The sequence below is a fragment of the Carya illinoinensis genome, chromosome 12 (assembly GCF_018687715.1).
Source record: "Carya illinoinensis cultivar Pawnee chromosome 12, C.illinoinensisPawnee_v1, whole genome shotgun sequence".
NCBI classification, from domain to species: Eukaryota; Viridiplantae; Streptophyta; class Magnoliopsida; order Fagales; family Juglandaceae; genus Carya; species Carya illinoinensis.
Window position 1 is genome coordinate 21,840,350 of NC_056763.1, and position 72,089 is coordinate 21,912,438.

A 72,089-nucleotide genomic window follows, 5' to 3' on the forward strand; every position below is an offset into this window, starting at 1 on the left:
ATCGGAGGCGCCGGTGATGTCCATAAATGGCATCTGGAATTTTTTTTTTCGGAGTTACTGTTCACGTGAATAGTACTTGCAGGAGGAAGGAGATGACTTTAGTCATCTACCCTCTGATGGGCCGGGTTGGGCTTGGGCCCTTTGGCCCACTTTGTTTTGGGTTTAAGAAAAAAAAAGGGGGGGGGGGTTGGGTTTTTAAGCCCAGTATTTTTTTTTATTTTTCTGTATTTTTTTTAAAAGCCGAAAAATAATAATAATAAATAAAATAAATAAAATTTTTTTTTTGACATGATTTAATATATGCTTAGATATATTGTTATATTACATGTGATCTTTTATTTAATTTTGAAATTAAATATGATAACATGTGAATATTTGTTTATTTTCATGCTATATATTTTTCCATAATGTTATATTACATGTGATCTTTTATTTAATTTTGAGATTAAATATGATAACATGTATGTGTGTATTGAACATGTGAAAATATGATTATTTTATCATCTATGAATGTTAGACTTGAATGTTTAGACATTAGTCTTTAGTTCTTTTAAGTGATAAAATAGAAAATCCCACTAAGTAGTCTCAGTTAGAATTGTCAGTGTGAATGATAGGCTGAAAGAATTGCAGTGATCCCAGTAAGAACTGTAAATGCACTGTATAGCCAAAAGACCATGGTGACCCCATTAAGAACTGTAAATGCACTGATGGAACAAGAAAAATGGACTGTAATGGTCTCATATGAACCATCTTTGTAGACTGGCCCAACAGGTTGCCATAGTTTGGGTAGCTATCTTTGTAGACTGGTCCAAAATGTTACTGCGATTTTAGTAGGTTATGTCTTTACATATGACTAGACCTAGATGACTACTTAAGATAGTGGGAGTATGGTTGAGATTTATGATGATAAATTCTCCCATATTTGTTTTTTTAAAATTTGTGCGGGAATTGAGTTAGAAATCTAATAATTGGATATTGTGGCGCAAGAGATGATTTTGAAACCTAACGATTTTTCGATCTTGCGACATGTCTAAATTATTCTTTTTCTATCTTGAAAGGACGCGGCAGATTTCTTAGGTGTGTGTATAATATCTTTTTTTTTGCGTATTGTAGTGATATGACATCCAAGACTATAGTTGCCGACTTAAACAAGGGGGATAAATTAGATGGGGAAAACTATGACATATGGCATCGCAAGATCCAATATGTCTTAGATGAGCAAGAGGTCTTGGAGGCATTATCTCACACCCTTACTATGCCCGGGGAAGGGAACTCGGAACAACACAAAATAGATCAACAAGCCTATATCCAATGGGCTAAGAAAAATTGGTGCTCGCGCATAATTATGTTAAGCAGCATGCACAATGATCTAATGTGTGAGTTCGAGGTCTATGACACTGCCCAAAGCATGTGGGAGGCTTTGAAATTGAAGTTTGGTAGAACTTCAGCCACTAGGTTGCGTGGATTAACTATGAGGTTCGACTCCTATAAGATGCGCTCTGACCACACGATGAAGCAGCATCTTAGGGCTATGTCAACTATGATCCGCAAACTTAGGTCTGCAGGAAACAACCTGACAGATGAACAACAAGTACAGGCAGTGATAAGATCACTACCGAATTCTTGAAAAAATATGAGTCAGAACCTGACGCATAAGGAGAATATCAAAGACTTTGATGATGTCTCGTGTCACTTGGAATTGGAGGCTGAGCGCCTAGAGGCTGTTAAGCCCAACCATACGGCCTATGTGGCTAATGCTGGTCCGCGCAAAGCATCAAGGCCTAAGCGAAAGAAGTCCAAGAATGGAATAACTGCTGGACATATTAAAAAAGTGTCAGGAACTTCTCAGCGCACCAAGAGGGGCAAGTGCGGGAAAACAAGTCAAAATTAGAGTGCTTCAACTGCGGAAAGATTGGTCACTTCGCTCGTGACTGCACTGAGCCGAAGAAGGTACACTCTGACTTTTCTCGCATTATTTTTGTAACTAGCCATGTGATGGTTGCTGACTCCTATCCTTTGTGGATTGTTGATTCAGGAGCGACCGAGCACATACTGCGAGATAGAGTCAGATTTGTGGAGTATCACCGGATTCCAACTGGGAGCCGTGATATCAAGGTAGAAAATGGAGCTAGCGTGGAGGTACTGGGACTTGGTACCTACAAGCTGGACTTGCGGGGTGGTCGCACTCTTTTCTTCCACAATGTGCTATACGCTCCCGAGATCCGACGAAACTTACTTTCAGTTGTTACTCTATTAAAACTTGGTTTTCGGATTATTTTTTAAAACAATTATGTTTCCTTTCATTTGGGTCATGTGTTTTATGGCAATACTTTTCTTCAAGACGGTTTTATGATATTGGATTTGGTTTATTCTAATATAAATAAATCTATTGCTTTTCTTTCTTCATCTATTAATAATTTGGATTCATACACATGGCATGCTAGGCTTGGCCATATAGGGTAAGATAGAATGACTCGATTAACTAGAGAAGGTCTGATAGGAAATCTCGCTAAAGTCATCTTACCCACGTGTGAACATTGTCTAATGGGAAAAGTTAAGAGAAAACCGTTTGGAAAAGCCACAAGGGCATCTTTTCCACTACAATTAGTCCACTCAGACATCTGTGGTCCAATGAGTGTGAGGGCAAGACACGGAGGTGTCTACTTCATCACTTTTATAGATGATTTTTCACGTTACGGTCATGTCTACTTAATCTCCCATAAGTCTGAGGCATTGGAATGTTTTAAGCGATATCTAAGAATGGTCGAGAATCAGTTAGATAAGAGTTTAAAAACTCTAAGAACTGACTGAGGACGAGAATATCTCTCTGAGCAATTTAAAAGGCTCTGTGATGAAAAGAAAATCAAAAGACAGTTAACGATGTCAAGTACGCCACAACAAAATGGAGTGGCGGAAAGGAGAAATCAAACATTGCTTGAGATGGTTAGGTTAATGATGGCGCAAGCAAACCTACCAATTTCTTTTTGGGGGGATGCACTTTTGACTGCTGCCTACATTCTTAACCGAGTGCCCTCCAAATCAGTAACTTCCACCGCATATGAACTATGGACCGGCGAGAAACCCAATTTGAATAACTTGTGGCCATGGGGTTCAACGGATTTTGTTCATGATCTTTCTCATAAGTCTGGGAAATTAGGCCGTAGAGAAAAGAAGTGTATCTTTATAAGGTACTCAAAACACTCTAAAGGGTATGTGTTAATAGGTGAACAAACTGATGGAAGTGTAACTGAAATTGAATCACGAGATGTGGACTTCATTGAAAATGAATTTCCAAGTAGAGGTGAGGTTGATAGGAGTTTAGAACTTCATGAGATTGTGGAACAAGAGGAAAGTGCTCCAAGGAATTTAGTTGAGAATGAGGAAGAAATTCTTCAACCTCCTACAAATGATAAAAAGGACTTAAATCCGAGTGGGAGCACACCGCTTGTCAATCAATCACAACAACCTCAGCCGCGTAGAAGCACACGTGAAAGTATTTTCCGTCGTCGTTTTGAGATTGAAGGGGAAGCTTTTATGGTAGCTTCGCATGATGATGATGAGCCTAGGACAATTCATGAGACTCTCTCATCTTCTACTAAAGAGGAGTGGATGAAATTGAGTCTATGAAGACTAACCAAGTCTGGGATCTGGTTGATCTACCGACAGGGCGTAAGACTATTAGGAACAAATGGGTTCTTAAAGTCAAACGCAAGTCAGATGGATCGATAGATAAGTACAAAGCTCGCTTAGTGGCGAAAGGATATACCCAACAGGAGGGTATAGACTATGAGGAAACTTTTTCACCAGTGGTGAGGTTTGCTTCAATTCGCCTGATTCTAGCTATAGTAGCAAACATGGATTTGGAACTTTACCAAATGGATGTTAAGACAACATTTCTCAATGGAGAACTAGATGAGGAGATCTATATGGATCAACCAACGAGTTTTGTGGTCAAAGGTCAAGAGCGCAAAGTGTGCAAGCTCAAACGATCAATATATGGCCTAAAACAATCATCTAGGCAATGGTACCTCAGATTCCATCGAGCCGTTCTTTCGAATAGGTTTACGATGATCACAGAGGACCATTGTGTCTATGTCAAAAGGTCCAAGAAGAATTTCATTATGTTGTCATTATATGTTGACGACATACTACTAGCTGGAAATGATAAAAGGTTGATAGTCATCACAAAAGAGTGGTTATCCTTCAATTTTGAGATGAAGGATATGGGTGAAGCAGAATACATTCTGGGAGTTAAGATCTACAGAGATCGCTCAAAGAGACTTTTGTGTTTGTCTCAACAGACTTACATAAAGAAAGTCCTCGAGCGTTTCCTAATGAATGAATGTAAACCCATTGACACCCCTATTGCAAAAAGCGACAATTTATCTAAAGAGTTATGTCCTAAGACTCAAATAGAAAAGAAAAAGATGGCCTGTGTCCCTTATGCTAATGTTGTGGGTAGTCTGATGTACGCAATGATGTGTACTCGGCCTGACATATGCTATGCAGTTGGCTTAGTGAGTAGATTCCAATCTAACCCCGGACGGTCTCACTGGAAAGCAGTCAAGAGGATTATGCGATATCTCAAGGGAACTGCAGACTATGTGCTGTGCTATCAAGGTTCAGATTTGCAGCTAAAAGGTTACAGCGATGCCGACTGGGGCAGTGACCTAGATGAGCGTAAATCAACCACTAGGTATGCCTTTCTGCTCAACAATGGCGCCATTACATGGAGCAGCAAGAAACAACCCTGTATAGCTTTATCCACCATGGAGGCAGAACACATAGCTTGTTCTGTAGCAGTTCAAGAAGCTGTTTGGTTACGGAGATTCCTCAAGCATTAGACATTGGCACGGATTCTTCAGATCCGGTGACAATATTCTGCGATAGCACGGCTGCTCTCGCATATGCTAAGGACTCTAAGTACCATGGAAGAACCAAACACATAGATATCAGATATCACTACATAAGAGACATGGTAGCGCAAAAGGAAGTGGTTCTGAAACACCTCTCTACAAGTCGCATGGTTGCTGATCCCTTAACGAAGCCCATAGCAAGAGATGTCTTTGAGACTCATGTTAGGAATCTAGGACTGCGTAGATTGTAAATGTATTTTGTGTTTCAAATGACATTAAGATGTAACCTTTCCTTTGGGATATTAATACAATATGATTCAGTTATTGTCTTTATCATATTGTCTTTCTAATTCATACACAAGATATGTCAACAGGTTTAGATCGGCTCACTCACACGAGCGATCGCCTCTAGCGCTTGAGAAGCGAGTAGAGATGAGACATTGTGTTCTTACATACTTGTCCAAATGGATAAGTTAGTTGATGCAAAGATATGTCGATTTTAGTGGGAGCTAAGATCAGGTCCAATGAGAGGACTATGCATGAATTACCCCACAACCTATGTAGCCTGTGGTTAGCCAGATGTGAGATCCTCTTTGACGCCTTGAAGGCGAGCAAATAGAGGAACTTGGGTTAAATGCTTAAGGAGCGGCTAGACTAAGATCTGTACAGTGTTGATATAGACATATGCTCTTTGAGAAAGAGAAATCCACCGTAGCATGTGTTTCATACTACATGTGCTTATTCGACCAAATGAGTAAGTGAGTAAATTGTTCCCCTCTTTCTCACTGTGTGAGTCTCATTTTTTAAGTGTCCTTTACTTTTGACTATGTCACAAGATGGAGGTTATAATGTCTGCTACTTTGGCATGTTGTCTATGACCATGATTAATACGGTCTAAAGAGGCATTGCTGGGAAAGCGATTTGACCAAAATTGAATGATATGAGTGCAAAAGGAAGATTCTTCAATATCGCATCTTCGATAGTGTTTGCTGACGTCAAACTATGACGCTACATACTGGTAGCGACTAAGGTTGTAAACATATTGAAATGATTTAGAGATAGTCAAGCATTGTTCTGAGTTTTTCTGAAACTCAAGAGGGTTTCGAAAATGCTTGAAACTGATGCGATCGAATGAGTCTAGGACATAACCAGACACTTTAGGGATGTTACTATGCTAGTCTTCTCTGGGAGAGATTTAGTGTATGTACTCCCATCTTTCTATAGATATGCTTGGTGGTCGTACGACCTATTTACTTGTATGAATAAGATTGAGAACATTAGAGAGATGCTGACCTGGGGTCATGTCCACTGTGTGCGAGTGGGAGATGTTAATTAGAGGGCCGCCCACGTGGGGCAGACCACTCCCCTGTTATACCTAACGCATTACATGCATTAAAGGCCAGCCGTCTAGGGGGCTATATATATGTAACAGTCCGATAAAAATTTAATTGTGAAATTTCTATTAACTTTAGGAACCTCGTGAAAACCCCATAAGTTTTCACGAATCCATTAATCGTATAGGTTTTTGTCTAACTATATAGTTAGTGTTATTATTTACTATGGTATCAGAAGTGTGTTTTTGATTATTGGAGATAGTTAGAAGTGTCAAAATGTATTATGGTTTGTGCCATTAGACTCGGATGGTTATTTAAAGTCTTATGGCGCAATAACATTTTTTTCATATTTTCGGACAAAACGTCTATTCAAAACTGTAGATATTATTGGATAAAAAAAAATATCTTGAGGTAATTTTCATGAATATTATTGGGTAAAAATATTTTGAATTGATTTTTATAGATATTATTAGATAAAAATATCTTAAGTTGATTTTTTGTAGATACTATTGGATAGAATATTATGAGATAATCTTTTATAGATATTTTGGGTAGGAGAAAACTACACTCAACTCTCAACTCCAGCCTCATCTCTTCCATATCTCATCCATAAGTATCTCCAGCCACCTCTCCCCACGAAATTATCTTCATTTACACTTTCCATTGAAAGAATATCAAACACTCTCTCTCGGACAGCTTTTAGGAGGTCTTTTGCACACCCATTTCGAAGCTTTTGAAAGCATTTTATTATAAAGTCTCCTTCATATAAGTTGTTTCTTTTTTAGTCTAGTTTACGTGGATATCTTATTTGTCCCATTTGAAGATCATTTGGTCAGTCAAATATTGTATAAACTATAGAAAGGTCATTCTGGGAGATAAACTGGAGAATATGTTATAGTTTGGAGTTTTTGACCAAGCTAATGGATAGATATTGGTCCGAAATTTTTATGGAGTATTGTTAACATGTGTATATGATTATTGGTTGAGGATTTTTGCATGATTAAAGGTTTTGATGGAAGATTTTCTTAGATTTAGAAACTTAGAAACTGGAAGAGGAAAAACAGTTTCTGTTTTGAGAAAGTTTAACTCTTTGGTGGTCTAAACCTATTCCAATGACTTTGATAATTTTATTGGAGGATCCTAAGCATCTTATATACATATTATATTATTATTTTGAAGATATTTGATGTTAGTTTTAAATATATGAAATTTTATGCAAAGAGATATTCAGATAAGCCAAAGTGTGGATATTCTTGGCTAAATTTATGTTTTGATTAATTTCTAACCATGTGATCTTGAATTAGAAGCTTATATATATTTTAGGACATCTTTTTAAACCATGTGATGGTTTGGTTTGAAGATCATATATTTATAAGTCATAGATCAAGAGATTTATCAAAACTAGTTGAGGAAAAAGTTTCTGTTTTTGGACTAAATGTACAACCAAAAACTCCAAATGTTATTTTGTGATTTTGGTGACTTTAGTTTGATGATTTAAAGCATGGTTGATGTTAGGATGATATTATGAATATATTAGAAGTAAGATTTGATTTTTGAAATTCTTGGAGATGTTTTGATTTAAGGTCAAAACTTGTAATTCAAGTGCTTGGATCTTTTTACAAAAAAGTTTGGTGTTAATTATTAGCTTTTTCTAAATGGATGTTTTAAGTATGGTTTTGAACTTAGGATTGGAAGATGTTTGTTGCAAAATTTTGGTTTAAGCATGAATTTTGAAGTTAGAAAGAATTGCAACAAAAATCAAGGGAAATAGCCTATGGATGTTTCGGCCATAGTGTGTTTTTCATAGTTGTGTTTTGTTTTAAATTTTTCTGAGTTGATATTTAAGTTTAGGACAAAATTTACATGAGGAATGTAAATTTTAGAAACTTTTGGAGTTACTATGCAAAATCCTTAAGTTATGGGTAAAACGGTCATTTTCCTACATGTAGAGAGTAAAATGAAAATTTTATTCTTTAAGTTAGTATTTTCCATATTTCAAATATTTAGTGATTTAGTTCTAACTTTTAGAATCACTAATTACAGTTCCTCGTGGTCGCACTTGAAGTTTTATAAGAAACGCGGAGATTGAGGTAAGTTAGTTTTTAACTTACTAGCAGTCTACTGTGTATGTGTGCTAAGTAAATGAATTACAATGTATGTATGTGTGTTATTATATATGTTATGCCATGCCAAGTTATCACGTAATTGTCTATTATACAGAATTTATTCTGTCGTCAATTTTTATCTGTTACATAATATATTCTGTCATGTATTACTGTACCTTACAAGTACGTCATGCTAAGTATGCCATCTATTACATGTATGTCAAGTCATGTAATATTCACTGTTGCAAATATGTCATGTTAAATATGTTGTCTATAATATGTTATGCAATGTTACGAAATATTTCTATCTCAAGTTGGTCATGTATTTCAAGATTCAAGTCACGTTATGTTACGTCAGGGCTTCAGTCATTTCGTATTCCAGTCACGTTTCATCTTGATTACTTATGTATGGGGTCACAGCAATTGTGACGCATACACTACGTGAGACACAGCAATTGTGACACGTAAAATACATGAGGTTACAATAACTGTGGAGTATGTATTTAAGCAGTTAAAGAATAAGTTTCCGTAGAATACATGGGGCCACAACAACTGTGGAGTATGCATTTTTCATGTTAAGTCAAGTTTGTGTAGAATACATGGGGCCACAACAACTGTGGAGTATGTATTTTTCATGTTAAGTCAAGTTTGTGTAGAATACATGGGGCCATAACAACTGTGGAGTATGTATTTACACGTAGAATACATGGGGCCACAACAACTGTAGAGTATGTATTTTTCATGTTAAGTCAAGTTTTAGATCAAGTTCATGTCAAGTTAAGTTCAGTTCATATTTCAATTTAAGTTATGTCAATTATGCTATGTTATACGCTAAGTTATGCTTTAATTACTTATGAATTTGATTATGCATTTATGCTTTTACTGTCATGCATGCATCATTAGCTTGTGTGGAAGTTTTTTGTTAACTTACTAAGATTTGTAATCAAATCTCACTTTGGTAGTTCCAACTACCATTCCCCCCGAATGGTAGATCTTGTTATAGGACCTGAAGGAGAATCAGGAGCTGATCAACTAGACACAGTTGACTAAGCGACGGTACGACGTCAATGTTAATATAGTAGTTAATGTAAATTACTACTTGTATAATGGAGTTGCATCTTTAGTATTTTTTGGATCATAACCATTTTGGACTAGTGTTGTGATCTACTCAATGAGTCTTTATGTATGAAGTATGTTTTAAGCATTTGTGATATTTTTAATTTGGTGCATAGTATTGCTAAAGAAAAAAATTATCCGCTGCGAATATTGCATAATGTTAGATGCATGTTAGGAACATTGCATCTTATATGTCATGAACGGGGGCAGGTAACCTTGTGTTGCATGTCTCGACGCTTCAAATGTACGTCCAATCCCAAACGGAATTTGGGGGCGTCACAATATAGCCCCCCCTCTTGGTTCAAAAATATATGATAAGAACTAAGAAAAATCTCTCTCTTGTTTTCTCTTAAAATAGTATTTAGACTGTGGATTATTAAAGCGTTACTCTAGTAGTACGCTTTACCACTAAGTGAAAAAGTTTATCGATCTGAAGAAACTTGTGGAGCAACTTTATAAGCTGAGCTTGAGGTACTTTCCGCTGTGCATTCTTACAATTGGGGACATGATGGAGACTTGAACTAATTGTTTATTCGGCTAGTTTATCATTCTGTTAACTTGCTATTCATATTTCTTCTAAGAGAACCTGTGAATGTTTCTAAAATAGAACTTTCATATCTTTTCCTGAAATCAATAAAGATATTGAACAGATCTTTTCCCCTCCCTTCCCCGACCCTCTCTTTTTGTTGTAGGTCAACGCTGCACAGAGTGTTGCCAACTGGAAAGGAACGCTATTCTGTAATCAATTAGCTCCTTCTGCGTACCTTTTTTTTTTTTTTTATTGGTCATCTTTGTGCAATTATAAACTCAACAGTCAGAAATTATAGCTCAAAGAGTATATAGTGAGGTTTTCCCTTTGTGTGCATTATGCTCAGATTTATTACTGTTCAGGAGTATGGTTCACATTGAAAAAATATTATGTTTTAGAACCTAGTGGATTAAAGAAAAATGCATCTGTTTGATCTAATTGGATGGTTCTGTGGAGTATATCATCTGGACAAATAATTGACAAATAGGAAATGGGCAAATCATGGCCTGTAAAGGTTTATAAAGTATTGGGTTTATGCTAGTTTAATCTAATTCAGCTGAACTTCTATGCAAACTGTGCTCGTTTTCAAATATTTTACTGCTATTCTTGAATGGTTTGATTCCATAATAAACTCATATAGCATGGAACTTAAATAATTTTCATACATCTAGTGAGCATGAGAAAATTATTTATACAGTATGCTCTATAAATCTTCATTATATGAAGAAATTTTTTGTTATCGTTTCATGGTGTCTCAAGACTATAATGCATTATGTAAAATGGAGTCTAGGAGAAGGAATCCATTATTGCAAAAGATACTGAATTTTTATTATGTGCAAAAAAGCATGCATGTTTCAAATGCTATAGATGAGTGTTTCTTATGCCATCTGCCACGTATGCTCACTTATGTTTTGATGGTGGCTTGTGACGGCCATATATGCCATAGTTTCTGGTGTATGTAGTTCTTCTTCAGGATTCCATGTTACTAGTCAGAACTTTTAGGTTGAAAACGTCAATGTTGCAGGCAGCTTTTTTCTTAAATCCCAACCCAGACTGTCTTGTGGAGTGCCTGGAAAGTTGTTGCAGTGATTAATCTGCCCCAAGGTATGATATAACTGGTGGCCACTTTTTCATTGTCCTCTGTACGAGCACACAAACACGTGCATGGTTGGACATTTGATCCTGTAAGTAGCAATGCAATGCTTTTAGTTTTCTCCATTAGAGAGTTTGCTCAGTACCATGCATCACTAGTATGATCTACAACAGATTCATGCGTTCCATTCCTCCAAATTTTTGTCTTTTACTCTTCTTTTTTGTAATTTTTAATTTATGGAGGTCGAAAATATGTTTGAGATATGTTCACAAAGTTTCTTCAGGTTGTCTTCTTACTTCTAATTGAAACTAATAGTCTCTGTGCATTCCTCTGTAAACATGGTGTTTATTGGTTGTGGATGCTGATATCCCCCAATTCGTAGTGGCGACTACCTGGAAGAGAAGCTCAGGCTTTTATACACCCCGTAGGGTAGAGTTCAAAGATATGGGTGAATAAGAAGATTTGAAGCTGAAGTGAAAGACGTCTGTGTACCTGGTACAATTTAAACAAAAATATAAATGAAATAATTGCAACTTGGACTCTTTTTTCCTAACTCAGTTATTTTCTGTGTTGTGGGTTTAAATTATGATCATGCCATGCATTCTCTTTCCCTTTTAAGAGTTACTTGCACTAGAAATCTCACTGCCATGATGTGAGAAAAGAGACCTGCGGATACTGATTGTTGAGTCAATCTCTCAAAAATTTTAGTCATTCTCAAAGTATTTGGGTTATTAGATCTTGAAGTGTAATTAGCTTGTTTCCAGCAATGAACTGAGACCAGCTTGGAAGTTGGAAATGGATGCACAAGTTTCGATTCTGAAGACCAGTTTTATCAGATAGATGGCTTCATCATCTTCATTTCATCATTCTCTTCGCAAGGCCTAAGGATCATAATATGGTTTAGCAACATATAGGATGCAATATGCCCACATTGTTAGATTCTTAAGGCGCCCATAAAGGTAAGGTTAAACAATATATAATACAAAGCAATACAGATAATCAAGCTGTTAACAAAAATTAATAACTTCTTAAACATTGAAACGGATGGTGCTGTCCTTTTCTAGGGACATGTTCATAATTTCAGAGAAGGGGCCAAAATTGTTCACGATCCAAAAAAGTGTTGATATTTCAACGTAAGTGCTATGGATCTCATGATAAAAATATTTTAATCACAAAAAGATTACATAAAATTAAGTTTACAATTAATATGATTTGATATAATATGTTAGATTATAAACTTACTTTTATTATAAAGTAGATCTAATATATCATATAAAGTCATACCAGTCTGTGAATTTATTTTTATGTATTCTCTTTTAAGAACGTAACACTTCTGAACAAATAGTATGTACATTATTGGTAGCAGAATAAACAGAGAAAAAAAAAACAAAAAAAGAGTAATGCTGCTGTACTTCATAATTTATATCTCTCATTTTATTCCCTTGGCTTATTAAAAAGTTAAATTCTTTTTTGAAAATATATTCAAAACGAAATGAGATCAGAAAATATAAAAGTAAAAGACTAAAATCTTAACTATCTTCTACTTTTTTATATTTGTGTTTTTTATTTTTGTAATAAAATTATAAAAGAGCAAAATGAGTGGCATAAATTCTCAGGCATTAGTAACATTTTTAAAGAAAAATGATATGGGCACGTGAAATTGTTCAACTCACAATTTCTACTCAAATTTGCCTTAACAAATCAAAAGAAAACTGCAATTTTTTGTTTTTAATAAATTTTTATATAGGAAATTGGAGGTTCGAACTTCGAACTTGGCTTTCTGGTGTACGTTGGCAAAAGAAAGAGAAGAAAAGGCTGCACTTTCTCTATCAATATTATCAAGGTTGGAAATAGTTGTACTTGTCGAGACAGTCAACAACGGGCTGTGGACGTGTTGAGATGTCATCGTAAAGCCAGATGAGAGCTGAGGAATCATATTTTACTGTTCTTGCCATCCTCTTTTTCACCCATTGCTTCTCTCGCCCATCTGGTGAACACTCTTATTCAGAGGCTTGGGAAGTTGATCCGTGAAGAGTTGGAAGGAGATGGCAGCGGCTTTGCAACTCCCAGTCATTGACCTGTCCGCACCGGCTCGATTCTCTACCGCTGCTTCAATCCGTCAGGTTCCTACTTATACTTCTTCATCTCCCTTCTTCTTTTTGTTCTTCTTCTGTGATCCCTACCAAATCCTGAACTTCTATTAGTATATAATTTATACCCTTTTAGCTCAATGTCCAAGAAGGTTTTTAGAAATCAAAATCACTTATTTAAGGGAAGCAGTTGAAGAAAAAATTACGTCTTTCTCAATCGTCAATTGCATTAACAAATTTGCTGCTTCTTCCTTTGGACTTAAGGAATTTTTCAAACAATCGTAGAAGTATCTAAAAGATGTTTTTATGTATGAGAAATGCTTTCTTTCAAATTCTCTAAAGCAAATTTTTGTAATAGGCATGCATAGACTATGGGTTCTTCTACCTTGTGAATGCTGGGTTGGAGAAAGAGTTGCTTGACAGGGTATTTGAAGAGAGCAAGAAATTCTTCTCGTTGCCTTTGGAGGAAAAGATGAAACTGGGTCGCAAGGAACATAGAGGTTACACGCCGCTTTACGCCGAGAACCTCGATCCTACTTCGTCCTCCAAAGGTTGAGAGATTCTATCATTCTAATTCTATGGTCATCGATGGTATTTAATGTGGTCATCGATGGTACATGCCGCGCTGTTAGGATCTTTGTGGTGTTTACTAGTGAAAGAGCAAGATTATAACTGTATGTCAGCTAAAAGCTTATTTGTTCTTTTTATTATTATTTGCTCGCATCTTTTCTTTTCTTCTTTTTTATTATTTTTGTGTGAATATGAAGCATTGATTCGTTGATTGGACTTAAGAAGAATGATTAACGTCATGTACAAGAAATTCTTTCTCTTTCTGTTTTGTTTTGTGATTTTTTATTGTACTTGATGGGAGAACAAGAAAGGAGGTAGAAAATGATATGCTTCGAACTATTTCCAAACAGGCGACTCCAAAGAGAGTTTTTATATTGGCCCTTTAGAAGAGACTGCGACTCCAGTTGTTTTAAATCAATGGCCTTCACGAGGTATTGTAGTTAAGGTTTATTGTTATTTTCTTTCTAGTGTTAACTATGGTATTTTGGGTATGATTATTTGGATATGAACTACTATTTACTATTATTAATATAGAATTTCTCTGTTTGTTATCCTGCCAAGGAAATTCTAGATGTTCTGCCTTCCTGGAGAAATACAATGGAAATCTTCTATAGGAAGCTCCTGTAAGTTTTAACATTTCCCCAACGGTGATTGCGCTGCTGTTTTTGCATAACAAATGAGACTAGAAATTAACTATCAACTATTGTACTTTGACAATGATAGATTTTTTGGATATGGGTACTACTTTGTATAGTTTTGGATTTGCTGCTTCAGGTTGGCTGGAAAAAGATTAGTTTCTCTGATTGCTCTGGCTTTGAACTTAGATGAGGACTTCTTTGAAAAAGTGGGGGCCTTGGATAAACCAATGTCATTTCTTCGCCTTCTGCACTATCCAGGTTTACGAACATGATTTCAATATCTGTTATCTGCTTAATTACTCCATTCTTTTTTGTTATCTTGGTACTATTTTATTCAACCATCCAAGCTCCATATATCTCGTTTACCATGTGCCCTATAATCTTTATTTCAGGTGACATGGGATCTTTTAATGAAGAAATTTATGGTGCCTCTGCTCATTCAGATTATGGAATGATCACTCTTCTGGCAACCGATGGTGTTCCAGGGCTTCAGGCATGTTTATTGTTAATCAGCTGCAGTGTCCAGCTCAAATTTTATAACACCTTCATTGCTGTAAAATATCTTGGTTTTTATGCCAACAGGTCTGCCGGGAAAAATCCAAGCAACCACGAGTTTGGGAGAACGTACTTCATGTAGATGGGTGAGTACTTGATTGCTAGTTTTTATCTAAAGGAAGTGTTTGTATGTAAGGATCTTACGTAGCTTTGAATTCAGCAAAAGAGTAACCTTGTAGAGTGGAGGTGTTACATTCTTTGGACAAAAATAAAATTCCTAATAAAACAAGGCTGATTATTATCTTACTTTGTCCCCTTAAGAAATTTTTGTTCTTAAATTTGCAGGGCCTTAATTGTGAATATTGGGGACATGATGGAGAGGTGGACTAATTGTTTATTCCGGTATTTGATCTTTCTGTTAACTTGCTATTCATATTTCTTCCAAGAGAACCCATGAATGTTTCTAAAATGGAACTTTTCATATCTTTTCCTGAAGTCAATAAAGATATTGAACATTTCCTCCCGTCTCCCTTCCCCGATCCTCTCTTTGTTGTAGGTCAACGCTGCACAGAGTGATGCCAGCTGGAAAGGAACGCTATTCTGTAATCAATTAGCTCCTTCTGTCTACCTTTTTTTGTCATCATTGTGCAATTATAAACACAGTAGTCAGGAATTATAACTTAAAGAGCATAGTGAGGTTAGCCGCTTGTGTGCATTGTGTTCAAATTTATTACTGTTCAGGAGTATAGTTCACATTGAAAAATATTATGCTTTAGAACCTAGTGGATTAAAGAAAATGCATCTGTTCGATCTAATTGGATGGTTCTTGGAGTATATTATCTGGAAAAATAATTGAAAAAATCTGAAATGGACAAATCATGGCCAGTAAAGGCTTATAAAGTATTGGGTTTATGCTAGTTTAATCTAATTCAGCTGAACTTATATGCAAAAGGTGTTAGTTTTCAAATATTTCACTGCTATTCTTGAAATTTTTGATTCCATAATAAACTCATTGCATGAGACTTAAATAATTTTCATGCATCTTGTGTGCATGAGAAAATTATTTATATAACATGCTCTAGAGTCTAGACATCTTCATTATATGAAAAAAAAAATTGTTATTATTTCATAATGTCTCAAGACTATAATGTATCATGTAAAATGGAGTCTAGGAGAAGGGAATCCATTACAGCAAACAATACCGAATTTTTATTAACATGCAAAAAGTGGGGGCATGGGGGAGGAATTCAAATTTTACCTTGTGAGTTGGCAAAGGGTGAGCTGTCTGATTGCGAATGGGGGGTTAGGGGTGCGAAATTTGTGTGTGTTCGACAAGGCACTATTAGGGAACTGGCTGTGGAGGTACCAAATGGAAGGGAACTTGCTGTGGAGGGAGATCATTGATCACAAGTATGGTTGTGCGTGGGCGGGATGGTGTTCTATAGAGGGTAGGGGGTCTTATGGAGTAAGCCTATGGAAATTCATAAGAAAGGGGTGGAACACTTTTGAAAAACATCTCAAGTTTGAGGTGGGTGATGGAGCACGAACCCACTTTTGGTTAAATGTTTGGAATGGGGAGAGTCCTCTTTGCACTGTATTTCCAGTAGTCTTTAACTTGGCTGGAAATCAGCAGGTCCCAATTTCAGACGTACTATGTCATGCCAATGGGATGGTAACTTGGAATGTCACTTTTACAAGAAACACTCAGGATTGGGAACTTGAAGAGCTGGTAGATTTTTACAGTTATTTGTATTCAGCAAAGCTAGGTGTCAATGGGGGTGACCGAATATTTTGGACTCACATGGGGAGCAAAAAGTTTACCGTTAAATCTTTTTACAAGGTTTTGACAATCCAACAGCCTAGATTCTTTCCGTGGAAGAGTATATGGTAGGTGTTAGTACCTTCCAAAGTTGCTTTCTTTATCTGGACAGCTGCACAGGGGAAGATTTTAATGGTTGATAATCTTAGAAAGCGAGGTATGGTTGTCATGGAGTGGTGCTATATGTGTAAAAAGAGTGGGGAATTGGTAGATCACTTGCTTTTACATTGTGAGGTGGCTGGGGAGTTATGGGCTGGAATCCTTAGTAGAGCCAGGCTGAGTTGGGTTATGCCTAGGAGTGTGGTGGAGCTACTTGCATGCTGGAATAGGCCTCACATTAGCGCTCAATTGGCAGCAGTGTGGCGGATGATACCTTTGTGCTTAATGTGATGTCTATGGTCGGAATGATAGGTGCTTTAATGATAAGGAGTGTGGAGTGGGGGAAATCTAGATTTTTTTTTTTTGTATTCTCTCTTTTTCAATGGTTTTTTGCTATTGTCCTGAAGGGCGAGAATGTTCATGAGTTTTTATTTTCTTTCCAGCTTACTAGAATGTAACTAGGTTTCTCACTTTGTATACTTCCTATGTACTTGGGCATTGCCTAGTCTATTTCTATTCAATAAAGATTATTACTTATAAAAATAAAAAATAAAAATAAAAAACATGCAAAAAAGTGTGCATGTTTCAAATGCTATAGAAGAGTGTTTCTTATGCCATTTGCCACAAATGCTCACTTATGTTTTGATGGTGGCTTGTGACAGCCATCTATGTCATAGTTTCTGGTGTATGTAGTTCTTCTTCAGGGATTCCATGTTACTAGTCAGAAGTTAAATATTGAAAACGTCAATGTTGCAGGCAGCTTTCTTCTTAGATCCCAACCAAGACTGTCTTGTGGAGTGCCTGGAAAGTTGTTGCAGTGCATCATCTCCCCCAAGGTATGATATAACTGATTGCCACTTTTTCAGTGTCCTCTGTGCACACACGTTTACAAACGTGTGTGCATGGTTGGACATTTCACCCAGTAAGTAGAAATGCAATGCTTTAGTTTTTCTCTATTTGAGAGTTTGCTCGGTACTATGCATCACTGGTATGACCTACAACAGATTCATGCTTTCCATGCCTTCAAATTTTTGTCTTTTGCTAATTTGCCATGGAAGACTGCAAACATTTGTAAGGTTTGCTATTTTGTTTTTAGTGCATTCCCCCAATTGGAGTTGTAGTTTTTTATATGCCGATTAGGCAAGTAAACTCTGCACTTTCGTGTGCAAGTGTGTGAATGTGTTGGTGCAGATTTATCTCATGTTTCTTGTTTGTAATTTTGTATTTATGGGACCGAAAATATGTCTGAGATTTGCTCAACGTTCAGGTTTCTTTAGGTTGTCTTCTCTATTTCTAATTGAAACTAATAGTCTTCGTGCATTCTTTTATAAACATTGTGTTTATTGATTGTGGTTGCAGATATCCACCAATTCGTAGTGGCGACTACCTGAAAGAGAAGCTCAGGCTTACATACGCCTCGTAGGGTGGAGTTCAAAGGCATGGGTGAACGTAGAAGATCTGAAGTTGCTGAAGTGAAAGATGTCTGTGTACCTGGTACAATTTGAACACAAATATAAATAGAATAATTGCAACTTGGACTTTTTTCCCACACTCTTAAGTTAATCTCTGTTGTGGGGGTAACCGTCCCATACCAGTATTGGCACCAGCATAACCACCATAACTAATACCATTATTAGGAGGACCATAGGAGGACCATATCCATAGCTGGGTGTGCTATATCCAGGGGAGCCAAATGGACCAAGACCACGTCCAGTAGGGGTGTATAGGAACTGATGAAACTGGCAGCCATTGACCAGCCGCATCAGGAACCGGCCGGAACTGGTGGAGAACCAGTCAATGTGCGGTGGAAAATGGAAGAAACCGACGTTCAGCTGTTCGGTCTTGGTTTGAAGCTGGACCGGATTGTTGAACTGCCCGTTGATATAAATCTTTTTTCTTTAATACACCTTCTCCAAACGAAGCCGTTCCACTTAAACTATTTAAGTGGAACGATGTTATTTTCAGCCTATAGTAAACAACACAATTGAAACGACGTCGCAACATCGTTTCATGCAAAACGAATGAATTTATTTATTTATTTTTATGTGAAATAACCCATTTGGTATTAAATCAAACGTCGTTGTTTCAAGATGGGTTATCTTTTACCCCTCGCTTCTTCTTTCCTGCATCAGTTTCTCTATCATCTCTCTCCCCTTTACAACACTCTCTCTCTATACTCTCTCAAGCAAAGCTTGCCGTTAGGTGAACCAAAATCTGGCCGAGCACCGACAGAGAACCGATACGGCCAGCTTTCCTCCTCCCCATTGACTAGTTACGGTCAGTGGCTCCTCCATCTTAAATGACGTCGAGTTTGTCCAAAAACCGTGCCGAAAGCATCGGTTTTCACTCCTAACGTCCAATACTCTGTGGCTGCATGTACTTTGGATTCCATTCAACTATCATATTCATTTGGTTTACCACCAGATGCGCCCTCTTATTTTGACACCTCTTCCTTGTTAGTCTCCAAAGTCTTGTCTAGAATTCTTGACTCATCAAAATGAACATCCCCGCTAAGAATTTTCCCTTTTAAGAGTTACTTGCACTAGAAATATCACTGCTATGATGTGTGAAAAGAGACCTGCAGATGCTGATTGTCGAGTCTCAAAAATTTTAAAGTCATTCTCAAAGTATATGATTTATTAGATCATCTTGAAGTGTAATTAGCTCGTTTCCAGCAATCAACTTAGACCTTGGAAGTTGGAAATGGATGCACAAATTTCAATTCTGAAGACCAGTTTTATCAGATAGATGGCTGCATCATCTTCATTTCATCATTCTCTTCGCAAGACCTTAGGATCATAATCTGGTTTAGCAGCATATATGATGTAATATACCCACACTGTTAGATCTTTAAAGTCACCCATAAAGGTAAGGTTAAACAATATATGTTTAAAAAAATTACTAACCTCATAAACAATAAACTGGTGGTGCTGTCCATTTTTAGGGACAACATGTTCATAATTTCAGAGAAGGGGCCACAATTGTTCACAAGAAGTTTTAGGGATGGAAATTGAAACGTGTTAAGCTAAATTTCAGCATTGAAAATGCATAGAAGCACATAAATAGTTTACATATAACAAAAAAATATTTTTAAGCTTGTTTATTGATACACTCAACAAATTGTCGATGCGGAAGTCTACCACATCAGTTAGTATAAAAAAATATATTGATATTAATTTATTTTTATTTTTTTGGTGACCGCAATGGATTTTAATATTTTATAGTAAAATAATATGTACATGAAGTAGCAGAATAAAAAATAAATAAAAATGATATAGACACTTGAAAGAACATAGAGACAACTTTGAATATGATTGAGACATATAAAGCACCTGTTGAATAGTATAACGACGACTTGAGGACAACTTTTCAACTCACGATTTCTATTCAAATTCGCCGTTACAATTCAAATGAAAGCTGCACAATCTTGGTCAATATTGTCGGCCCTGCTATGAATTTGTTGAGACAACATTGTAAAGCGACGTGAGAGCTGGTGAATCATATTCCAGTTCCTTCAAATCAGCCGGGATTGTTGCACAGTATTAAAAATCTCATTTTATTTTAATTTATTATTATTATTTTTTTAAAATTTTATATAAAATATAATAAATAATTTAATTTTTTTAAATTTTTATATAAAATTAATATTAAAAAATTATATTATAATAATATTTTATTTATTATTATTTAAAACACTTCATCTCCAAACGGATTAATAACAAACAAAATATCTCAGCTTTAGATTCTCACAGAATATTCTCTGCTCGGTTTCCTCATCACTCGACTCCTATCTACCGCATGGACCATTTCTTAAAACAAAAGGGTCATTCTTTACCCACATTTATCGAAATATCTATATTATATGTGACCGAGATTCTGTGGTTCCCACAATTGCTTGAGAACTTATGACTCATTTCCACCTAAACATATATATTTTTAAAAAATGCTACTTCTACTTAGAATTTTTATTTATATAACAATACCTATTCACGTATTAATTATTAATATATTAAAAATTATGAAATTTTAAATTTTAAATTTTTAAAAAAATTAATAAAATAAGTCTTATACATAAAATTATAAATATATGTAGCACTATTCTATATTTTTTGCAAGGATATAGGAGAGAGATTTTTTAAAAGTGATTGTAGCACTTTAAAATGTGTTTTTTGTGTTTATTTGATAATTGTTTGTATTTAGTAAGGGAAGAGGGGGACGAGAGTAAGATGGATGAAAAAAGTGATTGGATGGGAGTTTGATATCCTTTGTTTGGCTGAGAAGAAAAAGAAAAAAATAAAGATAAAGATCAAGGAAGGCTGTGTAAAAGAATGGAGGTAATACGAAGACTTGGTTATTTGTCCTATGTAACGTTCTTGATAATCAAGAACTGCTGATTACCACCCAGACTTCAGATTCCTCTTGATGATTAACTACTCACAACACACAAGACTAGAAGTAGTAGAGAAAAGTGCAACACACAATGATTTAACTCCAGATTCCATGATGAATCTGAACTGGGAATTTTCGAGGAACTCCCAACCTCCAAGACTCAAGATTCTTATTCAACCGATATCCTTACATGCAAGAACTCTGCTATTCTTATACTCGCAGAGTGAATCCAGAAATTCAAAATGCAACTAATACAACATAAAACGCACCCAAACTTCTAACTATCAAAACTCACCGTATTACTTAAACCAACACACCGTTTTACTAAACATCAACAAATCCCTTTTAATACAAAACGCCCCGTATTGTTCACTGCACATGTTCTGCCGTTAAAGTCGTTATTTATCACAGACTTCACACTTCTCTCTTTTGCACTCAGCAACCTTCTTCAAGGCCATTGCTCCCAGCACACCCGTGACATCCTAGCATATAAGGATGTCCAAAGCTTGTAATTTCTCAATATTTTCATTTGTTATTTATGTTAATTATTTAAAATGAATTATAAAATAATTATATCAATATCATTATTTAAATTTTTTCTACTAGTTTAATATCTATAATTTTTTTGAGTAATGTTAGGTATGATATATTTTTTTTAATGAAAAATTGACTTCATTAATTCATTAGAGAAAAGTTATATTCATGATCGGATATATACAGAGAAATTCTCATATCACAAGTCAACTACTGCGTTTGGAGTTCCAATAGTACACAAATTTCTTTATGACTAATATAGTCTTAATTAACCTCTGAGAGAACTTAACCTCCAAGGACAAAACTGTCAGAAAGTTTAAAAGACTATCTTTTTTATTTATTTATTTTATTATTTTTTTAAAACTAAACAAAAAGAAACAACAATAAAAGTAAAAAGATAGATGTAAAAATGATGAATTACAATTTATATCTACTCCAGTAAATTTTGAAATCAACCATAAAAGTTAGATATGAACGATTCCGATAAACCATCACTATCTTTCCAATAATTGGTCTAGGAAGTACCTTGTTCTGCTCGTGCCTCACAAGAGATGTCGGAGAATTATAAATCTGTCTTTTCGATTTTAAAAGAAACAAAATAAATTAAAAAAAGAAGAAAAATGAGGGAAGGAGATGGAGAAAATGAGAGAATAAGAAGAGAAATGAAGAGAAATGAGGGATGAAAAAAAGAGAAAATGAGCGAGGAAAATGAAAAAAAGAAGAGCCTCTTCCTTCAGCATGTGGTATGATATCAAACAATAAAGTCTATTATTAAAAAATAAATTTTTTTGATGTAAATTTTAAATTTATTCAATTTTTTTTTAAGAAAGTGTGCTTTACAGTTTACACTCTAAAATTGTAGAAATCATTTTACATTTTTATATAAGATAAACAACGTGAGAAAATTATAAGTTTTTTTTTGTTTTATGTTTTAAAGACAATATTCTCAACTTGTAAAAAAAAACACATGTTTTAATTCATGACGATATTTATTGTTTCTATTATTAATGATATCAGAGAATTAAAAAAGGCTTTTTAATTAGAGATATCATAAATATAGACTACAGTTCCATACGGACACGCGATTATATCATTTTGTATACCTATATGGATAGCGTTCCATTTTCTTCTCTCCCTTCTGCGAAGTTCTCACAAAGGTTGTAACGCTAAAAAACAAGAAGGGTCCGAAGCTCCCGACCGCTGGCTTTCTCGGATAATTTTGTTCGGATCCCATTGGATCCGATTCGTATAATCGCCGCAGGCATCCGTTCCCAGTTTCCTATCCCAATCCATCCACATCCAGCCTGATCCGATTCAAATCGCTATGACTCGGAAGTGTTCGCATTGCAGCCACAATGGGCACAACTCCCGGACGTGCCCGAACCGCGGGGTCAAGCTGTTCGGGGTCCGGTTGACCGACGGGTCTATCCGGAAGAGCGCCAGCATGGGAAATCTGAGTCACTATGCCGGGTTGGGTTCGGGCATCAACCATGCAGGGTCAAACACTCCGGGATCACCTTGCGAGACTCCGGACCACGATGCCGCTGCGGAGGGGTACGCCTCCGAAGACTTCGTGCCGGGCTCGTCCTCGAGCTGCCGCGAAAGAAAGAAAGGTTTGGGATTTTTTTTTTATTTGCTTTTAATTTCATTGAATATTATGGAATTTGTTTCTTAATGTTTTTATCCAACTTATGGTTTTTGCATGGTTGTGGTTAGCCTCTGTGAGGAAATAATTGAGAATTACGGTAAGGTTGTGCTGTTGAAACTGATGGATTGGGTATGGTGTTTTTTTCTTCAAAGAAAAGCCAACCCCTGGTAGTTCGGATTTCTTTGCTTCTAGAATTTGAATTGAGTTTAATAGCCAATGATCATAAACTGGAAAAGAAAAGCATATGATCCGAGCTTTGGTCATAACTAATATGATCTGAGCTTTAATTTACAATAATTTTAAATATGATGTAAAAAAAAAATTGCCGTGTTAAAGTTTAGTTTACTTTTGGAAGCTATGGAGTTTAGGGAAGCACACCGGTGTAGCACAAGGCCATGAAGTTCCGTTTTCAAAGTCGTATCAAGATGCAGGGAAAAACAACTTTATTTTCTTCTAGTTTTCTCTGTCATAAAAATTTCATTGTCTCGTTTGGATAGTGAGATGATATGAGATGATTTGTAAATAGTAGTGAAATAATTTGTGAATAGTGGTAAAATAGTTTGAGTTAATATATTTTATGGGATTTTAAAAAATGAGAGGGAAAAAATTGAATAAAAATATTATAATGTTAAAATATTATTAGAATATAATTTTTTAATATAATTTTTGTTTTGGGATTTGAAAAAATTGAATTATTTTTGTGTTTTGTTTGGAAGTTTGAAAAAGTTGTAATCGGTAACGATTAATAAAAAAGTTGAATATTTGAAATTGAAAATTGTTTGTGGTATTTGGATATTGAAATGAAATGGGATGAGATGAAACGATATGGGATGAGATGAAACGATATGGGATGAGTTTGGAGGACTTTGCTATCCAAACTGGGCGTAAATATAAGAGGTAGGGAAATACAAATTGTTCTAAAGAAAGAAATGAAAATCTTGATCGCGTTAAGGGCGCTGCTTAATTAACAGACAATGCATTTTTTGTAACTCTCTTTATTTTTGTTCTATTTTGTCCTGACTACAGTAGTTTCGACGATTTGTTTCTTTAAGTTTGGAATGTCCAATGTAAATGTTACAATCCAAGTGTCCCACATAGTTTAAGTGCAAATTTAACCATGTTTATATTAAAGCTATTGGGCACCATCTCCTTGGAAGTTGGTTTTCAAGAGTGGTGCTACTGAAGGGTTTGTATATTTTGGTATTGGAGCCAACTACCACATTGAGTATGGGATTGGGTATAACTTATTGAGTACAGAATCAAATGAGTTTTGGGTTTGTGGTTAGGTCTCGAAGGGGTCAACTCCAACTTAGAGGCTTGATTAAAATGTCTTGGAAATGTGTAAGCAAAAAATGCCAAGTCATTGAATAACGGTATGTGAGTAGAGTCGCCAAGGAGAAAGAAAAGCTACCATTGGATCAGTAACGATAGAGTGAGCCAATGTGAACATTAGTTTTGGAATGCAGCGGCATGCTACAATCCAAGGGTCTCACATAGCTTAAGTGTAAGGTTAATTAAATTTATAACGTTCTTGGGCACCCTCCCATTACCAACTGGTTTTCAAGGGTGAGCTCTACCAAAGGGTTTGTATTAATGAATCAATTTGCTATTTGGGTTTGGGCATATCACCATGATTTAATAACCCATATACTCCAAATAACTCTTGTACAGTACAACTAAGTAAATTTTGACACATTTAAACCATCCAATTTTCAGAGACACGTCTAAACCACCCATATACTCCAATTAACTAAGCTTTGAAGCCTCATGTTAGTTCTTTCAAAAGGCTAGCTCGAACTTAAATGATTGCTCTTTATATGGTTTGAGCAATAATGTGTCTCAAGTTCGAATTGTTAGAGAGAAGAGCAGAAAGGAGAAATCCATTTCTTTAAATACAAGGAAGGAGGCATAATACTTTTCAGTTATTGATTCAATAAATATTATCTGTATATTCCTGACATCTATAAGACATTAAAATACAGTGTGAAAGAAGCTTACATGTTATTGAACTGTGACCTCATTTGATGCCTTTAATCTTAAATCTATGGGTAATTGTACCATTCATGTCCTGTTTGTCGCTGAAATGGCTAATGATTGGTTCTGCAGGCATTCCATGGACTGAAGAGGAACATAGGATGTTTTTACTTGGACTGCAGAAGCTTGGCAAAGGCGATTGGCGTGGAATATCTCGCAATTATGTTGTATCAAGGACACCGACTCAGGTGGCCAGCCATGCTCAAAAATATTTCATCAGGCAAACAAATGTATCTAGGCGAAAGAGACGTTCCAGCCTGTTTGATATTATAGCAGATGAAGTTAGTACCTTTCTTTTCATTAGATGTAATGAGCTAATTTACCATACACACGTTCACACACAGACACAATCAACATGAAAAAATAAGGAGAAGGAGAATAAGAGAGAAAAAAAAGAAAAGAAAAAAGAATTGCCTGAAGCTTCTATATGCCTGAACCTAACATTGTCTGATATGGTCTGTCATTTGTTACCGGCATATAATTTTGATTGGGTTTTTGCAACCTTCATGCATTGAAATAGAGAACCAAAACAGCACGGTCATGCATATTACAGGTATGGGTCAATTTTAAATGGTTCCACTCCCGATTGGGAGAAGTCTACCCCTTTCCTCTGACTATGGGATAATTTTGTTGTTAAGGCTTGTCAAAATTATGGTTCTCTAGTCGAGTTTTTGTGCGATTGTCCTATTTTACGGTAACTGGAGACATCTTTTGCCTTTTTTCTTATGATACCCACTTGACATGCGATTCCTCCCCCTACTTTTGCTCGTGGATGCATGAAAGCTTAATAAGTGTTTAGAAGTAGTTCTTATTTTTCTCCCTTCTTCTGCTATCTTATATGTTTGCTATTAATATTTCTCCAGTCAGTTGAAACTCAGATGGTACCTTGCGACTTCTTATCTGCCAACCAATCACAGGCTGAAACACAGTGCAATCCTCCATTGCCTACCACTCCTGCTTTGGACGAAGAATGTGAATCAATGGAGTCAATCAACTCCACTGATGGAGATTCTGTTCCTCCTAAGCCTGATAGCTCACAACCTTCCTACCCAGTGGTATATCCTGCTTATTTCTCACCAATCTTCCCATTTTCCTTACCATTCTGGTCGGGATACACCACAGAGGAAACTAAGAAGGAGACACATGAGGTTCTCAAGCCAACTGCAGTACATTCAAAGAGCCCAATCAATGTAGATGAGCTTGTTGGCATGTCGAAACTGAGCATAGGAGAATCTGCCGGTTCATCTTCTCTTTCACTGAAACTGGTTGAAGGGTCCTCTAGGCAGTCTGCTTTTCATGCAAATCCGGGCTCTGGCAGTTCAAGCATTAATTCAAGCAGCAGCCCTATCCATGCAGTTTGATGAGCAGTAGCTTTTCTGAGTTCCAGATTCTAATGTTTGCTCAATGCTGGGTTGGCTCCACAAGGTACTGTTAGTACAAGAATAATAATATGTAGTTTGGTATTTTTAGTTATTTTTGCTCCTGGGATCACCTTAATAAGGTTGTTGTATGTATGCTAATTAACTTAGTTAATTTCTTAGCTCTAAAAGAATTTAGAAGAATTATCTCCTTTTAAAAAAAACATGAAATGATCCTCACTAATGCTAATAGGTCATTTTCTGGGGCTGGAAGAGTTTGAGCACTTTGTGGTCCAATTCACTTCCAGTTCCACCTTCAAGAAGAAATATTATTTTGCTCGTTAATTTTATGAAGAGTTGTGTATTTTATAAATCATTATGGAAATAAATTACTTAAATTCATTACAATTATAAATAAGTTAAAATCTCAAATCTTTTATTATGCTAACTGATCAATATTATCAATATTTTGCCCATTTTTTAAGCCTTTTAGAGTACTAGTAGTGGGTTCAATAAAGTTTGGTCAAAATTTATTTAGAAAATTCACTTTTATAAATTTAGCTAGTCACTTTTCAACAATACTAAATAACAAACTCAATAAATATATCATTATTCTACAAAAATATTGATTTTGACATTTTCATTTATATTAATTCTAATTGTAATTCGAATATTTATTCGTTATTAAAAAAATTAAACATTAATTTTATAACGTTCATATTATTCTACCAGATAAAATTTTTTAACGGTATTTTTTTATAACGGTCATATTTTTTCAAATATAATATAGATGTAAATTAAAGTAAAAAGCTACGCAAATAATTAAATATATTTAAGAAATAGAAACTAGGAAATGCAATAAGAAAGAATAAAAAAGCAAGAGGAAGAATGAATTTTTTTATGCCAAAATAATATTTGGCTAGCAGTCGAAGCTTAACAAATTTGATCAGTGAAACTAATTAAAGTTAAAATTATTGTAGTTTTATTGAGTCTAACAACAACTCTTTTTTATGCTTTTAAATTAAATATTGGTCAAATTTAAATTTTATTGAGTCTATTGCTAATGCACTTAATTTGACAAACGGGATAAGCTCGAAGTTTTTTTAACAATATTATTATTATTGGGTGAGCTTTATTTTAATTAATGGTAATTGGGTCTGTTTCAAACTCGTTGAAAAGTATGTAAGACGTGGCATGCGACTATTCAGACAAATCCACTCGAATTTTTTACAATTTTATGTTGAAGATATTTTTTATAATTCAGAAATATATAGGTGTAAATTGAAATATATGAATCTTATTATAATTAATGTTGAAATCTATACCATTCAATGATAATATTTATTATTTTAAGAGTTTGATGGCAAATTATCCAATTTTCTAAATAAAAAATTTAAATTCGAAATTCTCCACCCTCTTATATTATATATATAAACCATTTAATAATAACATTTATTATTTTAAGAGCCTGATAGTAAATAATTCGATTTTTTAAATAAAAAATCTAAAATTGAAATTCTCCACCCTCTTATATAATAATAATATAATATTTATTATTATAAATTTATTGATTATATACTTAGTATTCGTGTTAATGCAAAATCGGAGTTCTTTAAATTTATTGTTTGATTATTTTAATTATTTTATTTATTTAATAGTTAGAGAAATGATTATTGATAAAGTTATATATTTATTTTTTAATATTTAATAGTGTTAAAAAAAGTTTAAAAAAATAAAAATAAAAAATCATAAAGTACACTGGCGGTGGGCCTGCACATCAAGCTGGCGGTACGACCTGCAAGCAGTTCCCTTCCAAGTTTTTTCTCCGTTAATAAAAGCTCATTTAATTCTCGCGTGAAAGTTGTGAGCCGTTTGGTCCAATTTGGCTGGCATTTGTAATGGCAAAGTCAACACAAAGTGTCCCATGGGTCACTTTATTATAAAAATAATAAAAGAAAAAAAAGTTAGTTATAAATACAATTAAATATTAATATTTATATTAATTTAGTGTGATTAATAAAAAAAATAAATTTTATTAAAAATAATGTTAATTTAAATTTTAAATATGAATAAATTAATATTAATAAAAATATAAAATAATTTTAAAATAAGGAGAGGAAGATAGGACCTCTTCCATCCTCGCTTAGCAATCAAAAGGAGTCAATTTGGTCAACTCTTGCCACTTTTAAATTTCAGCTTAGATAAAAAAATGAATAATGATAGCTTTATTACTATTTTATTATTATTTTACTATTTTTTTTAATTTTTAAATATTTTTTTATTTAATAATTAAGTAAGTGACTATCACTAAAATTATATATTTTTAAAATTTTTTTTTAATAGTTAAAGATGTTAAAAAAATACTTAAAAAATGATAAAAAAAAAACACATTACAAATGATAAAATAGTAGTAAAAGAGTGGTAAGTGTATCATTATCTTTAAAAAATAAGATGATCTTAGATAAAAAAAATAAAAGTTAAATAAAATATTATTATTATTATTTTGAGATTTAAAAAATTTGAATTGAAATTTAAAAAAGTTGAATTGTTTATTATATTTTATGTGAGAATTTGAAAAAATTGTAATGATAAAATAAGATGAAATGAGGTAAGATCACCTCTCAATTTAAACAAGTAAAAGTTTCTATGTTTAATTAGTTAGACAGGTGATATTAATAGTACATTATATAATTGTGTATAAATAAATTTTAATTAGAGTAGAATAAGAGATATTTAATTATAATTTTTGAAAATTTGCAATAAAAATATTGAAAATCAAACGATCCTTATTATAATGTCAACTCTATTGGTGAGGGCAAAATAAAAAATCCCGAGAAACCAATGAAAAAAATAACAAAAAAATGGACAATTCGTACTTTTTACCTAAACAATATTTGTGCTATTTGCTTAAAAAAAAAAAAGGTGCTAAAGAAATAAATGCAGTACTTCTTTTATTAATGTCAAGGAGTGAAAATCGATAGCTACGCCGAACCTATAAGAGATAAACATTTTTAAATCGATCGGTGAAATGGAAGAAAACCGACAACGTTGGTTTATTATGCATAAATCTAGTCGGTTTATCGGTGGCGTGATGAGAAAGAAAATGGAAAAAACGTCGCGATGAGAGAGAACATTGTGCCGCACTACGCTACTGTCGTGCCCACATCATGATGAAGAGAGAGATATGGGAGGTGTGATGATATCAGGATGAGAGAGAGGGGCGAGGTGCGTTGATAGAGAAGGAGGAATGAGAAAGAAAGTGAAAGAGAAATGAAACAGGGAGAAGAGGAGAGAGATGAGTGGTTTAGGTCCGTTCGATTATATAGATAAGTTGAAATGGGACGAGATGTTTTAAATAATAATAAATAAAATATTATTATAATATAATTTTATAATATTAATTTTGTATTAAAATTTGAAAAAAATAAAATTATTTATTATATTTTATATAAAAATTTAAAAAAATTATAATAATGAGTTAAAATGAGATGGGATGAATTTTTTAATTTTGTATAACCAATTTCAAATCTTAATTTTATGTCATTTTATTTTAATTTTTTTTAAATAATATGTATAAAATAACGTCATTTTACTCAAATACGACATTATTTTATTTAAAAAATATATTATACCAACCACTTTGGCGAAACTGAACCGACAGATATTGGTTTTATAAAAGGGCTTTGCTACATGCAGTCGGGAAACGCAGTCGGCGTGCAGTCGGCTGTACGGAATGAATAAAAAAAAATTATAAAAAAATTATTTTATATTCAAGGGGACCTGCATGAATTATAAAAAGCTATAAAAATATTTTTTTTTTTTCATGTAGATCCTGTATTAATTTTTTTTTTATAGCCGACTGCACGCCGACTGCATTTCCCGACTGCACAAATCATTTCTGTTTATAAAATTTCTACCACTTGCTGGCCGATTCAATCTATTCCTATACACCCCTAATTAATGAAGTTGTTTGTTAAAAATATAAATTTATTAACTCACCAGTTTATATATTAGATTTTAAAACAAATTTATTATAAAAAATAATATAAAAAATTTAGCATATTCATTTAACTTTTTATTTTTATAAACTTAATATTTTATTTTATAAAAAATATTTTAGTTACAAATAAATTTTATAAAAATATATTTATAAAATAACATAATTTGTTTAGTAATTGTCGGATTATATAATTATTTTATTATCATAAAAATTTAAAATATTATATAAAATTATGTTAATTTATAAATTTAATTTTATAAAATTTTTTAAAGAGACTTTTTCTATTTTGATGAAAAGTATTATTATTATTTTTTCTGATGTTAAGTAGACATGAATTTTAGTGAGTTAATATTTTATTTTATTAAATATGTCACGTGAAAAATGAGTATTATTTATTTTTTATCGGGAAACACGATGTAACGGTGGACAGCCTTCGGTACTGGTTGGCAACAAGTCCTTATCCTAATTATACAGATCATAGCTGAATGGGCAGTCCAAATATGTTAATATTTAAATATTTAAAAAAAAATTAATTAATTACATCAACGTTGAAAATGAGGTTACAAAGAGGGGATATACTATCGTTATTAATCTAGCTGAAATAGAGCTATTGAAGACGTTCTCTGAGATTCATAGCTGAAATTGTTCTGAAAGATTAGATTTTTGGGTTTACATTTGTGTTTGTTTGTGTGTGAATTTTGGGCTGTTTCGAAATGGCGGGTGTTGATCATCTGGCGACCGAGAGGAGCAAGGCTCGTTTCGATGTGGAGGAGATGAAGGTCGTCTGGGCCGGTTCTCGCCACACCTTGGAGCTCTCCGATCGTATTTCTCGCCTCGTCGCCAGCGATCCGGTCATTTTTTTCTACTTCCAGTGTTTTTGTTCTTCTTTTCGCCCAATTTGGTTCTGTACTGCTAGACAATCTAGGAGACGGACAAGAAACTTGATCTTTTGTTTTCATCTGTCAATTTGTAAATCCTTTAGTTTGTGAACACCAATATGTTTGAAATCTTTTGATTTGTAAAATGTTTAATTTGATATTTTTTCTCCTTTTAGGCCTTTCGAAAAGATAACAGGGCTATGCTAAGTAGAAAGGATTTATTTAAAAACACGTTGAGAAAAGCGACTTATGCATGGAAACGGATCATTGAGCTTCGTCTTTCTGGTATGTCCCCCACCTGATTTCTCCTTCGTTACGTTATTTTCCTTCAGTTCTATATTTTTTATTTTTTGAAAATCCTTTTCTACATTTGACCATGTTCGAATATCTTTATGGAGTTTCATTTTTCTTGTGTAATTCACATTGGAAAGTTTATCATTACAGAGGAAGAGGCATCTAAGTTAAGGTTTTATGTGGATGAACCTGCTTTTACGGATCTTCACTGGGTATGCTCTATTCCTTGTCTTGATGATATATACGTGGAAAAAAGAAATCACTGACATGGTCAAGTTGGGTGTAATTTTAGCTCTTAGAACTTTGTATGTGCCTAAGCCTAGTCATGTTTCCTTCGAAGATTATATTACACAAAGGTTTTGCTTCCAATATTTCCTTTCTTCGTATATTTCTCTATAGGGCATGTTTGTACCAGCTATTAAGGGGCAAGGAACTGAGGAGCAGCAACAGAAGTGGTTGCCGTTGGCATACAAGATGCAAATAATTGGTTGCTATGCACAAACTGAGCTTGGTCATGGGTCCAACGTTCAAGGGCTTGAAACAACTGCGACATTCGATCCCCAAACGGATGAGTTCATTATTCATAGTCCTACATTGACTTCAAGTAAGGTGAGTAGAATGTACAATGAGCTACCTGATTTTCTTTCCATGAAATATTTATAACAAATATCACGAAGCATAGAGCTGCTCCTTAAGTTCATCTTAATTTCATTTTATAATAGTACTCCTAAGCATAATCCAGTGAGGGTTCTTATCTCTTTATCGATCGGTCTTCTATGTGCATAGTGCTTTGAAAGGGTACTTAAAAAACACGTGTTCTTTTTGCCCCCTCGTTTGAACTTTTTTTTTTTTATGTCGGGGAACCTCTCCAAGGCAGGGCCCTTTGGACCCACCCCTGCAGAATAAACCCCGGTCCCGTGCACCGCACTCTCGGAAGTTTCCCTACATGGAACTGATTAAATTGCTGGCTTTTCACCAGGGGGTGTGGCCCCAAAGGATTGTTTGCACCCATGAGGTGTTGAAGCTTGGACCTTGAAGGGAATGAGACCTCAAGACCAAGGCCTTCACCACTTGGGCCAACCCCTTGGGGTTCCCCTCGTTTGAACTTCCTAGAAAAAGTTCTTATTATGTCTATCTTTTTTGTGAATAGTGGTGGCCTGGTGGATTGGGTAAAGTTTCCACACATGCTATTGTGTATGGACGTCTTATTACTGCTGGTCAGGACTACGGTGTGCATGGTAACCACCAAACCCGTCCAAAACTGATAGCATGTAAAATTTTCCGTTCTGTAATAACCATGATAAATTCCATTTGTAGGTTTTATTGTCCAGCTGCGGAGTTTGGATGATCACTTACCTCTTCCTGGAATAACTGTTGGTGATATTGGAATGAAATTTGGAAGTGGAGCATATAACACCATGGACAATGGTGTTTTAAGATTTGATCATGTTCGCATCCCAAGGGATCAAATGTTGATGAGGTTACTTTGTTTTATACACACACCTCTCTCTCTCTCTCTCAGTTGCTTTTAAGTAAATTTTTTTCTTGAGCAAATACTCTAAAGAGCCCTCCTGATCGGCAGCTGTTAGCATGTTCATTGTTGCCAACTCAACCCCTTTAGTTTTCATCGCCAAGATTATAAAATGAGGATATTCACGGTCTGCATAAACCAAATGGAGGGTCCATCCTAATCTTAGTACTATAAAATGAAGTGCTTGTTTTATGTGCACCAGAGTTACAGTGGGAATTAGGGTGTATACAAATTGATTTGTTCATGAACATTTCGAGCCTGATTCATAGAAATTCGACTTTGGGTTTCATTTCTTTAATTAAATAATTGATTTGGAACCTAAATTTATTAGAAAAGCAGTTAAAAGATGAGCTAGCATACCTAACAAATTAGTTCTGAGAATATACTAAGCATTTAAAAGATTAGTAGAATTCATCTTTCTAATGTGATAGAGGCAACTTGAATCCTTGTGAACATGAGTTTATCTAACTCATTGAAACAATTTTATCTACTTATATTGGGTATCTATGTATGAGTGTGTTTGTGTATCTGTTTATATTGCAGAATATAAAATATATTGTTATAGATTTGAAATGGAATTATCTAAATTGATAGATAATGTCATAAGATATACCATACATAGTCTATTCCGTGATCTAAAACTGATATGATTTGTTACATATACAATATTGGTGAGTCAGATTTTATGAAATTAAAATCTCACAATGAACTCATCACTGTGCAGTCTAGTAGTCATAAGGTGGATTTGAGATGAGTTATAGACTCAGACATTCTAGATTCGATTCCACAGTAGGAGTTCTCTTAGATTACCCAATACACAGTTTTAGTGAGTGGGATCATGTATGAGGGGGTTTATTCCCCAGGGGCAGGTTCAAAGGCTCCTGCCATGGTGAGTTTAAATGTCATTACAAAAATCATGAAGAAAGTTTAGTTCATCTAACTAATTTGAATGGTTTATAATCTTAAAGACTATCAACTAGTTAATGATTAACATAAACTTACAAAAAGAAATATAGTTTATTGATTATTATGAGAAAAGAAAAAATTAATAAAGCAGCTCACAAAGAATCTTGAACTTGTTTAAAAAATAAATGGACTAAACATCCAGAGAGTCCATCTAGATTAGCCGCTCATTCAAGCCCCCCACTCTCTCATTATGTCTTATGATAGCATTAAAGCCTCCTTTCCTGGAGTGCCATGGTTGTCCTTGTGTAGAATAACTTGAAAATGAGTGGCCTTCCCCTCAAGTCCCCATTTTCAACAATGTAATAAAAGTTTGTACTTCACAGATTTCTTGTCATTTGCATGGACAGATAGGAGGGCTTTTTTTTTTTAAAAAAAAAGAAGATGTGAGAGCTGTTCTGAAGCTTGTTCAAATGTGCCAGGGTTTCACAGGTTACTAGAGAAGGAAAATTTGTGCAATCCAATGTTCCACGGCAGCTTGTTTATGGTACCATGGTCTATGTAAGACAAACAATTGTAGCTGATGCTTCCTGTGCTTTATCGCGGGCAGTTTGTATTGCCACTAGGTATAGTGCTGTTCGTAGGCAGTTTGGTTCGCAGAATGGTGGCGTTGAGACCCAGGTATGGTAAACCTTTTTCTGTTTTAAAAGTATCAGTATTCTTACCGTATGGGACATGCTATTGATAAAATATGTGCTGAGGTAGCTTGCACTTCATAAATGTTGTTGGTAATCTGGTGTTTACAGTTTTATCTCTTAGCTGGATGATCCCTGGTTAGGAATTTGGGTAATTTTTATGATCATTAGTATGGTGTTATTGCTATATTTTTTTTTTTCCTCTGAACATTATATCAATCTAGATTGTGCAACATTCACGATTGGATGACTCTGTGCTTATACTGTATTTAGGTAGCATTTATGACCACTCAGAATGATGATGGGATGGCCAGGACATACTTAACTTTTACCAAAAACTCACTTTTTCTTGAATGAACGTCTCTTATGCCTTTGCCACATTTGCCTTCAGGTGATTGATTACAAAACTCAGCAAAGCAGACTCTTCCCTTTGCTGGCTTCTGCTTATGCTTTCAGATTTGTTGGTGAGTGGTTAAAATGGCTGTATACGGATGTGACCCAAAGATTGCAAGCCAATGATTTCTCAACATTACCTGAGGCTCATGCATGCACTGCCGGTTTGAAGTCTTTGACTACAACTGCAACTGCTGTACGTGACAATTACTGATCCCAGCACCTTGCTTATCTTAAATACATCAATCACTGTCCAGTTTTGATTAAATCCCTCTCTCTGTTTCTCTCTATCTCTCTCTCACACACATACACATAGAATCTTGCAGTGAACAATGGAGTTAATGAGTCTTAATATGAACTAAACTGAAACTGGGATGGTGGAGTTGTGGTCACACTTGGCACTTATTCTTTTAAGCCAAACCTATGTACTATAGATTTGATGAGCCAAATCTCATAACTTGGTAATGATTCTAGAAAACCAAGTCCCCACCCAAATCATGATTTTGTAGACTGAAGGCCATATGTAACTCTTGAATGAAAGACCCAAATCATATGGTCTATACTCCAAAAGGGCTAGTCAATGATACAATTGGAGCCCCATTAGAACCTGAGCAAGAACTTCTCCTTCCCAAGCATTGTGGGATCCCATACACCTTCTACCTTATCCTTATCATATGGGGTATCACAATATTTCCATTTTAAATTTCCGACGTCCTTGTCGGGCTTGTTCGTTGTAAGTGGCACAGCTCAAGTCCCACATTTCTGATTGGCATAAGCTCTGATACCATTTGTAACGCTCTAATAGAAGACTTAAACCACATGACTTATACTCCAAAATGACTAGTCAATGATATAATTGGAGCCCCATTGGAACCTTATAAATAGCAAGAACTTCTCATTCCTAACCAACGTGAGATCCCATACACCACCTACTCTTATCCTGATCATATGGGGATATCACACCATATTTTTCGTGCATTTAAATCTGCACATAGGGCTTCACATTGACATTCTAAAGTCAGATTCTAGATGACATATGGATATACATGGTGTGGCATGCAATAATGATTGTACTTTGCCAGCTCAGCAGCACTCAAAATACCTTAGAATCCTTGTTCAATCACTTTTGCAATGTAGAGCATACTTGCAGTTCTTATTCATTTTCTGTTGGTAGGATTTTTTTACTGAATCAAATTGGATAAATTGGATCATTTGGTATGGCTCTAAGTGTTTTGAATATGCATCCTTTTGGGAATGCCTTCAAGAACTAGGCATGTGCATTTTATTAAGATGTGACAGCATTATATTTCAAAATTCTTGTTAATCATATGCATGATTAGTTATTACATCCTTCTTGTGATTTTTCAACTCAACTATGGTTTCAGGATGGAATTGAAGAATGTCGGAAATTGTGTGGTGGCCATGGTTATTTATGTAGCAGTGGGCTACCTGAGTTATTTGCAGTTTATGTTCCTGCCTGCACATATGAAGGAGACAACATTGTTCTGCTTTTACAGGTTTGTGAAGCTGAATATCTCATTTTTTGTCTATTGTATCATAAATATATATGCAATTATGGGTCATTAATTAGTTTGTTTTGGTGGTGAAGAAGGTTTGGCTTTGAATATTGCAACTGTACTTATAAAAAAATATTGCAGTAGTAGGTAATACTTGCAAACTGAGGCTTACCCAGGATATCATAGTGAGAATGGTTAACGATGAATTCTTGTTTATAGAGAGCTCCTGGATGTAATTGATGTTTTCTTATTTTCTTGGTTAATTTAGTTTTTCAAGTGTGCTTGGCCATTTGTTTTTATACAACCATAATCAAACCATGCAGAAGACAATTTGGTTGGCCTTCTTGTAAAACCCAGCTCCCCAAAGTTAAGAAATACGTCATTTTTTTAGAAAATTACGAGGGCTGAAGTGTTACTACTGAACATGACTTAGAAATATTTTTTTATTCTAAAGGAAGCGGTACAAAGATTCCTTATAATAAATTAGTCATTTTTTTAATTAAAATACTGAAATCATAAATGAGAGTGCACAAAAGCATTTATTAACATTTCTCAAAGTCCATGTCATAAAAATCATTACTTAAAATCTCTGTACATGATCTATGCCTCTGTCACACCTCCTTGAATTAGGTCCTGTTCTATCTTTATAAATATTCTGACCTGGGGTAGTTTAAAAACATAAAAAGAAACTAAAATGAGTCGATGACTCGGTAAGAAATCCATCATAATGTACACATAACCCTGACATGCTTGACTTATCTAAACTGACTGACTTGTCTGGCTGATCTAAATTATCTGACTGTTCTGACTGGCCAACATACTTAACTTTGTGTGCAAGGTTATGCACCAGTCCCACATCCTGTGGCCACAAGGGGAACCACTAATCTGATCTGATAAAATACTATGGTGGACCACGCTTAGCCCGTGGCTTGCACATCCATCTTGACTACATTGGTACTAGGGAGGAGTTTGGTCCGGTCCGGTCCAGTCAGATCCCAAGAGGTTTTGCGGACTGGTCCGGTCAGTCTGTTCGGTCTACCTTATGACTTTTTTATTTTTATTTTTTATTTTTTATATCCAATGAAATTTTGTTTAATACTTATGTAATTATATTGTGATATATTTAATATATATACATATAATATACTATTATATATATTAGTAATACGTTAATACTATTAGTCTATTGGTATATAGTAAATTAGTAATAGTTATTAACTTATTTACTATAACTAATAAATATATGTAATAATAGTAATATTATATGTAATACCATATTAAGTAATAGTAATAATAGTAATACTCTTATTAATAATACTCTATATAGTTATAGTGATTTAATACTAACATATTACATATTAAGTTAACTATACTAATACTATTATAAATTTATACATATATGATATATTATAATTTATAATATGTTAATATATTAATATATATACTAGTACTATATATTATAGTTAATAGTTATACATTAAAGAATATAATAATACATTGATACTAAATATATATAGTTATAGACTTATAATAATTTAGTTATTATGAATTTATGATTAGTATAACTATATGATTGTATTAGTATTAGACTATTAGTAATTTAGTATAGCTGTATTATATTAGTAATATTAGTTATGTTGAATCAGTTAGTTAGTACAACTATATTCTACATTATTAGTATTAATATAAATATTAGTATTAGTTATAGCTATATAGCCTATATTAGAATTGAGTCTTAGACTATATAATAGACTAATAGTATTAGTACAACTGTATAAGTGTACTATATAGCTATATATTAGTATTAGTTATACTATTATAGTGATTTAGTATATTATAATTTCTATATTATATTTATACAATAACTCTTATAATATAATAATATATACTAATAATATATATTACAGTTCTACATTAAAGAATATAATAATACATTCATACTAAATATATATGGTTATATTTTTAGTGATTTAGTTATTAACTTATTATGATTAGTATAACTATATAAGTATTAACTATAGTGGTTAGTAGAACTATATAAGTTAAATATAGTGATAATTATATTAATTAAATATAAGTATAGTGATAATTAAATTATATTAATTTTTTATTTGATAAGTAAGAGATAAATATTATTGAAATGAATGAGATAGGCATAAGCCGTGTACACCGGGAGTATACATAAGAACACTTAAATACATTCTAACTGCAATGAATTAAAGACAAATAATATAATTAAATTATATTAATTATAGTGATTAATATAACTATATAAATTATATAATAATATATTAGTATTAATAGTAGACTATTAGTATAGGTCACTATAGCTATTGTTGAAGTATTAGTTCTAGTGATTTAGTATGAGTATAACTACAGTCTATATTAAACTATTAGTACTTTTTTAATGCCATATATAATTATATAATAAATTATATACAACTATTATATAAATAATTTTTTTTTTTTTTTAAATTTTCATTTGATCCGGTTTGAGATGAAAAACGCCTGGACTGGGACCGGACCGAACTCAGTCGGTTCCTTGAAAATTGGACCAGACCGGACTGAATCCAATTTGGTCCGGTGCTTGCAGATATAACGGCATGCGTGAACATTGGCTTCCAAAGAACTATCTTTAGTAATAATATATATAACTAGTTAACGTATGCTAATCCTAATTTGTGATCAAGTTAATTACTTTGTAGCACTAATCCAATATTTTTGGGGAGTGACTGGTTTCCTTTTATGGGCTTGGTGCTGGCTAGAGATAGAAATAGATCAATCAAGAGTTTGAGAGGAAACAAACATGAGGGAGAGAGAAAACATAAGGGTTGCTGTGAGAGGAATGAGGTGTGAAAAGGGTTGTGAAAAAAAAAAAAAAAAAAAAAAAAAAACAGATTTAGAACAAAGTTGTGAAAAGGGTTGTAAAAAAAGGGAAAGATATCTGCAAATGGGGTTTCAATACTTCCATCTTTTTTTTACAAGTAATCGAAGATTTATTTAAGAAAGGCAAAAGGCATATCCTAATTACAGATTCAGTACTGCCATCTCGACCAATCAGATGAAGTAATACTTTTCATCTCATGGAATTGAGTGGTTCTATGGTGTGTTTTGGTTCCATATTCCTTTGAACCTACAAAAGTACCCAAAAATGAGCCATAAAGTATTAAAGAGCATGAGTTTTGCCACTTGCCACTTGCCACAGCTGATAGTAGAGTATTGGTTGTCAGATCACTTTGCTATTCAATTTCCTGTTGTAGCTGTGTGATGACTACCATCTTCTTTGTTCACCCTTATTAGCTTTTATAACCCATCTAAATGACAATTTGCCCCTTTTCTTTGTTATAACTAAATCCTTGACTTACCCGCCCTGATCAGTGCAATGTCTGTCCCACTGTGTGAGAAGAGCTAAAAGTGGTAATCTTAGGTCAGTATCTGCTTAAACCTGGAGTTTCTCATCTTTGGTTGATCTGATGCACCACATTTACTACGTTAAGACAAAAAATGCTGTGTATATTTGTAGACCTACCTACCGCTGATGCACAGAATTTGTTAGGTAGGTTACTGGGTCTCACTCTGGGTCGGTCATTGTCAGACCTATGTAGATGCGTTCTTCAAGATTCGACCTAAATGTGCCGACATTCTACTAAAAAACTCCTATTGTAGGTTGCAAGATTCCTTATGAAGACTGTTTCTCAGCTGGGGTCTGGGAAGCAGCCTGTTGGGACAACAGCTTATATGGGGAGAGTCGAACACTTGATGCAATGTCGCTCTACTGTTCAAAAAGGTAATGTTCTTTTCACTCTACTGTATCAAACTTTCTATTATAGCAGGTATGGTAGGCTTGATGCGTGTCTATTTCACTACCAAGCTTGACTCTCTCTCTCTCTCTATATATATATATATATATATTTATATTTGACAACCTAAGCTTCACAAATATTTCATTACCAAGGGAAAGAGGTGGGGCCTCTAAAAAAACATTCCAAAATAGCATATGCAACTCAGAATTAAAAATAACAAATCAAAAAATAGTACCAAATAATTGGTCTGGTCTCATAGGTGGTTCTCCTTTTAATGGTTGTTGAAGCAATTCATTAATCAGACTGCTTTTAAACATCTAGTGTGGGAGGTGCTCATTCTTTCTAACTGTGTCGAGGCAGTGGTTAATGATCTCTAAACCCGCATCCTTTGCATTACTTCTGAGCCCCTTTCTGATGCTAGCGTGCTAGCTCTGCATAGATTGGTAATTTGTGTTCCTTTTAATGGCCTGCAGCTGACGATTGGTTAAAGCCTAGTGTAATACTAGAAGCATTTGAAGCAAGGTCCACAAGAATGTCTGTTGCCCGTGCTCAAAACCTTGCCAAGTTTGCAAATCCGGAAGAGGGTATGCCTAATTCTGCCTTGCTTAAATTATATGCTAGATGCATCTCTCTCTCTACTTTGTTATTTGACTAGATATATCTGTCGTGGCCAACATAATCTGATTGCTTTAAACATCAGCATCTCATTGTATAAAATATATCCTAGGTGCTTTTGAACTTCTTGCATGTGTTTTTCTGCCATACTTCAAACTGTGGAACTATGGCTCCTTCTGGCTTCTTAAATTCAGAGTTTCTCAAAGTATAACATCTTCATAAGCTAATGTGTTTCTGCTTACTCTTTTAATCGCCTCAGGCTTTTTGGAACTTTCAGCTGACTTAGTTGAGGCGGCAGTTGCTCATTGCCAATTGATTGTTGTTTCAAAGTAAGTTTCTTCCACATTATCCTAGCCATTAAATATTTATTGGACTTGCTCCTCGGTGGTGCCTCTCACATTGAACATCCTGTATGATTCAATCATGAAATCCTTTTGACACAATTAATGGACCCTTCAGGTAATAACATGTACCCTTCAACAGCCTCCGACCAGCCCCAGTTATATGCAGTTGCACCATAACATGTAGTGCAAATCCAAATTGATATGGGATATCAGTTACTTTTTCCAAAATCATTAAGAAGAATATCAGTTATTTTCTTTTAAATCATATATTTATGCTCATTCTTGTCTTGTTAGTAAATATTTGGTTTCAAGTTTGGAAGTGATTCTGATTTTGATTTTGACAAAATTTTTGGTAGGATTCTTGTTTATTTATGTATTAATTTCTCATACAATAATTTAGATTTTTCCATTTTTAGAAAATCTTCATAATTTCGAAATTTTTTATGAAGCCCACAAGCCGGGCATAATTTTTTATGGCAGCACTCTGCGCTACGATGTACCAACCGGCTTAAAAGAGGCGATAAAAAGAAAAATCTTTGTTTTCTGCTAATCTCATTTCTCATGGTAGAAAAGTAGCAGTGAATGCTAAAGCAAATTTCAATTTGATTCTTTTCTATCTTCCACTTCAGGTTCATTGAGAAACTGCAACAAGACATACCTGGGAAGGGGGTGAAAGAGCAGTTGGAGAACCTCTGCAACATATATGCCTTATTTATTCTTCACAAACATGTAGGTGATTTTCTCTCAACTGGCTGCATCACTCCCAAGCAAGCTTCACTTGCTAATGATCAGCTAAGATCTCTATATTCCCAGGTTTGTCCCAAACAATCTTTCCTTTCTGTTGCTTGCTCATGCCAAAAAAAAAAAAAAGGGAACCGCTATCTTCTAATTACTAATTTGATTCATGGATTCTTAGGTCCGTCCTAATGCAATTGCGCTTGTTGATGCATTTAATTACACCGACCATTATCTTGGGTCGGTTCTTGGGAGATATGATGGTAATGTGTATCCAAAACTCTACGAGGAGGCATGGAAGGATCCTTTGAATGACTCAGTTGTGCCTGATGGCTATGGTGAATATATACGACCTCTGCTGAAGCAACAGCTCCATAATGCAAGGCTTTGAAGAATATATGGCAGTTACGCAGATTTTTCCATACACTTGAACATATACTTATGGGTTTTACTATTGTTAATAAAACTACTAGGATGATCACCACCAGAAGAGGATATTTCGGGTAAAATTGCCATTAAGGGGCAATACTCTTATTGATGGCTTCACCCCCACAGTATTTGTTGACCCTTCTGTTTATGGTTGATTTTGGTCTGGTACACTTTTTATGCTTGTCATTCCAGATTTGCATTAGAACTTTAATATATTTGAAATTCATGACATTACAATTTTGTTGTTATTAACAGTTACTTGACACGTGTTATCAGTGTGATCGTTTAAGCCACACTCTTTAAAGTAGTTTGACACTCCGGTATGAATGACCATACTTGAAATGTCTGTCATTATTCTAACACACCTCATTCCCCATGGATGCTATCTGAGTATAGTGTTCTACTGGATGGCATTCTGAAAAATATTTTACAGCAGAATGGCTGAATGCCTGTGAGACAATGAACATGAGGGGCATATATGAAGGACCCTTGGTTTAGACTTGATGGTTAAGTTCGATGAAACATAGGATTCGGGACAATGTGATCATTGCCTGAAGGTTTTGGTGTAAACAGTAAGATGATTCTCTAATAATTTGGTTGAGATTCAGTCGGTCGCGAATGGTCTCAAACTTGTGTCTCAATTTACAGTTGCGGAATATTGAGATCGATCGAGTCCGATTCTATACAAGTGGCTTATTCACTGGTCATTGCTTGGTTATAATTTGGAAGAAAGATATAATATAAAAGCGGAAAATCTTATGTGTCATATTATTATTTTATTTATATTTTATTAAGTAAGATATGACACATTTATCATTATTAAATGATCATTTATTATATATATTTTTATTATCAAATTATAATAAACGTGTCATATCATATATAGCGAAATGTAAGTAGAATTATGGTGTGATGTATAGTATTATTCGGGCTTATTTAAATAGTAAGATGAGATGATTTTAAATAAAATTTAAATAAAATATTATTAGAATATAATTTTTTAATATTATTATTGTTTTGAGATTTGAAAAAATTAATTAATTTTTTTTCTTTTTTTTAGGTGTTCCATGCTTTTGATTGATCGATTCCTAGCAGATACTCTGACAGTGAGTGGTACAGGTTTTCGTTTTTCACTTAGGTTTCTAATATATAAATATAAATATATGGATCAGGACGGGTAGGTAGTTTTAAGGTATAAATTTCGTATTTTTTTTATTTAAAAAATGAAGTTTATCATTAAAAATAATAATTTTATATATATCATTTATCAATATATACATTTATTTTATATATAAGCCTGCAATCTTACATTTAATGGTTATATCTACTAATTATTTATTACCCTACAAAGTTTGGTGGCAATTGTACTTATCCTATTTTAAAATATGATTGAAATTCCTATAAACATTAAACTAAAGGAAGCGCAAGTACATTTTGATAGATTTCAATATCAAAATCATGATCGACTGTACAGAAGTAGGACCAAACTCCCTTCCATTGAACTATTTTCCTCCACATATCTAACATTGTTACAATAAAATCATTTGCTAGAGCTGGCCTGCCATCTGTATTAATATGGACGATACATGCACCAAAACGTCCATAGATATAGTATGATCCTGACCAGTAAGGGAACAACAGGAATATTAATGTCGTACGTATGTAGCATTTTCCTGGATTTTTCTACCTTCATGCATTTTTCTCTTTGTCCAAACACTCTGAGAATGTTTTGTTCCATAAATATATGTGTATATATATATATATATATATTAGTTGTATTTGTAGAGAAAAAGTAGCTAGCTAGGTAGCCCCCACATGACGAAACCTTGAGGACAGACACCTATGTCCCTACCCCACAAGACAAAGTCTTTCTAGGTCATGCCAAATACCTAATCGTTCTACATAAATTAATTCATCGGATTAATTTGACGTGTCATTTTCCTCCATTTTGTTATCTGCTATGTTATGGGCCCTATAACCCTAGATATGAATGGGTGGACACATTACATATATAATATCATGCATGTGGATGGGCATGGGTGCATATGATTGTCGAAAGAATCTTATAAAATAATTCATATTGATTCATTCTACATTCAAGACATATGGGGTACTCTATATATATACACACACGCACATGAATAATGTTCTATATAGTTTTAAGATACGCAAGTTCTGCGTACTCATTTTGAAAAAAAGTATAATCTATTATTAAAAAATAATTTTTTCATTTCTCATATATACATTAATGATGAATAATGATTTTCATCCACTATTTAACAACCAAACCAATCAACATGACAGTAATTCTTCTTCATAAAAAAATACTAAAATTTTTCTATTTAGATTTCAAAATTAACACAATATTCGATAATTTACATTTAAAACATGATCGTATAAATAGTTGTACAGAACAAAGTTATACATGTGCCATTATTCATTTGGGACAAAACCCGATATTGAGGATTAATAATTAAACAATCAAATGCAAAATGAGTTAAGATTACCTTTGTATATAATGTTGTCCCTAAAGTAGTGGGTAAAGATTAATATGGATCTTGGTAGGGTAAGAGATCTCCACTCTTCTGGCCCCCCATGCAAATTAAGGAAAAAGAAAAAGAAAAGTAGTAATAAGAAAGCATGAAATGCCAACAGTGAGAAAATAGTAGTGATGAGACAAAAAAGGTAAGAAAGCATGAAAATGCTGTGGCTCTTTGTAGCAAGGAAGGATCAGCTCGCATATTATACATATATATGCTACTTACAATGGCCCCAGTAATGTCAATTTGATGGCTCAAATAAAAACTAATTTACAGAAAGATAATGAGCATTATTTTTGGTGGTACAAGAAGGATTTGATTTTCTCACCTTTTCTCGACCATATTATATTCCAAAAGAGAATATTATGGAGACCTTTTGAAATATAAAAATTACCTTACTCATTTTCCACGAGTCTCTTTTTATATGTAAATTGGAGGGTGAGAAGTGAGAAGTGAGAAGAGGCCAACAAACAAATTAAAGGGACAGTAAAAGATACAGACAAATTTTACGCCATCATCTTAGAACATAGAAAATAACCCAAGACTCTACCCTTTCTATGCATTGGCCCCATGCCTTTAAAGAGTCCTTTATGATTATTGTTCTATGTGTAAGACTTACATATCATGAAATCAGAAGCTCGCCAAGATCTATTAATATACTCTTCTGCCTACCACATTTTCTTCTACCCCCAAAAGCTAGCTAGCCTCCTTCCTTCTGCATGGAAGAGACTGGAGTTTTAGATTTTAATGCTCAAACATCCTCTACATCTTCCTCTTCAAACACCTCCTCCATTACAACGATCTCCTATTCTTCTCCAACAAATATTGCAGCAGAAGTCACTGCTCGAAAAAGCTGTAAGAGAATTCAGGGAGCAAAATATGTTCATGGAAGTGATCAGGAAAAGATAAAGAGTACTGGGGATGATGGGAAACACCCAACTTACAGAGGAGTAAGAAAACGTCAATGGGGGAAATGGGTATCAGAAATCAGGGAACCGAGGAAGAAGTCAAGAATTTGGCTGGGGACATTTCCCACAGCAGAAATGGCCGCACGAGCTCATGATGTAGCGGCTCTTACAATCAAAGGAAATTTGGCTTATCTAAATTTCCCTGAGCTGGCTTCTGAACTTCCCCGACCAGCTAGTTCATCTCCCAAGGATATTCAAGCTGCTGCGAGCAAAGCAGCAGCCATGAACTTCTCCAAAAGCCATGAAGCTGAAGCCGAGCTGAGCCACTCCTATTCCCCAAGCTCAACCTTGGCATTCCAGGACGCCCAAGACTCGTCAACTTCGCCGTTAAATGTTAACGACGACCCCTTTTTTGATCTTCCCGATCTCCCGCTCGATGTGACTAATCGTATAGACGGGTTCTCATGTTACTCGTCAACGTCATGGCAGCTCGTCGGAACCGAGTCGGAAGATACTTGTCTCCAGATTGAGGAGCCCTTTTTATGGGGATGCTACTAGGTGAGGGCAAACAATTACTTCTTCCCATGCATGCTTTGCTTCAAATCATGTCCATGGTTTGATGATTTTGGTCAATAATCATGTTGTGATTCTACAAATTTTGGATAGTGACAGAGCGAGCTGGAAGTTTCAAGTTTCAATCTACGTACAGGCCGTCTTGTTAGAATTATAATATGCTTGGGAAAGAATTACGTGAGGTCATTGAGGTGACATAACTAGGAAGGTAGGTGGAGGCCTCAACGCATTTACAACGATGATGTAGCACGAGCTCCGTCCCGAGAAGAGCAAATTATTATTATTTTTATTATTTTTTGTGTTTTTTTTTTTTCATTTCTATTCTTAAATAATTTTTAAAAAATAAAAAAATTCACATAATTATTAAAAAACATTTCCTTAATCACTAAGTCAAAGAAATAAAAAAAGAATCGAGACACAAATTTGGCATTCACATTCGGTGGATTTAGTATTTCTATTAACAAAAATGATAGATACAATGCAAAAAGAAGTTAAATTGGAAATAAGAGTCAAATAATGACCCCCTCTCCAATTTTCTTGGCAAATTAAAAAAAAAAAAGCAAAATCTTCTTACCGGACATGCTGTTAAAGGGCTGAAAACAACCCTCAATACTTTTCAACTACGTCGATGGGGTTAACAATGGAACTGCAGCACATAGTAAAAAAAACGTATGAAGGGAAATCAGATCCCTCACCCCACTCATCTCTCCCATCACTCTACTTGATCATCAGATCCCTCAATCATCCATATCAACACCGCCCCCCTCTCTCCTTTCCCACTGCTCGCATCGGCGCAGCCCACGCCTCTCCTTTCATCGACGCCGTGCTAGGTTCTCCCTCACCCCTCTCCTCTCTCCCATATGAAATTGCCAAGGTCGATACCGCCCCCAAGCTCCCTCAAGACTGAAGCGTTGGTCCGCTTTTTGTTTTCTTTAACTGGGCTGAATAAACTGATTCTGACTTCTCTTCCATATGAATGGATAGTGACTGTGATAGTGATAGAGCCAGTAAAAATCCTAAAAGATCAAGAATGATAAGGTTATGATGAATCAGAACTAATGCATAACATTCTATATCAACCTATAATATATCAACCCTTATTATCAATGGTCAGTTTGGTGGCCTGTGGATTGTTGTAATAACTTGACAGTTTTGCAGTAATAGTGTTACAGATCTGAATTTAATGCCTAGAATGCATTAGAGAGAGAACAAAACAGACCCAATTCTTTGTATGGTATGGAGAAAAGGAATGGAATATTTTTACTTTGGGGACATAAGCAGATAATCATGACAGATGATGCTATCTTTAGATGACCATAGGAAGCATTATTGTGGTAAGCTGTTCAAGAACAATTATGCATAAGTTATGTTATACAGAAGTAAAAGAAATTTCAAAGCTTTCATCATGAGAGGATTACTAGAAAGAAATAAAAATATCATCAGTTTATCACTAACATGCTTACAGCACAAGGCCGATAAATTACCAAATCCAGAATTCTAGTGTTGCTTGCTTTGACCCTTGTGCTCACAATATCAACTACACATTTTATATAATTTATTCTTTGAGCAGGGCAGCAGAGAGGCAAAAAATTTAAAATGAACTTACATAAACATTTAAAAAAAAACCTTCTCGGATTTGATACCCATGGCTCTAGCACTTTGCAGCTAAACAAATCTAAACATGTACATAGCAACAAACCTAATCTTCTAGTGCTTAGAAAAATGTTTATTTTTCCTTTGTTCAACTAAACAGATTTAACCCATAAAAATAATCCTCAAACTTTCAAACATTATCATCGAAACAAATCCAAAATTAACAAAGAGAGAAGAAAGAAAACATACACAAATGTAATAGAACCCAAAAAGACAAGAGTAGATCTAGCCAAACACTTCTACTGTTTGGCATTGCAGATAGCACAGAAATAGATAGAGCAGATCTAGCCAAGCATTTCCGCTATTCGGCATCGTAGATAGTAGAGAGAGAGATAAAGTAGATGAGAGACAAATTTCCGAAGGGGCTAGGGCATAGCAGAGCAGAGAGAGAAAGAGCATATGAGAGAAGGTGAATCGGGGATAAAGAGGTGTAGGGTATCACCGCATCGCAGAGCAAAGAGAGAGAGAGAGAGCAGAGCAGTGCAGTTTGAGAGTGAACCTGGGGGGTGGGGGGAGCGGCTAGGGCATCACGTGTAAGATGAACATGTTACTTTTATATTAAAGCCGGATACACCGGTTTTAAATCCGATATCCGGGTTTTAAAACCGCATTCGGATATGATAGACTCGAATTTAAAGATGCGGGTGCCGGCGCAGATTTATTTCGAGCTTAAACTTCTAACTAGAATCCGGTTATCCAGGTTCTGAATGAACAACCTAGTTAGTGGGGGTGATGATGCGTGAGTCTCATGTGCTGGTGGAAATTAGATATATTGGTGTGGTCCTGTGAATCAACGTGGAAAGGGTCTATTGGCGAGGTGCAATGGTAGACATATGGTGACAGACCAGACGGCCTTTTTAACAAAAAATAAAAATAAAAAAGAGAAAGACGAGAGAATAAGGAAAAAATAGGAGACAAATAAGAGATGTGTACGTGTGAGAGAGAAGTCCCCAAGGTAGGTCTATTGGTCCATTGGGGGCACTATCTTTTTCTTTTCTTTTCTTTTAAAGCTTTGAGCACTTTGGGAGAGAATATTTTAAGAATCTGTAGGTTTTAGTTTGGTGTATTGTTATCTAAAGCCACGCCTGTCTTTGGGTTTACAATTTGAAATAGTCAGTTCCCTGGTTGCCGGTTGGTCATTACTCCTTTGTGATTGCATCTTTCAACATACAGACACTAAACATTCATGCATCATATTCACCACCTCCCTTACGTACACCTTTTGTAGATTAATGTAAAAATAAAAATTTTATATGTAGTCATTTTTATATATTTTTTTATGCACTCCAATGATATGATTGGTTGGATATTAAAAAAAAATTAATCTAACTAATTATATTAATAAAATGCATAAAGAATATAAAAAAATAACTGTATATAATATTACTCATATAATTTACATGAGATAAAAGCGAGAAGTTCGATAGGTGCCAAATCTAGTGTTTCGAGAAAAAGCTGTACGTACCAGGGTGATGCACGAGAATGGCTCCCGACAAGACCATTTATTTCTTTTTATTTACTTTTTTCATGTCCTTAAACATTTAAAAATAAATTTACATTATCATTAAAAAAGTGTATCGAGATCCATCCTTTCGGAATGAATCTTGGTGGAAATTATAGACTTGGGCCTGATTGGTTGTTGACTTAGTTATGTAAACTTGCTAATACTAATGGGTTTGAGATTGGGCTCCACATCTGTCCTGTTTTGTCTCAGCCTAATAAGGATGCAACACCGGACCTTACTTTACGTACATGATGTGAGAAGGGACTTCATGTCACGCACGTTTGTATCCACATGGTCTGATACATCTTCATTGAGAAATCTCGACATAACTATTTGGAATCATGAGATATAAAAATGAAGTCGAAATGTATGTGTGTGCACGCGCATGTATGCAGTAAATTGAAAGCTAGGCGCGCTAGATTACAAAGATTAATGTATGCAGTACATTGTGGACCATATGCTCTTGGCATGATTACAAAATTAGGACATTAATGTTTGGGAATATGAGAATGACCTGTCCATGAATAGTAAGGATTCCAGTACACATAAAACGTATGACACGGATCATATTGAGCACTGTGCATGGCAAGGAAGTGATGTGATGGGGCATCCTATGTAATTTGCAAATGCGCGCACGGGGTTCCGTATTAGTAACCCGGTGTAACCGGGTTTGTATAAATTGCAAAGAAAAAAAAACCTAACCCGTCTACCCCCCCTCTCTCTCTCTCTCTCGTTCATCTGCTGCCGTCGCGCTCTCTTTCTTTCTCTCGTTCATCTGCTGCCGTCGTGCTCTCTCTCTCTCTCTCTCTCTCTCTCTCTCTCTCTCTCTCTCTCTCTCTCTCTCTCTCTCTCTCTCTCTCTCTCTCTCTCTCTCTCTCTCTCTCTCTCTCTCTCTCTCTCTCGTTACGAGCTCAGAAAAAACTTCAAACCCTAGCCTCCTTCGTCGTGCCCACTGACCCCGTGACAGCGTGACCTATCATCGTGACCACATCGCTGACTCAGAAGAAACTTCAAACCCTAGCCTCCTTCGTCGTGCCCACTGACCCCGTGACAGCGTGACCCATCATCGTGACCACATCGCTGACTCAGAAGAAACTTCAAACCCTAGCCTCCTTCGTCGTGCCCACTGACCCCGTGACAGCGTGACCCATCATCGTGACCACATCGCTGACTCAGAAGAAACTTCAAACCCTAGCCTCCTTCGTCGTGCCCACTGAACCCCGTGACGACGTGACCCATCATCGTGACCCCATCGCTGAGTCATCTTCATCTCTTTTATCGCCGAATCGTCTTCATCTCTCTCATCGCCGAAACTCGGAAGCCCTTGTCTAGTGCCGAGACCTAGTTGATTTTTATCGCCGAATCATCTTCATCTCTTTTATCTGCTATTTTATTTTTGGGTTCTATTCGGTTTTGGGTATTTGTTTTCTCTGTTTGTATTGTTTTCTCTTTGTTGATTTTAGGTTTGTTTTGATGAGAATGTTTTGAGTAATTTTATGGGATGTGTTTATATGCTATCAGTAGTCGAACAAGGGTTTTTTTTTGCTAGATCTACTCTTTCTTGTTGACGATGGGGTGGTTCTATTTCTGGAAAACACAACACACACACCCGGGTTCTATCCGGGTTCCGGAATCCGGGTTTTGAAAAACCCGGATTTATCCCGATTCCGGCCCGTATTAGAACCGGGTTAACCCGGTGCGGGTTCCGACCCAGATTTAACATCCGGGTTCCGGTCCGGGTACACCCAGATTTCCGGGTCGGAACCCGGATGAACAGGCCTAATGATGCGTATACGTCTGAATATCATGCGGTTTATTACATTCAATTTAGGTCATTATCCCTACGGTTTCGGGTCATGTTTGGGAATAGAAAATTTAACGTCATTTCGTTTTCGTCGTAAATAATTCATCGTATATAATTCCTATTTTTTAAGGAAAATGTGACTATTTTTAAAAAAATTAAATATTAGAATAATTATTGGTAATGATCTTTCATTTTCAAATGAAGGATCATAATTTGTTGAGCTTTAAACCCCCGAGGGCCTCTAGGGATCGATTATCTTGAGCCTCTGCATGGAAATTACGCATGCATGATCACTAGTTTGCAATTTTTACTGCTTTGATGGAGGCTATAAAACTAATATATAAATCGTTTCCTCAAACTTACGTCGTCTGGTTACACAAATAAGATGATATAAAACTTTGAAAGTTGAATAAAATATTGTTAGAATATAATTTTTGTTTTAAGATTTGAAAAAATTGAATTGTTTATTATATTTTGTGTGGAAGTTTGAAAAAGTTGTAATAATTATATAAGATGAGATGAAATGAGATGGTTTAATTTTATGTAACCAAACCAACCTGCATCAATATTATATTAGGCGTGGACTGGCAACTTTACACACACGTATATATATAATGATATGTATGTATGCAAGCATGAACAGTGAGAATTGAGCCTAATAATTAATGAGAAATGTTTTAGTCACAAATAGATTTCAAAAAAATAAATCTATAAATTGATATGACTTGATATAATATGTTAGATTGTAAAATTATTATATGAAATAATATAAGTTTATATATGAGATTTTTTTGTGGAATAAACATATCTCTTAATTAATTAACGACACAAAACCCAATTATAATAACATGCATCGAGCTTAATAATTAATTCCCAAATAATTGTTACAATTTTTTTTTTTCTCAAATATATACATATTCAAGTGGACGTATATATACCCCATAATGCATGATCGATGCATGCATAAGATATTTCCTTATTTAAAAAGAATTAAGTAAAATAACTAAAGTGCCAGTGCTACACGTGAATCGTGACTGAGCCGCATAAGATAGCAACTTTATCATTGTTTTAGACAAAGGTTAGTAGGAATAAAGCAATATTCCTCAGAAGAAAACCTCCACCTTATGTTGTATAAAGCTGGATCACACGTCCATATAATTGGAGTCACTATTACAAAAATAATTAAAGAACATTTGTACCTTTACTTCACCAATAAATCAACACGATCGCATTCACACTTAAATTTTTATAAATTTGTGTGGAGGAAAAATTTCAAATATGTGTACGGCTAACGTGACATGATTTGATTAAAAGTATAAAAAAAGATCGATCGGATACATGATGAATGAAGAAGTACATGCCAGTACTTGAAAATTGAACACGACCTAAACATACGTAAACCTAATCTGTCGTTACCTATATTAAGAAAAATATTTTAGGCACGAAAAGATATTATAAAAATAGATCTATCTATGTGGTATGTTAGTTTATAAAATTATTTTTATAATAAAATAGATCTAACATATATCATATGACATTACATCAATTTATAAATTTATTTTTATATGATCTCTAATTTGTGGGTAAAGCACTTTTCCTGAATTATTGGAGGGAACTTCAAAGTCAGAAGTAATTGTATTTCAATTTATACACGAGAATTAAGTGTAAAAAATAAGAAGGGTTAGGTTCACAAAAATATTTTATAAACGTAAAATTTATAAATTGATGTGGTTAGATGTAATTTATAAATTTACTGCACAGTAAAACAAGTTTTATAATATGATATAACACAGCAAATTGCATCAGTTTGTAGACATTACTTTTGTAAAAAAAAAAAAATCATATAAAATGATTATTTTCTCATAAAAGAAAAAGAAAGAATTAAGTCATATGTTAGTATGGACATATATATATATATATATATATTTATATTTATATAACTTGGTTGCATTTTTGGAGAATATATAATTGTTATATTAACTTATGGCCCCCTCCCCCCTCCCCCATGCAAATGATGTTGCCATTCAACATGAATGCTACTCATCCTGCCCTACTTTCCACATATACATCCAATAGTTTTTTTTATCAATATTTGATGTAACATCAGAAAATAATAAAATGATCGTAATTAATAATTATTATTCTAACACTTCATCTCACATGGCAACAAGACTTTTTTTCGAATCTAACATTTAATTAAAATATGGGATAATAATTCAAAATTTAAACTCTAAAACTATGTTCAAACATCCATTGTCCCACAAACTTAGACGGCATGCATGGGCCATGCATGGTGCTACATCAACCAAAACAGGACCACCATTCATTTTGTATTTTCCTTGCAACATAATCAAATTATGGACCACAAGAGTGTATGGAAGAAACAATTTCCAGCAAGCCAAATTGGCTTTTAGCTCTCTCTCTCTCTCTCTCTCTCTCTCTCTCTCTCTCATACACACAAATTAGTAGAATTGTATAGAAACTGACAGGACTGACATCTGGAGTCCATAATCGGTCGAAACTGACAAAGAACTGATCATTGGTTGGTAGTATAGCTAGAAACCCCCCTTCTTCTTCTTCTTCTTCTTCTTCTTCTTCTTCTTCTTCTTCTTCCCTATATTTTTTCTCTCTGCAGGTCTACTTTTTCCCACCAGTGGCACAACCCTTTGCTTCCATTCTCCATCATAGTGACACTAAAGGTAGATTGACGAACAACACCAACTCACGCTGACATTGAGGTTGTCGGTTTTCTCCCCCCTATTCGATCAATTTGGCTGGTTTTGAACCTCTCCAAAAGCCATTGACGCGGCGCCGATTTTGAGCCCTACAAATTAGAGAGAAATGACCACCCAACATAAATGATGCCTTCTTGCAATTAATAAATAATTATTAAGAATATTTAAGAATTGGAATATATTTAAAAAATTACTTTAACATATACAATCACTCTTTTTTTTTTTAAATAGACTTCAATTCATTACTAAATGAAGAAAGTTACAGCTGTGACCAATAATTACGGGTACCAAGTGTAACAGCCCGCTAGAAATTCAATTGTGAAATTTCTATTAACTTTAAGAATCTCGTGAAAACTCCATAAGTTTTCACGAATCCATTAATCATATAGGTTTTTGTCTAACTACATAGTTAGTGTTATTATTTACTATGGTATCAGAAGTGTGTTTTTGATTATTGGAGATAGTTAGAAGTGTCAAAATGTATTATGGTTTGTGCCATTAGACTCGGAGGGTTATTTAAAGTCTTATGGCGCAATAACATTTTTTCATATTTTCGGTCAAAACGTCTGTTTAAAACTGTAGATATTATTGGATAAAAAGAAATATCTTGAGGTAATTTTCATGAATATTATTGGGTAAAAATATTTTGAGTTGATTTTTATAGATATTATTAGATAAAAATATCTTAAGTTGATTTTTTGTAGATACTATTGGATAGAATATTATGAGATAATCTTTTATAGATATTTTGGGTAGGAGAAAACTACACTCAACTCTCAACTCCAGTCTCATCTCTTTCATATCTCATCCATAATTATCTCCAGCCACCTCTCCCCACGAAATTATCTTCAATTACACCTTCTAATAAAAGATTATCAAACACTCTCTCTCGGACAGCTTTTAGGAGGTCTTTTACACGCCCATTTCGAAGATGTTGTAAGTGTTTTATCATAAAGTCTCCTTCATATAAGTTGTTCCTTTTTTAGTCTAGTTTATATGGATATCTTATTTTCCCCATTTGAAGATCATTTGGTCAGTCAAATATTGTGTAAACTATAGAAAGGTCATTCTGGGAGATAAACTGGAGAATATGTTATAGTTTGGAGTTTTTGACCAAGCTAATGGATAGATATTGATCCGAAATTTTTATGGAGTATTGTTAACATGTATATATGACTATTGGTTGAGGAGTTTTGCATGATTAAAGGTTTTGATGAAAGATTTTCTTAGATTTAGAAACTTAGAAACTGGAAGAGGAAAAACAGTTTCTGTTTTGAGAAAGTTTAACTCTTTGGTGGTCTAAACCTATTCTAATGACTTTAATAATTTTATTGGAGGATCCTAAGTATCTTATATACATGTTATATTATTATTTTGAAAATATTTGATGTTAGTTTCAAAGATATAAAATTTTATGCAAAGAGATATTCAAATAAGCCAAAGTGTGGATATTCTTGGCTAAATTTATGTTTTGGTTAATTTCTAACCATGTGATCTTGAATTAGAAACTTATATATGTTTTAGGACATCTTTTTAAACCATGTGATGGTTTGGTTTGAAGATCATATATTTATAAGTCATAGATCAAGAGATTTATCAAAACTAGTTGAGGAAAAAGTTTCTGTTTTTGGACTAAGTGTAAAACCAAAAACTCCAAATGTTATTTTGTGATTTTGGTGACTTTAGTTTGATGATTTAAAGCATGGTTGATGTTAGGATGATATTATGAATATGTTAGAAGTAAGATTTGAGTTTTGAAATTCTTGGAGATGTTTTGATTTAAGGTCAAAACTTGTGATCAAGTGCTTGGATATTTTTACAAAAAAGTTTGGTGTTAATTATTAGCTTTTTCTAAATGGATGTTTTAAGTATGATTTTGAACTTAGGATTGGAAGATGTTTGTTGCAAAATTTTGGTTTAAGCATGAGTTTTGAAATTGGAAGGAATTGCAACAAAAATCAAGGGAAATGGCCTATGGATGTTTCGGCCATAATGTGTTCTTCATAGTTGTGTTTTGTTTTAAATTTTTCTGAGTTGATATTTAAGTTTAGGACAAAATTTACATGAGGAATGTAAATTTTGGAAACTTTTGGAGTTAGTATGCAAAATCCTTAAGTTATGAGTAAAACGGTCATTTTCCCACATGTAGAGAGTAAAATGAAAATTTTACTCTTTAAGTTAGTATTTTCCATATTTCAAATTATTAGTGATTTAGTTCTAACTTTTAAAATCACTAATTACAGTTCCTCGTGATCGCACTTGAAGTTTTATAAGAAACGCGGAGATTGAGGTAAGTTAGTTTTTAACCTACTAGCAGTCTACTGTGTATGTGTGCTAAGTAAAGGAACTACAGTGTATGTATGTATGTTATCATATATGTCATGCCATGCCAAGTTATCACGTAATTATCTATTATACAGAATTTATTCTGTCATCAATTTTTATCTGTTACATAATATATTCTGTCATGTATTACTGTACATTACAAGTATGTCATGTTAAATATGTTGTCTATTATATGTTATGCCATGTTACGAAATGTTTCTATCTCAAGTTGGTAATGTATTTCAAGTTATGTTCAAATCACGTTATGTTACGTCAGGGTTCCAGTCCTTTCGTTTTCCAGTCACGTTTCATCTTGAATACATTCAGTTTGTGTAGAATACATGGGGCCACAACAACTGTGGAGTATGTATTTACACGTAGAATACATGGGGCCACAACAACTGTGGAGTATGTATTTTTCATGTTAAGTCAAGTTTGTGTAGAATACATGGGGCCACAACAACTGTGGAGTATGTATTTACACGTAAAATACATGGGGCCACAACAACTGTGGAGTATGTATTTTTCATGTTAAGTCAAGTTTGTGTAGAATACATGGGGCCACAACAACTGTGGAGTATGTATTTACACGTAGAATACATGGGGCCACAATAACTGTGGAGTATGTATTTTCATGTTAAGTCAAGTTTGAGTAGAATACATGGGGCCACAACAACTGTGGAGTATGTATTTACATGCAGAATACATGGGGCCACAATAACTGTGGAGTATGTATTTTTCATGTTAAGTCAAGTTTCAGATCAAGTTCATGTCAAGTTAAGTTCAGTTCATGTTTCAATATAAGTTATGTCAATTATGCTATGTTGTACGCCAACTTATGCTTTAATTACTTATGAATTTGATTATGCATTTATGCTTTTACTGTCATGCATGCATCATTAGCTTGTGTGGAAGTTTTTTTGTTAACTTACTGAGATTTGTAATCAAATCTCACTTTGGTAGTCCCAACTACCATTCCCCCCGAATGGTAGATCTTGTTACAGGACCTGAAGGAGAATCAGGAGCTGATTAACTAAACACAGTTGACTAAGCGATGGTGCGACGTCAATGTTAATATAGTAGTTAATGTAAATTACTACTTGTACAATGGAGTTGCATCTTTAGTATTTTTTGGATTATAACCATTTTGGACTAGTGTTGTGATCTACTCAATGGGTCTTTATGTATGAAGTATGTTTTAAGCATTTGGGATATTTTCAATTTGGTGCATAGTATTGCTAGAGAAAAAAATTATCCGCTGCGAATATTGCATAATATTAGATGCATGTTAGGAACATTGCATCTTATATGTCATGAACGGGGGCAGGTAACCTTGTGTTGCATGTCTCGATGCTTCAAATGTCCGTCCGATCCCAAACGGAATTTGGGGGTGTCACACCAAGTCCCGATTACAAGCCAACTACCCATCGGTTGTACGCTCTCCCGTATACAATTTTCATTGCGCCGGACTGTGTCTAAAACTTTTAAGCTCTCCAATGACGACGCCATACTGAGATGTGAGACTCTGTCAAAAACAGAAGTGTTCATCTCGGCTCGTCTGCGAGAAAACAACACTAAAACATCCTTACCCTCCAAAGGAGGAGAGGCACTACCCAACCTTCACCCTCTATAAGAGGAGAAGACTCATAACCCTCATTCTCAAAGAGGAGAGGTACTTGCCTATTTCAAAAATATTTATTAAAATCCTGATTAAAAACACCCATAACAGACTAATAAAAAAACAAATTGATAACACTCTATGCTCTCCTCAGCGTTGTATGGTCACTCCCTTTTGCCCAGCCACTTTCTGCGCATCTGTCAGCCTGCACCACGCATTTCCTGCACAAGGGTTGCTCACAACAAACTAACTAAAACAAACCACTTTCTGCATCCCGTCACCATCGCCAGCCCATCATTTTGAAAAAACAAGATATACCGATCAAGGTCACAAGGGCTTCTCACCGTCGCCGGCTTCATCCCTGTAACCATAACCATCCCTCCAGCCCATACACCACTTCGGCTAGATGAAACGGAATCAGAAACAAAACCGGAGACCAACACAGAATTTATTCCAGAAACAAACCATAACAGAAAGCAAAAAAACCTCAAAAAAACTGCATCTCCCTCGCTCCAGCCACCACCCAAAGAGTCTCCACGCTGGGTTACATTCGGACTCCACCCCAGAAGCTCACCTTATCCTCCCATGCACCTCAGCCTGAATCTCGAAAACCACTTTGTTTTCCATGGATGAAACAGAGTACCTTAAACCCCACAGGATTACATCCAAACCTGCAAGAAACCAAAACACCTCTGGAGGCAAAAGCACCTGGACTCCATCCACACCGGAGACTCTCTGTTTTCCACCACGCCCAGCTACATGGGTATAAAATGGTGGTCAAAACTCAGAAAAACACACTTCAGACCACACCATGCCATTGCCAAAAATGCAAACGATGCCCTCCACCTCCACCGTGCAACCACCACTCCGCGAGATATATTGGAAAAAGACTTCGGGCTCCTTGACCGGGAGGTGGAGCTTTCGACCACCGAAACCACCGCCCAAACGACGCTTGATTGAAAACAAAAAACTAAAGGAGGAAAAAGATAACGGAAATGGAACTAAGCTATATGGGAAAACAAAGAGATGGAGGGAGGAGACCTCCCTCAGACAGAAGAAAATCTGCCTTGTTTCTAGAGAGAAGATGGAGCTTCCCTCACAAGGACAATTCATATTGTAGCTTTGCTTGTAGTATATACAGTCATTCTTTTTGTTCCAAATTCAAATCCCCTAAAATATATATAGGTGCTTTGTGTATATTTTTTTAATTATTATTTTTGGGTTTTGTCAAGACTTGTAATTTCTGTTGAAACCGGACCGGCCCTGCTTCAAGGAAGTTAGAGCTGGTCTAGTCCACTTGGAACACAGCGAAAGGCCTTGTACTATATTGGTCTGTTCAGAATTGGGAGGAGAACCCAGCCCACACTGACAACAAGCTCAACGAATCCGGTCATTATTGTTTTGATGAACCAAACCCAAAAAGCCCACGCAAGTGCCTCTTGCCCCTCCGCATTTGCTCATTTATTTTATTTAAAACATGTTGAAGTAATTTTAAATTATTTAAATAAAATTATAAATAGTAATATTTTGTTATTTTAACTAAGACTTATTTAAAATATAAATATATTGAGATATATATTTAAATATATAAAATAGTTTAAAATGAGTTAATTTTTTATAAAATATTAAAAAAATAATATATTTCATCAATAATTAATTTAAAATAAATTAAAATCATTTTAACAATCAAACGTAACCTAATAGGATCATGCTATCGGGAGGGAAGGGTCGCACTGAAGGAATTTTTAAATATTAAAAAAATACAAATTATTAAAATTAAAAAAGCAACTCATTTATTTGATTAAAAAATTAAGAATTTAATAGGATCACGCTTCGGTGCAAATTAATGTATCGAGGCTGCATCCCGCTAAAAATTATTGATTTTTTTTTACTTAATTAGTAGGAGAATATTTTTTAAATAAATTTGTAACTATGTTTTTTAAAGAAAATATTTAAAAAATATGCATTTTACATAGAAGTCTTCGCGGCCACTGAAGCTTGTGAGGTGGTGCGTAAGCGTAATGGTTGCTGGTGGATGATCAAATCTTGTGTTCGTGATTGCGCATTTTTTTTTTCTTTTAAAGGTAAAATCTACATTTATTTGTTTTAATGTTTTTTATGTGAATTCAAATTTATCTAATTTTTCATAAAACATACACAAAACTTAACCATATTAAAATTATAAAGAGTAATATTAAATACAAATTTTATATAAGTTATTTGTAAAAATGATCGATAAAATTGACTGATTAAATTTTTTATTTTATTTTTATTTAATTGTTAAAGAAGTGAATATTAATGAATTGACATTTTTTTTATTTTTTAAAAATATGTAAAACTATATAAAAATGAATCAAATGCCTTAAAAAAAAAAAATACATTTACACTCATCGATCCACTTCTTTGATTAAATCATTGGTACAAGTTGCACTGCCTTGTAAAAACATAGATTCTACTTATAAAAATAAATTTTTATACCTTTTAAAGTGTAATTTATTTAGTTTTATCAAAATTTATTTAAGATTTGCCTATTTAAATATTATACAAATAATTTCTAAATTACAAATATTTACTCATGCGCCAAAAAAGTAAGGAATTAAAAACTGAATTTTTAAAATGCAAGGTCTCCCATTCTGTCGCCACGTATACACACACCCATCATCTCTTCCCTCATAAAAAGGCGCCATTTGCCCCAAGCACCGTCTTTTAAAACCTTCTCTCGAAAAACCTCTCTCTCTCTCTCTCTCTCACACGCTCTATCGCTCCCTCGCTCAGATAAAAACCCTAGCTTCAGTTCGTCGTCGCTGCTCTACGGTCGACCCCATCCGAGCCTTATGATGCTCCCCCACTCGTTCACCGTCGATTCCCATTCCAAATCCGAAGACCTCGCCGCTGCCATACACGCCTCCTCGCCGTCCCAAATATCCTCTATCTGCGCCTCCATCGAGTCATTCCTGCTCTCGCACTCACCTGACCAGTCCCGGCACTTCTTCTCCCTCGCCTTCCCAACCCTCATCTGCAAACTCTTCTTCGGCCTTCCCCCCGATCCTTCCAAATCTTGCCCCCCTCCATCTTCCGCCTGGATCGACACTAACGCCAACGATTCCGCCTCCAACGCCATCTTCTCCCTACTCTCACCCTCCGGCGTTCTCCTCCGCTCCATTTCTGCCGTCGATCGCCTCTCCCTAGTCAAGTACGTCTTCCCCGTTGAACGCCTTCCCCACTGGGCCCGACTCGCCCTCTCTACCTCCAATGACGCCCGACCCCTCTCCGATGTCTGCCATTTGTTCTCCGGCAAACTCAAAGAAGATCCAACAAAACCGTCCGCTCATCATGTCCAGCTTAATGTCTTCGAATACTACCTCTTCTGGTTTGCTTATTTTCCGGTTTGCAAATCCAATTCCGATAATGTCGATTCAGTTTCCATTAAAAGAGCTAGAAAATTCAGGTTAGAGAATTGGACTTCCTCGATCCCCGGACTGTCCAATTCCAAGCGCGTAAATGAGCAAAGAATCGAGTGCAGCCTCTACATTCGCCTTCTCTACGCGTATCTTCGCGAGTTTGTGCCCAGTCACGATTTGAATGTGCATCAACCGTACCGGAGCTCGTTGCTTCACTATGCTTCCGAGTATGATGGATCGGTTACGATGCGCGCGGAGCTTGTTGTGAATGCTTTTATCCATTTCTGGTTAGTGGACAACGACTTCTCGCCGTTACCTGTAAACGTGTTGAAGTCGTTTGGCGTATCATTTCCATTTCGGTCGGTCTCGGGGGATATCCCACCACCGTCTTCAGGCTTGGGGAACGTAGTGAAGTTGTTCGTCAAGTACTTGAGTTTGAGCTCTGGAACCTTCTCAGAAGAGAGTGGGGGTGAATGCTGTGCAAGTCCGAGACGGAGGGTATCCAATTCGGGTTCATTTGATGCTGTGAAGTCAAGGGATGTGCCTGCGCCCGTTCATCCTTCCAGATCGTGGAACGCTTGGATTCAAAGGCCGCTATACCGGTTTATACTGAGGACGTTCTTGTTTTATCCCTTGGGAACGTCAATCAAGAATGCCTCAGAGGTGTTTGATGTTTGGATTAGTTATATGGAGCCTTGGTCTATCAGCTGGGATGATTTTGCAGAGCTGAAGGCGGTAGTTGATAGTTCTATTAAGAGTGATAGAAAGGAGAATTCTCAGAATCTTCGTGAATATGAATATAACCCTGTTTGGCAGGGTTATGTATTGTCTAATTACCTGTATTACAGTTCATTGGTTATGCATTTCATCGGGTTTGCGCACAAGTTTCTTCACACTGACGTTGAAATTATAGTCAGGATGGTATCCAAGGTTCGTTTCTTGATTACAACTTTTGGCTAGCCTTTATCCGTGTACATGAAATTTACTTGCATTATATGCATACATAAATGTGCACGCGCACACACACATATACATACACACTCATATTGATTTTCTTATCATGGTGTCTTAGTCCATTATAATTATTGGAGTACTTAAGTTTTGACAAGCAACATTGACTTAAAGTTCTATGCCTTGCAATGGAACTGCAGTTTGTTGGTGAACAATGTAGTTTGGTTTATCATCACTAGCTTATCTACATTGATGTATTATTCAAGCTGAATTGAGAAAACTCTAGCGCTTTACTTTATCTTGCTGTAACATAAACTTTGTTGTGTGTGTTCCATGCCTGTATGACTACTTATTTGGATATTTTTTTGATGAGAAGGCCTGCCATATTTTTGACTCAGATGGATTGGTGAATGATGAAACCTGTTTTTCTAAGTAAGAAATGTTGATAATTGGGTAGGGGGTACCGATAAAAAAAACAATTTGGGTAGGAGGTGTTGATTTAAGTACCCGAAGCTCTCCCTCTTCTGTTACTACCTTTTAGTTACGTAGAGGTAAGTAAAGTTCATAAGGAGTTTGAACTTTAACTTGAAGGCACAAGTTTAGGTTTGAATGTTGATGAGAGAAATTGAATGCACGAAATCTTTGGTATAATATATTCTTGCAGGAATCTAAACATTAGATATTTCTAGGAGTTAGAAACCTTGCCCATGGAAGAAAACAAAAATTAGAGACTAGAAAGGAATTAAAATCATGCAGGACCCTCCAACTAAGAAAATAGTCTTCTGAGGGGAATTCGAGAGGACTGAACTGAACATAATGGTGGGCAGAAAAAAGCCAAGAAACATGTGGAACACAGGAGGTTTTTAGGGCATAAAAGGGATCTGAACGAGTTCCCTATGGAAGATTTGTGGTATTCAAACTGATGGTCATTTTGATAGGAGATGGATCCCATAATTCATCTCAGATTAGAAGTTATGGCTACTTCAAGTTTCCTCTTGAAACTAAACCGTGTTATGGGCTAACAGTTGAGGTTCGCTATCTTTTAGCTTTAGAGAATCTTGGGGTGAAAAACTGAACTGGCCAGTCAGTTTCGGCCCAAAACCAAAACGGCTGGTTTCATACGTATATGAAACTGACTGAACCAATTGATAGAGGGAGAGAAAACCAGCCGGATTGGTTCCGTTAGGTTGTTGGGCCATCAATTTGGGATTGTATTTTTGGGCTTTCTTTAATCTTTGTCTAAATTATTTTGGGGCCCAATTAAAGTCCTAATTTGATATGGTGACATTTTAAAAGCCATTTTTAATATTTAAGTTTCATTCTAATTTTTTAACTATATTTTTAATGTTTGGTTAACAAAAAATTAGAAATAGCAAGTACATACTAGATAATTTAAAAAAAAAGAAGAAGTAAAAACAACTCCCTTAGATGTCTAATACACATTAAAAATACAAACTAAATTGTCTTAAGTGCCCAATGCACCATATAAATATTACTAAATAAAAGTTTTACAATTTTAAAACATAAAGTAAATTAGAAACATAGATAAGAATAAAACATCAAATATTGTGAATTTTTATGATAAAAAAAATACTAAAATTAAATTATAAAAGCAAATGAATATTGAATGAATATCAAAACATTACTTGATTCCATCAAGAAGCTCTCCATATTATCCATGAACTCTTGAATATCAATTGTTGCTCACGGATGTTTCGACCAAATTTTGAGCACAAATAAGGGCATCAACGGTTGTCGGAGCCAATGAACTCCAAAAAGGATCAAGCACACGACTTTCCTAAATGGTGACTTGGATGCAACCGTGAAAACATGCATGACCAACAAGTCGTGCAATCCTTGCAAGTATAGGATGATTAGCCTTATTAAGTTTCCACCAAATGAACAAGTTAAAAGAGGGGGTCTAGGTCTCAACAATATGATAAATACTAATCCACCTCTGGTTTGGAAATAGGAGATTCCAAGGGGGATGATGCTTGATATCACTCATCGTACCATCGTGTATCGTTATCACCATAACCATCATCTATGATTGTAGATGTCTGAGGGGGCTTATGTTCTCGGCTTGTCGTGGTAGAATTAAATGTTGCATTATACTCGTACAAATCCACTAATAACTCTCTCTCACTTGACACCAACTCTTTAGCCTGAGTCTCATTATAAATTTCAAGTGGAAACTAAGTAACTTGCTACGTGGATTAAGCACAACTGCAATCAACATCAATAAACTCAGCATATCTAATAACGTTTAATATTTATCATATTTCCTTCTCATGCTTGTAGCCATGGTCATCAAACAATGATTATTAGTTTGACTCAACCTAATTAATGTTTTTTTGGAGTTGGCAAATATTTTGAAAACTGGTACTGGTCATGATATATAAAGATCCAGAAAGTCTCGTAGTCGCATGCATCATGAGAGATTTTTAAAAACCTTACAAACACCTGTATTGTCTTTCACTCCTTAGCTCTTGGAGGCCCCATGCATCCATCAATAAATTGAGAGAAGAAACTGTAATCCTTACTCTCTATCCGGCTAAAAGCCTTCTCAAACTTCTCAATTTTCTCCATCATGTATGTTGAGTTCCATTGAGTTGGTACAAGAGAGCATTTTCTTACAATCAAACTTTTTTTCCTCCACATCTCTGAAACTTATTTAATCTTGTAGCGTAGGAGCGCACATATCTAACCGCATTTTGAACTATTGTGATGACGTCATTACACTTCCTAAAGATTTGAAACTAAAAAGTGTTTGGTATATGAGAAAGAAATTATGAGAAGTTTCGAGAATTTTGAGAATTTCATGTCTCATTTATGTGTCCAAACGTCTCATAAGACTTTAAAATCTAGATTTTAGTTCACTCATCTTTCTATAATTTACATCAAAACAATGTCACAACAACTTCATTCAATGAACAATAATCTAATCTCTAAATCTTTCCATGCAAAATAGGAAATCACAACTACACAACAACTAGTTTGCAACATGGCAAACATGACAAGTTTAAGACTCTAAAATGTAGATTCTAGTTCACTCAACTTTCCACAATTTACATTCACAACAACATATTCAATGGGAAATAATCTAATTTCTAATTTTTTCATTCTAAAAAGTAAACTAAACTGAACATATAGCTCACTCACAACGGGAAATAGCTCTCGGGTTACTGTTCAAGGTACCAACAATTTGCTCCAAAAATCTCAAAATGCCTAGATATACACAAATAAACAAGTTAAGACATCAAATAATAGGAAAAATATAGATCAAAATTAATTTATTAAGGGAAACCGATCCTCCATATTATTGGTTATATGGGTAAATCGATGGGCAATGCTGAGCTGTTGATGACAGGATGCATGAGAGAGAGAGGGAGGGAGGGAGGCAGGGTAACCCAAAACGATGCCATTTGTTTTATTAAACCAAATAGCATCCTTTTTATTATTAAATTTTTGCTAACACATAATAATAAAACGATGTGCCGTTTTATACAAGAATAAAATTAAAAAAATTATAAATATATATAATTGGTTTGAACACAAAGCGACTGATGTTGATTTATGTCGCTTTGTACCGCTGACCGACCGGTTCTCCATTGGTTTTGGCTGGTTCTAGAATCCAGCGGCTGGTTCCAGCCAGTTCTTTTGGCTGGTTCCGTCAGTTCTTGTTTACTTCTAAGAGAATGCTTAGAAACATTCCATCTATGTTAACATTTTTTAAACCCCAAGTAGTTATTGGTTTAGTCAGGCCTTGACCAACCAACATCTTTCCATGATTAAGAATTATCTGATACTTGAATTTGATTAGTATTGGACCTTGGTGTTTTAGAATAAAAGGAGTTCAGATTAACTAGCATAAATCCAATTTTGTACAAAGTCAGAGTGCTGAACATAACCTAGTAACATGCATTTGAAAATTCTTGGGCAAAAGGAGTGTTAATTACTTTTGCTTCTGTTACTTGTTTGGCAAGAAAAGGAGAATTATAGTCTATTCATTACTACAGTTTTATTTTAATAAATGATTTATTGACCATGGTTTTATTGTGCACTGATACTTTCGAGTCTTGAGGGTTCTTGTAAGACTTAAAACCATCTTTCTGTAAAAAAGTTTCCTCTTTCCTATCTTAGTGTTATGTCTTCACAATCACTTGAGAAGAACATGCTTTTTATGACCTGTAATTCTAGGCTGTCTACCACCATCTGTTCCCTATCTAAGAAGGTGCATTACTGAGTTCCCAGATCTTGCTTCAGAGTTTGGGTGGTGGCAAACAGTTTCAGTAAAACATTTAAAGACACAAATGCATATAGGTATGACTTGAAAATGATGTTAATGGCCTTAAATAGTTTGGTTTTAACCATATGATATGCATGTTTTGTCAGTGTTGTTAATTATGGATTATTTTATTTGGTTTGGGGAGAAGATTAAATTGCATTAAAAGCAAACAAATTGCAAAAGGAGATGGTGGGGGGAGTCAATACAGTATCTAGAAAAGATTAAAAAAAAAGAAAAGAAATGAAATTTAAACTTGGTTCAGTTTAATGATTTTCTGGTCTGAAGTCAAAGAAAATGGTCACCGGAATCGATAGGTTTTTAAACAGGGGGGTATATGGGCTGCTTGGCGAGATGCCCATTGCAACAGCAAGGAGACTTGAAAGCCATAGGGGGGAATTACAGGAAATTGATGGAATTAGAACCACTATATAGAAATTATGTTTTAATATCCGATTAGGTAGGTGTTCGGCAGTTGGTGGGCAAGGAACATCAGAACTAGTAGTTTCCTACATCAAAAGATGGGCATCAACCGAAGAGAAGCAAGAGAGTGGGGGGACAAAGGAGAGAGGAGAAGGGGGTGCTTTTAGTCCTTACTGAAGGTTGCTGTGTTGTTCATGATGTTAATGCTGGAAGATACTGCCTAAACTTCGTTTTTCGATAAGTAAAAATTTATTGATGTTAAAAGGCATAGCCCAAGTACACATGAAGCATACACAGAATACACCCAATAACCACCAAGCACTAGTGATGGATACAAGCAAATTATGAAAATTGTCCTTATTACAAACAATGACCAAAGCCCAGGAAAATTGTGTTAAAAAAAAATCTCTTCAACTCATCCAAGGAACGCTTCCCATCTCCAAGCACCTACTATTTATCTCCATCCTCAAACACCACATAATATAATGATTGATCATTTTACACAGCGGCAATGTGAACATTACCCCAAAGACCTGCTTGTCAAGACAACTCAGTGTCCATTTACATTTGTCTCTAAAAGTATATTAAATCTTCTTCAATAAAGTATCATATTAGAACTAAGCATTTTTGGACTAACTCCAATGTATAATCCTTTTTGCATTAATGTGACAATCACTGCATGGTTTTTCAATTATTCAAAGGGTTAATTGCTAAATTGGTCCTTTTTGAATATTGTTAAATATCTACTGACATGGCTATAACGATACATGCGTCCATCTTTAGGCCCTCTTGGGCTTTCCGCTTACTTGTTGCAAGCTTTGCTAATTATTTTTAAGGGCAAATAGATGGAAGGATTGTTTTTTTCCTTATTTTATTTTATTTTATTTTATTTTTTATTTTATTTTATTTTTCTATAAGTGTATGGAAGGATTGTTTTGAAAAATTGAAAAGCTCAATGGGTCACTTTCTGCATTTTTGAAAACTCGGGAGTTTTTTGACAAAGGGTAAAAACTCAAGGACCAATAGTTAACCCTGATTAAATGGTGGACACTTTTTTAGTTATATCTTTGGATAATATTTGCTTCTACAGTTTTCTTTATCATCTGCATTTTTTACAGGTTATAAACATACTGGCATCATCAAAAGAGCTAGCTGACCTCATAAAGAATATGGATACTGTTTTCCATTTAAAACAAGCTGGATCAGGCAAATCAGTGCTTAATAGCTTATACAGATTTGTTCCTTCAATTCGTGAACAGTTGCAGGTAGATTCACCTTTCCTTCCTTTATGCTAATGCCTTTGCTATGCCATTATGATTAGCATTTCCAGTAAACAAAAGAGCTCTCAAACATTTATACTGCCACCATTCTTTTTGTTTAAGTATTCATACCGCCACCATTCTTGTAACTGAAAGTTGATCTTACTTCAAATGGAAATCTTCATCATTCTGAAAACCAATAAAAAGTCATACAGTTCATCATGTGATGATGTTTGATGTCTTCTACGAACCATGATGAGTCTGCAGAGGGGCAATGGTCTATCCTTCATCACCTATGTATTTGCAACAATATTTCATTGTGTACCATTGTATCTTACCCTAATGATTAATTTTGGTGTAATCTAATAATTACACTAGGACTGGGAGGATGGCTTGTGCGAGAGTGATGCTGATGGATCTTTCTTGCATGAGAACTGGAATAAAGATTTGCGTCTCTTCTGTGATGGGGAAGATGGTGGCCAACACCTACTTCAGGTTCTACAGTTTATTATTGCCATGTGTGTTTAATTCTAGTGATTACTACAATAATCATTAACTATCTACACTAGAAGATCTCATTGAATTTTTCATGATTTTATTTGCAGCTGTTTATACTGAGAGCAGAAGCTGAGTTACAAGCAATTTCCGGTGATAACCTTGCTGACAACCTGAAGTGCATAGATTCATTGAAAGAACGGGTGAGCTGCTTGTTTGGTGGGCATGCTATTAGGACGCTGTCATTTTCTCCAGAAGCGAATCGGTATTCAAATTCCCGTGATGACAAATTCAAGCCCAGAAGAGTGGGAAACCATGCATTATCAGAAATCAAATACAAGGGTGACTGGATGAAGCGCCCAATCTCTGACGATGAGGTTGCATGGCTAGCAAAACTGCTGGTCAGGTTTTCTGCTTGGCTAAATGACAGTCTTGGACTGAACCAAGCAGTGAGCAGCCAGGAGAGCTCCGTGTGGTCTTATGTGGAGGTGTCAAGCGATGTGGGCAATGTGTGCGGGCCTACAGAGACGATGAAAACTGTGGTGTGTGCTATTGGGTCTAGGCTTCTCGTTTTGGGTTCGTCGGTGGTGAGTCTAATGAGGAAACATGGTCTGAGGGTGAACCTTAGGATGTTAGCCTCAAAAAAGATTATGATGGTTTTGCTTTTGTGTGCTGTATTTAGCACACTGAAGAAAGTTTTTGGACTGTCTCATAGGGTATAGTGTAGATGAGAACAAAACAACACAAATGCAGAATGGAAAAGGTATAAAAATATATGGAATGAAAATTGTAGAGTTTCTTTTTCTCCCAAGGTACTTCTCTCTCATCCCTTTGTAATTTTGTATGAGATGTGCAGAGTGAAAAATTCCACAGGCTATGTTACCTGTGTTCTTGGCCTATAGTAACCATCAATGCCTTGCTTTTATTTCTGAACTTATATTTCTTTATTTTTTATTTTTATTTTCTTTCTGATGCTACTGTTAATTTTCTCTCTATTGTGCGGTCATTGGCGTAGATCATATGCTATCAGTTTCTGTTGTGCAGCAGAAATGGTTCTTGTGCCTCTCCCATGAGCTTCCAATGGCTGAAACAAAGGGACACTGAACTATTCCCATAGCCAGTTCCAGGCTGATACCAGTCTAGGACTGTTCAACTGGTTGAGACACTTGGGTATACTCGGGCCGAAAGCTGCGTTTCAAACTCGGGCCAATACTTTGATGAGTTTAGGTTTTTGAAACCCTAAAATCCGAGTTTTAGCCTTAAGCAGATTTATTTATTTTTTCTTTCTAAAAGCTTGAATGTTATATTTTTTCAAGAAAAAAAATATTTGAGTGTTTATTTTTAATCTAAAAGCGTAAAATATATTAAAATGGAAGATTAAATTTATGTCAAAAATAGCTAACTGTAGAAAACTAAAAATATAAACAACTAAATGCATGTAAAAAAAAAAAAGAAAAAAAAATATTAATCAAGTAAAAGGCATGCAACATATACGATGCAATCTATTACATATTATATTGTTTGACCTAATTTGTTAAGATCATTACGAGATACATACATTGATTTAATTAAATTTTAATACACAACAATAAACTACAGAGCTTGGTCTTCTGTTTTTTCATACTCCTTGGTCTTCTATTAACTTAGCATGCTTCAAAACTTTTTTCCTAAGCTGCTGCAAAGCCTGTAACATAAGAAAGCAAATATTCAATATCAAGTATTAATATGAACTTATTAATTAATTAGAATGATAATAAACGTGACCATGTTGAATTTTTTTAATTACTTAAATGAACCATTATAATCCTATTAGTGGTTTTACTTTAATGTTCACTATATTTTGATGCAACCTACATAAATAAATATTATTATACTTATTTCAATATCATATATAAATATGGTGACACTTACAAAATGTATAAAGTTCAAAATAATTGCGCATGTTATTTTTAGTAATACTGTATGTTCAAATCACAAGGCAAATTCTTCTTCGTGCGTCTTTTCTATGTCAGTCACACCATTTGTGCAAAGTAGTTGTATATTTTCGCTGTGTATGTTAATGTGGACTATTAATTTGTATCAATATATACTATATTATTATAAAGAGTAATGCTACATACAATCATTTTTACGCACTCCCTGCGCACTCCACTGATATGATTGGCTGGATTAATTTTTTTTAATACACAACCAATCATATCACTGGAGTGCACAAAGGAGTCCGCAAAAATGACTGCACATAGAATTTTTCTATTATAAATGCGTTTAAAAATACTATTAAATTAGATGATCATCACTAACCTCAAATAGTGTTCAATCTCTTCACAGTTATTCAAGACATACCATCGAGCTATTTCAAACTCTCGCTCACATAGGTCATAGCCCTCTTGTGCACCTATGAGACGTACTTTTTGGGAAAACACAGTAAATGCTGACAAAACTCCCATTTGTCCACCTTCATAATTTCGATCTGGTCTCGTAAATCTAGTATCAACCACACGAAAATACATTGAACAAAATGTATGCCATTCATTATGAATGTATGACTCTGCAATCGATCCTTCCGGACCAGCCTTATTCCCAACAAATTGCTTAAGTTTTCCAAAAAACTGTTCAATAGGATACATCCATCTATATTGAATGGGGCCAACAATTAAAGCCTTACGAGGTAGATGCACAGTCAAATGAACCATTACATCAAAGAATGAAGGCGGGTACAAACTCTTCATCTTGTACAATATCAATGCAATGTCAGCTTCCATTTTTAATAA

The 72,089-nt window shown here is 34.9% G+C and overlaps 5 protein-coding genes and 1 pseudogene across 7 annotated transcripts; all 6 read left to right on the plus strand.

Moving 5' to 3' along the window:
* Positions 1 to 11,507, plus strand: part of LOC122290405 — a 15,793-nt pseudogene extending 4,286 nt beyond the window's left edge.
* Positions 11,508 to 12,829: 1,322 nt separating this feature from the next.
* On the plus strand, positions 12,830 to 18,293 carry LOC122290404 (2-oxoglutarate-Fe(II) type oxidoreductase hxnY-like). Of its 3 annotated transcripts, none has more exons than XR_006236380.1 (11): positions 12,830 to 13,156; positions 13,482 to 13,674; positions 14,044 to 14,124; positions 14,265 to 14,316; positions 14,468 to 14,589; positions 14,724 to 14,824; positions 14,914 to 14,972; positions 15,172 to 15,228; positions 15,383 to 15,523; positions 17,501 to 17,580; positions 18,104 to 18,121. XR_006236380.1 is itself a non-coding variant. In XM_043098057.1 (11 exons), the coding sequence occupies exons 1-11, from the start codon at positions 13,079 to 13,081 to the stop codon at positions 18,165 to 18,167; spliced, it is 933 nt and encodes a 310-aa protein (XP_042953991.1). In that variant the 5' UTR covers positions 12,832 to 13,078; the 3' UTR covers positions 18,168 to 18,293. The 3 variants fall into 3 exon arrangements, 2 of the variants coding, with proteins under 2 accessions (XP_042953991.1, XP_042953992.1); XM_043098057.1 differs by having other exon boundaries at positions 12,832 to 13,156; positions 15,383 to 15,428; positions 18,104 to 18,293; XM_043098058.1 differs by lacking the exons at positions 12,830 to 13,156; positions 13,482 to 13,674 and adding an exon at positions 13,719 to 13,797 and having other exon boundaries at positions 15,383 to 15,428; positions 18,104 to 18,293.
* A 4,453-nt stretch (positions 18,294 to 22,746) lies between these two features.
* On the plus strand, positions 22,747 to 26,911 carry LOC122290356 (transcription factor KUA1-like). The gene is made up of 3 exons (XM_043097997.1): positions 22,747 to 23,280; positions 25,422 to 25,630; positions 26,213 to 26,911. The coding sequence occupies exons 1-3, from the start codon at positions 22,992 to 22,994 to the stop codon at positions 26,708 to 26,710; spliced, it is 996 nt and encodes a 331-aa protein (XP_042953931.1). The 5' UTR covers positions 22,747 to 22,991; the 3' UTR covers positions 26,711 to 26,911.
* Positions 26,912 to 31,264: 4,353 nt separating this feature from the next.
* LOC122289715 (peroxisomal acyl-coenzyme A oxidase 1-like) lies at positions 31,265 to 43,081 on the plus strand. Its single transcript, XM_043096933.1, has 14 exons — positions 31,265 to 31,558; positions 31,762 to 31,870; positions 32,030 to 32,091; positions 32,279 to 32,488; positions 33,030 to 33,117; positions 33,197 to 33,359; positions 34,796 to 34,994; positions 35,400 to 35,597; positions 36,787 to 36,918; positions 40,585 to 40,705; positions 41,195 to 41,305; positions 41,596 to 41,665; positions 42,310 to 42,493; positions 42,597 to 43,081. The coding sequence occupies exons 1-14, from the start codon at positions 31,421 to 31,423 to the stop codon at positions 42,804 to 42,806; spliced, it is 1,995 nt and encodes a 664-aa protein (XP_042952867.1). The 5' UTR covers positions 31,265 to 31,420; the 3' UTR covers positions 42,807 to 43,081.
* A 2,923-nt stretch (positions 43,082 to 46,004) lies between these two features.
* On the plus strand, positions 46,005 to 47,157 carry LOC122289181 (ethylene-responsive transcription factor ERF038-like). Its single transcript, XM_043096145.1, has 2 exons — positions 46,005 to 46,850; positions 46,959 to 47,157. The coding sequence occupies exon 1, from the start codon at positions 46,104 to 46,106 to the stop codon at positions 46,848 to 46,850; it is 747 nt and encodes a 248-aa protein (XP_042952079.1). The 5' UTR covers positions 46,005 to 46,103; the 3' UTR covers positions 46,959 to 47,157.
* Positions 47,158 to 61,204: 14,047 nt separating this feature from the next.
* Positions 61,205 to 70,253, plus strand: LOC122289936. The gene is made up of 4 exons (XM_043097373.1): positions 61,205 to 62,835; positions 68,683 to 68,829; positions 69,202 to 69,318; positions 69,429 to 70,253. The coding sequence occupies exons 1-4, from the start codon at positions 61,339 to 61,341 to the stop codon at positions 70,038 to 70,040; spliced, it is 2,373 nt and encodes a 790-aa protein (XP_042953307.1). The 5' UTR covers positions 61,205 to 61,338; the 3' UTR covers positions 70,041 to 70,253.
* Positions 70,254 to 72,089: the final 1,836 nt, after the last annotated feature.

Excerpts from the sequence above, each read along its gene's own strand:
- LOC122289181 (XM_043096145.1), top strand. The coding sequence starts at position 46,104 with ATGGAAGAGACTGGAGTTTTAGATTTTAATGCTCAAACATCCTCTACA.
- LOC122290404 (XM_043098057.1), top strand. The coding sequence starts at position 13,079 with ATGGCAGCGGCTTTGCAACTCCCAGTCATTGACCTGTCCGCACCGGCT. Across the intron at positions 14,825-14,913 it reads ATGGTGTTCCAGGGCTTCAG|GTCTGCCGGGAAAAATCCAA; the intron begins GCATGTTTATTG and ends TTATGCCAACAG. Across the intron at positions 15,229-15,382 it reads TGGACTAATTGTTTATTCCG|GTCAACGCTGCACAGAGTGA; the intron begins GTATTTGATCTT and ends TCTTTGTTGTAG.
- LOC122289936 (XM_043097373.1), top strand. The coding sequence starts at position 61,339 with ATGATGCTCCCCCACTCGTTCACCGTCGATTCCCATTCCAAATCCGAA. Across the intron at positions 62,836-68,682 it reads TAGTCAGGATGGTATCCAAG|GTTATAAACATACTGGCATC; the intron begins GTTCGTTTCTTG and ends CATTTTTTACAG. Across the intron at positions 69,319-69,428 it reads GTGGCCAACACCTACTTCAG|CTGTTTATACTGAGAGCAGA; the intron begins GTTCTACAGTTT and ends TTTTATTTGCAG.
- LOC122290356 (XM_043097997.1), top strand. The coding sequence starts at position 22,992 with ATGACTCGGAAGTGTTCGCATTGCAGCCACAATGGGCACAACTCCCGG. Across the intron at positions 23,281-25,421 it reads CTGCCGCGAAAGAAAGAAAG|GCATTCCATGGACTGAAGAG; the intron begins GTTTGGGATTTT and ends TTGGTTCTGCAG. Across the intron at positions 25,631-26,212 it reads TTGATATTATAGCAGATGAA|TCAGTTGAAACTCAGATGGT; the intron begins GTTAGTACCTTT and ends ATATTTCTCCAG.
- LOC122289715 (XM_043096933.1), top strand. The coding sequence starts at position 31,421 with ATGGCGGGTGTTGATCATCTGGCGACCGAGAGGAGCAAGGCTCGTTTC. Across the intron at positions 32,092-32,278 it reads CTTTTACGGATCTTCACTGG|GGCATGTTTGTACCAGCTAT; the intron begins GTATGCTCTATT and ends ATTTCTCTATAG. Across the intron at positions 33,360-34,795 it reads AGGGATCAAATGTTGATGAG|GGTTTCACAGGTTACTAGAG; the intron begins GTTACTTTGTTT and ends CAAATGTGCCAG.